The sequence below is a fragment of the Cnephaeus nilssonii genome, assembly GCF_951640355.1.
Source record: "Cnephaeus nilssonii genome assembly, chromosome: 2".
NCBI classification, from domain to species: domain Eukaryota; kingdom Metazoa; phylum Chordata; class Mammalia; order Chiroptera; family Vespertilionidae; genus Cnephaeus; species Cnephaeus nilssonii.
The window spans coordinates 35,816,355-35,877,033 of NC_137073.1; the positions used below are offsets into that span (position 1 = coordinate 35,816,355).

At 51.0% G+C, this 60,679-nt stretch overlaps 2 protein-coding genes across 3 annotated transcripts; one reads left to right on the forward strand and one right to left on the reverse strand.

Annotated features, from left to right (window-relative positions):
• The first annotated feature begins 6,785 nt into the window (after positions 1 to 6,785).
• On the forward strand, positions 6,786 to 22,736 carry EPHB4 (EPH receptor B4). Of its 2 annotated transcripts, none has more exons than XM_079796784.1 (17): positions 6,786 to 7,322; positions 9,978 to 10,048; positions 10,245 to 10,571; positions 11,205 to 11,601; positions 12,547 to 12,702; positions 12,879 to 13,211; positions 13,534 to 13,658; positions 14,011 to 14,176; positions 15,243 to 15,345; positions 15,536 to 15,600; positions 15,713 to 15,826; positions 15,928 to 16,175; positions 18,904 to 19,119; positions 19,400 to 19,549; positions 19,933 to 20,126; positions 20,320 to 20,475; positions 21,679 to 22,736. In XM_079796784.1, exons 1-17 carry the CDS (start codon positions 7,271 to 7,273, stop codon positions 21,806 to 21,808), a joined length of 3,003 nt encoding a protein of 1,000 aa, XP_079652910.1. In that variant the 5' UTR covers positions 6,786 to 7,270; the 3' UTR covers positions 21,809 to 22,736. The 2 variants fall into 2 exon arrangements, with proteins under 2 accessions (XP_079652910.1, XP_079652911.1); XM_079796785.1 differs by having other exon boundaries at positions 6,788 to 7,322; positions 10,284 to 10,571.
• A 1,209-nt stretch (positions 22,737 to 23,945) lies between these two features.
• On the reverse strand, positions 23,946 to 54,461 carry ZAN (zonadhesin; the record flags this gene model as incomplete). The annotated part of the gene is made up of 42 exons (XM_079789709.1): positions 23,946 to 23,959; positions 24,925 to 24,968; positions 25,059 to 25,158; positions 26,307 to 26,447; positions 26,894 to 27,032; positions 27,122 to 27,321; positions 27,741 to 27,880; positions 28,212 to 28,382; positions 28,635 to 28,806; positions 29,006 to 29,135; positions 29,618 to 29,865; positions 30,189 to 30,330; positions 30,829 to 31,040; positions 32,422 to 32,732; positions 33,073 to 33,197; positions 33,399 to 33,563; positions 33,662 to 33,909; positions 34,339 to 34,480; positions 34,713 to 34,921; positions 35,948 to 36,124; positions 36,426 to 36,520; positions 36,884 to 36,995; positions 37,291 to 37,471; positions 37,711 to 37,958; positions 38,237 to 38,378; positions 39,596 to 39,798; positions 40,510 to 40,679; positions 40,792 to 40,896; positions 41,606 to 41,749; positions 42,578 to 42,723; positions 42,949 to 43,073; positions 44,476 to 44,592; positions 44,762 to 44,903; positions 46,894 to 47,078; positions 48,204 to 48,259; positions 48,404 to 48,680; positions 49,702 to 49,789; positions 49,972 to 50,243; positions 50,423 to 50,569; positions 51,066 to 51,118; positions 52,013 to 52,107; positions 54,447 to 54,461. The coding sequence occupies 42 exons, from the start codon at positions 54,459 to 54,461 to the stop codon at positions 23,946 to 23,948; spliced, it is 6,348 nt and encodes a 2,115-aa protein (XP_079645835.1).
• Positions 54,462 to 60,679: the final 6,218 nt, after the last annotated feature.

The window sequence follows — 60,679 nt, forward strand, 5'->3', positions numbered from 1 at the left end:
GCACCTCAGAGGAGTCAGGCCTACCTGCTGACTACTAGTGAGTGCACTGGGCAGGTCACTTAACCGTTTGAGCCTGTCTCATCTTTAAGTTATTTTTAATCATCACCCGAGGATATGTTTTCATTGATTCTTTAAAGAGAGAGGAAGGGAGAGAGAAACATTGATCAGTTGCCTCCCCCACACACCCCAACCAGGGATGGAACCCACAACCTTTTTGGTGTACAGTACAATACTCCAACAAACTGCACCACCAGGGTGCCTGTCTCTTCTTTAAAGAGAATGTCATAATAACACCCATCCTGCCTGTCTAACCAGGTTCTTATGATGATCTAAATATGATAATGTTTGTTTTTTTTAAAGGTGAACTAGTAAGGTTTTCCTCAATCTTCCCAATCTATAGTCTCCTCCACACCCCCATTCCCACTCCCTGAAGCTTACATCACCACATATGCTCAAAACTCCCAAACTTGCATCTCCAGCCAAAAAGCTGTCTCTGAACTCCTAAATAGTACACAGCAATCTCAAATTCAACAGGCCCATCATCTTCCTCCCCCATGGTCTGGTTCACTAGCTCCTACCAAGCTGCCCAAATCTGAAACTTGAATCATGCTTGATTTCAGCCTCCCCCATCCCCACAGCTAGGATGTAGTCCTGCCTACTTTAGCTTTTTGATATCTCTTAAATGCTATCCTAAGATACACACACACATACACAACTATGTCCATCCAAAACCTCACTGTCATTTGGAGAACTGCATTTAGTTTCTCTGCCTTTTTCTTTTTAAAAATATATCTTTATTGTTTTGAGAGGAAGGGTGATGGAAAGAGAGTTAGAAACATCAATAATGAGAGAGAATCATTGATCAGCTGCCTCCTGCACGCCCCACACTGGGATCAAGACTACAACTCGGGCATGTGCCCTGACTGGGAATCAAACCGTGACCTCCTGGTTCATAGGTCAGCGCTCAACCACTGAGCCCTGCCTGCTGGGCTCTGCCTTCAGTCTTTATCCCTTTCAATACGTTCTCCAAAGTTGTCTAGTGGGAACTTTCTAGACAAATCCACCGATGTTTCTTTATTTTTTATTTATTTTTTAAAATATATTTTTATTGATTTTTTACAGAGAGGAAGGGAGAGGGATAGAGAGCTAGAAACATCGATGAGAGAGAAACATCGACCAGCCGCCTCCTGCACACCCCCTACCGGGGATGTGCCCGCAACCAATGTACATGCCCTTGACCGGAATCGAACCTGGGACCCCCCAGTCCACAGACCGATGCTCTATCCACCAAGCCAAACCGGTTTTGGCTGTTTCTTTATTTTTTATTTTATTTTATTGATTTTTTACAGAGAGGAAGGGAGAGAGGGAGAGGGATAGAGAGCTAGAAACATCGATGAGAGAGAAACATCGACCAGCTGCCTCTTGCACACCTCCTACTGGGGATGTGCCCGCAACCAATGTACATGCCCTTGACCAGAATCGAACCTGGGACCTTTCAGTCCGCAGACTGACGCTCTATCCACTGAGCCAAACCGGTTTCGGCTCCACCGATGTTTCTTTGCCTAAAATACTTCAATGGCTCCCAAGGTATTCAGAATAAGTATATACTTCTGGAAGATCCTATAACGGCCAAGGTTGGCCTTGCTCTCCTCTCCAGCTCATCCATTGTCACTGTCCTTGCACTCTACACTCTGTTATTATGAACTCTTGGCAGTTTGGGAGCAATCTCACCATGTTTATGCTTTTGTATCTGCTCCTTCTTCAGCCTTTAAAGCAACTATTCCTGCCAATCTCCTTTATGACTCATTTAGGCAGCATTAGCTTCTCCAGAAAGCTCACCTTCACCCTGCAGGCTGGATAAGGTGTGCTTCCTTCCTAATCCCATAGGACCCTTTGTATGCCACCATTTATGCTCAACACATTTCCTATGTTAGAAGTCTCATTGCTATTTCTATCCCTGGTGGTCAACTAGAAGGCAGAGGATGACTTTGTGTTCCCAATCCTGGCCCATAGTAAAATGTTCAATAAGTAATTTCTGAGTAGCCCTGGCCAATGTGGCTATGTTAGTTGGAGTGTTGCCCCATATACCAAAAGGTTTCAGGTTCTATTCCAGGTCAGGGCACATGCCCAGGTCGTGAGCTCAATTCCCAGTGGTGGGCGAGCAGGAGACAGACAATCAATGATTCTCTCTCATCATTGATGTTTCTATCTCTTTCCCTCCCTCTCCCAAATCAATAAAAATATATAAAATCCTACATAATAAAATATCCTATATAATAAAAGCCTAATATGCTAAGTGTCCGGTCATCTGTTCAACCAATCAAAGCATGATATGCTAATGATATGCTAAGACTGCTCAACCAGTCACTATGACGTGCACAGACCACCAGGGGGCAGGCGCTCCAACCAGTAGGTTAGCTTGATGCTGGGGTTCGGTTGATCGGGACTGAGCGAGAAGGGCCGGACACGCCTTAGAGCCCTCCCGCATCCCTCCCTGGCTCCAATCGTGCACCGGTGGGTCCCTAGGACTGGCTTGTGCCCTCTCACAATCCAGGACCCCTTGGGGGATGTCAAGAGCCAGTTTCGTTTCGGCCTGATCCTGCAGGCCAGGCTGAGGGACCCCATTGCTGCACGAATTTGTGCACTGGGCCTCTAGTATGCATATATTTATTTACTAGTATTTACTATGGGCCAGACAGTATATGTTGAGGATCTGTTGTATCTGCTTTCATGAAATTTAGGGCCACATGTAAGTAAATATACAATCACTAATAAATTAATAAAGGCTTTTATGTGTGTGTCTAATACAACTTTGTATATGATGATTTCAGAAATATTTGTGGTAATAAGATGAGGCTTGGATTCGGATTTTGTCAGTCCTGATGTTTATGTAATTTGGGGAACCCTTATTAAGAAAACAAAATTATGAATATAAAATTAGGTATAAAAGTTAATGTTTATTTAGATTGAGAAATCACAACCAGTTGCAAATGTTAGGTGATAAATACCATAAAAATTACAAAAGCTAGATAAGAACTTATTTATGACTAAAGATGTTAACCATTTGTCAAACATTGCAAATGAAATACCATGTGTCTTGCTATCATTTTATTGTGGTGTTTTACATTTTGGTTGTACAAAAGTTGTGTATTCAAATGTAATCACATGTTGCTTTTTAAAAAGCTAGATAAACAACCCTGGCCGGGTAGCTCAGTTGGTTTGATTGTCATAAATAACTACTGAATACACCTTTATAATACTTTCATGTCCTGCTCTGGCTGGTGTGCCTGGGTTGGGCTTCGTCCTGTGCACCAACAGGTTGCTGGTTCAATTCCTGGTCAGGGCACATGCCCGGGTTTTGGGCTCGATCCCAGTAGGGGATGTGCAAAAGATAGCAGATCAATGTTTCTCTCTCTCTCCTTAAAGAACAATTTAAAATATTCTTTTTTTAAAAAAATATATTTTATTGATTTTTTACAGAGAGGAAGGGAGAGGGATAGAGAGCTAGAAACATCAATGGGAGAGAAACATCGACCAGCTGCCTCCTGCACACCCCCTACCGGGGATGTGCCCGCAACCAATACATGCCCTTGACCGGAATCGAACCTGGGACCTTTCAGTCCGCAGACCGATGCTCTATCCACTGAGCCAAACCGGTTTTGGCTTAAAATATTCTTTAAAAAACATTAAAAAATACTGCTTTCACATCCTACCTTTTTCTTACAGGTGTACTCTTTGACCACCTCTTTATATGATGATGATTTTGTATTATTATTTTTTATTCTCTCTGTATCTGCCTTCCCTCTAATATGAACAATTTAATCTTCCCTTCCATTATTGAATTTATTTATTTATTTATTCTCACCCAAGGATATGAGGATATTTTTTAAAGAGAGGGGAATTAACAGAAAGGAGGGAGAGAAACATTAACATGAGAGAGACACATCTATTGGTTGCTTCCCACAAGGGGCCAGGACAAACCCTGAAACTGAGGTACTGCCTTTGGCTGGGAACCGAACCCGAAACCTTTTGGTCCAACACTGTAATCTCTGAGCCAAATCGGCCAGTGCCCATTATTGAATTTATAAAATCTTTTGGCTCATCATTGGTGAGATGAAAAGCCTCTATCAAATCCCTTTCCTACAAGAGGTATAAGATTCCAGACCATTTCAAAGGTTCTCATGCAGTGACTCACCTTAAAAACTGTTTAAAAAGATGGCACTCATTAACCAGGGCTTTGGGAGGAGCTGGGTAGGTGAGGGCTGCTGAAATGTAAACTTCAAGAGCTTCCAGATAAATTTAACCTGACAGGCTTATAGGGCCAGAGGACGGGGGCTGGGATGTGGAAAGAAGAGTGACAATTTCTACAATATATGATGAAATGAGATGATCTGTTGTGGGTTTTTTTTAGTATGTATAGGAAACGTTCTAACTCCAAGACTGCTCCAAACTGTAATGATGTGGGTAGCAAAAGGAAAGCCCTGCCAGCTGTTGGGGGGTTTCTGGGGGGTGAGGGTGCTGCACATAGGTACTGCCATGGCGATACATGACAGCAGCATATTGATCATAGGCAGGGAATGGGGTGACAGCCTAATATTTGGGGTGGGAAGACAGTGAAGTGCCCGAAGTGCTTTGATAATGAAGAAAGGAGGGCTTGAGATTTGTTCGGGCTGGTTTAGGTAGTGATATGGCTGCTCACCTGTGTAATAGTGGATAGTGAGTTAGCTTGCCTAGGAAGTAGTCTTGGATGGTCAGAGGGTGGAGGAAATGACCTCACACCTACAGGATAGACCAAGGGTGATTCCTTAGCATTGATTGTAGTGAAAAATCTTAGCCATCATCTCCATGAAAAGGGGAAGTAATGGGATCTCTGCCAGATTATAAGGTCTTTGTGGCCAGAAGCCATGTTTTACAAATCTTGCAAATCATCTGTCACGTAGTAGATGCTCCATACATTTCATTTTATTCATTTTTTTATTGGTATATACTAGGTACTAAGAACTGGATTACATGCTGGGGGTTGGGAGCTGAGGACCCAATGATATGGGATCTACTGGGTATTTTCTTACTTTAGAGGCTCTCTTCTCTCTAGCTGAGGGGGGAGGGGTTTGGTACTCAAGGGTCAGAAATACAGGGTTCAAGTCTACAGTGAGGGTGAGCTATTACACGATTTCATCCCTCTGTCTTATCAGCTCTTCACTCCACCCTGCCTCATTTCTCTGTGCATCTTGGTCTCTACGATTTAAGCCATGCACACCTCCACCCCATCATGATGAATCGGATTCATCCATAATGGTGCACCACCCCACCTCCACCACCAAATGAGAAAAATCAAGCAGAGCCCAGGAGGAGACATAACTTTTAGAGGAGAGAATCTGAGTGCAGAGAAAAAGCAGGGAAAGGTGAGGGAAGGGGCGAGCGTAACCTGGAGGAGAAGCCGACTTAGATCAGGGAGGGAGGAGGGTGGTATTCCCAGTCCCGGCCTGGTCTGCCTGACTCCAGCCAAGCCGGCTGTTTCCTGCCCTTTGTGACCCCCCCACCCCGGAGCAGGACCCAGGCTGGGCAATGAGGAAGGGCAAGGGTGTGGGGAGCACCACTTGTGGCAGGAAGATAAGTGAGCTGGGACAAGAGGTCACTAGAGGCCTGGCTGTCCTCTCTGGGGTGTTAGAGGCACTTGGCAGCCCCCCAGGCATCAGTGGCTCCTCCTTCCCTCTCTCTTGGCTCCTCAGCTCCTCCAGACCCTGTCCCCCTTAAATATTTTCTGAGTTTAAGCCCTTTCCTTCTAGTTCTTCCACTGGAAGACTCCTGCAGCACCCTCCATCCACCCCTGGACTCACACTAGGTGCCCTGATGTAGAAGGGGGCTGGTGGGAAGTTCACTGCTTTCCTAGACCCTCCCCTCTAACTGATGATATGGGGGGAGGGTGGTGGCAATGAGAGGAAGAGCCCTCCCAGCCATCCCGAGGGCCCCCAGGAGCCAGACAGGAAACAGCTTCAGGAAAGACAGCCACAGCCGCGGCCCCAGCCCCAAGGGTCAGGGCTGCGGGTGGCGCGGAGCCCTCCCAAACTCGACAGTGAGAATGAGGACGGTGAGTTGGGAATCCATCAGGACCCCTCACTCGCTCAGACCCACCTACCTTTTATCTACCCTTGCTTCCTCGACTTTTCTATGTTCCTCCCCATCTCAACCCAGTTGCCTCACGTCCTCCCCGCACTTGTCAGTGCTAGGTTGAGGGCATAGTTAAGTCCCCAAATACTGTACTTAGTTTGTTGAATGATTGTGTGAACGTTCACTCCAGGGTTATCTAAGCTGAGATCGCTGTCTCCAGACCCCCAGGGCCACCCTCCATCCTCCAAAGCTTCCCCCGAACACGGTCCCCTGCGCCAACTAGGGGGTAGTGGGCTAATCCAGAAGAATCCGAAGTCCGCAAGAAAATCATGCGCACCTCTGGGGGGCTCTCCGCGCTGCTGGGTGTGCTTCTCCGCTCCCGGGTCGGCCGGGTTTGGGCCTGCCCCCGGGGTCCCTGGGCCCCGATCCGGACGCGCGAGATCAGGGTTGGCGCACCCAGCCCAGTGCACTTCTGGGCGGTCCCGGGCTCCGCGCCCTCCGCCCCTCCCCCTTCTCCCAACTTTCTCCCAACTTTCCGAACTGCTACGCTCGGCGCCCCGCTCCGCTTCCCTCATGAATTATTCAGCAGCGCGCGATCCAATCAGCGCGCCCCGGCCCCCCAGGCCGAGCCCGGGCTGGGGGCGGCTCCCCCAGCTCCCGCGCGCCCCTCCCTCCTCCGCCAGGCGCCGCCTGGCCCAGTCCCGGCCCCGGCCAGCCCAACCCGGCGGTCCTGCCCCGTTCCGCAGTCTCCCTCCCGCTCCGGCTTCCACCCTCCCCGCCGGCGCGGAGCGCAGTCGGCCCCGCAGCGCGAGCAGCGCCACTCCAGGGAGGGGGCTAGAAAGCGCGAGACGGGCCCACCCCCAGCCAGCTGGGGCGGAACCCCGAGGCCCCGGAGGGACCCCGACTCCAGCCACGTCTCTCTCTGCTCCCGCCCGGCGCGTCCCCTGCGAGGACGCCCCCCGCCAGCCCGTGCGGTGGGGACGCGGGGCCACACCTGGGCGCCGCCGCCCGGTGCCCGGCGCGCCCGCATGGGCCTGCGCTGAGGCTCCGACCGAGAGTCCCGCGCGGGGAGTCGGCGTCTACCCGCCCAGGGGGGGTTCAGAACTGGGGGGGCTAGCGCCCCCCAAACTCAGATCGGATCCGACCGGAGTGAGGCGGCGCCATGGAGCTCCGGGCTTTGCTCTGCTGGGCTTCACTCGCAGCCGCTTTAGAAGGTGAGTTTCCTTAGCGGCATCCCGCCACTCCGGGGGCCCCCAAAGTTGGGCCTCAGGAGTGGAGGGGCCGACCTCTCCCTACCCTTCCCAGCACCTCAACCCCGAACCCTTCGGACCAATAGTACTAGACCGGGCGGGGGGCGGGGAAGAGGCGGCCCAGCGGGGAGTGGAGTTTTCTTTTGTTTGGAAAAGAGATGGAGTCGGGCTCCGTCCTGGGACGTCCCCCAGCCCAGGCTCCCCAAACTCTCACTCCTGACTTCAGACGCTTTTGGTGGCCTTTCCTTTTCTCCCTACCCCAATCTTCAAAACTCTCTTCAAAGTTTCTGACCCTCTTCTCTCCTCGGCAAAAAAGAAGGAAAGGTTTCCGGAGAAACAACTGCAGACAAGGCAGAATTTTGTGCTAGGCCATAAACTGCCCCCACCCCTCATTCCTTGGCATTTACACCTCGATCCTGCAATCTCACACGCCTCTGTCGGGATGGCCCCCTTCTGCACTCACACTCTAAACAAATCTCCCAAAGCCACTACCCCTGCCACAGAGAGGCCCCCTTCCTGGTCTCCCAGGCTTGCACCCCAGTCCTTTAAATGCTCTCTAGACCCCAGCCCTGCCCAAGTCCTAGACAAGCTGGCTTTCCTCCAACGCTGCCGGCCAGCAGAAACTGACCTGTGCAGCCCCTCTAGTCCTGACTCAGCCTAATGACCACCTACCTCCTCATCTCTCTGAATTTCTCATTTTTCTATATTCTCCCCAAACTTTCCTCATCCATGGGCCTCTCCCCTTACTTCACCTCCTAGAGGGGAACCAAGAGCCCTATAAACCCTCCTAATCTCCTTTCAATGAGCTGCACCTCCCCCCCCCTCTTTTTCACTGGAATCAAAGGGGTCTTTGGGGAGGGGGTTTTAGGGAGGCTGCTGAGGAGGAGGAATCAAAGGCAGCTGGAAACCCCTCTCCCTCAGGCTGGGCAGTGCTGCTCTGAGCTGGGGATCAAAGGCTGGGGAATGGGGAGAGGGAAGACTGGCCCCGGGCTCAGAGAAAGAAGGGGCCAGACTGGGAGAGACAGGAAAGCAGAGTGGAGAGGAAGCCCACCCGGGTGAAGTGGAGTGAGAGGAAAAGAAGAATGCCAAGAGGAAAAGGGAGTCACTTCTGATTGCGGTGATGAAGTGCTTTCTAAGCCCCAGGCCCATGCTGGGGGCTTTATATTTCCATGGTCCCCACAGCCTTGGGGGTGGGAGGGATTGTTCTCCCATTTTACAGATGAAGAGCCTGAGGCTTAGAGGAGTTAAGTAATTTATCCTAGGCTGGGTGAAAAGTGGGAGACGGAAAGGAGGAGAGAGCTGGCTAGAGAAATGGAGGTGGACAGAGGGGTGAGAGGCAAAAGAACTACCAGATCAAAGGGAGGTCCGGGAGGAGGCAAGACCAGAGAAAGTGAGCCACTCCGGGCCCAGGGACAGCCCTGAAACAGACAGTGTGCAAATCGGAGACAGGAAAACACTATCCAGGCTGGAACAATGGAGGGTGGGGACGGCAGCCTCTATCCACCCCTTTCCCAGAACCCTGGCATCCTGTCCCCAGCATGCTGGACTGTCTCCCGCCACTCATGGGGGCCTGGGCCTTACCTGGGGCTGGCCAGTCCCACCTAATCCCTTGCCTAGGTGGCTATCACTTGGTCCCTGGGAAGAGGTTGCCTCACCCACTTGCCCTCCCTTCTCTCCAGCAGCCCCCATGTTGGGAAGTGGGGACCTGGTCCCAGGTGTGCTGCTGGCTGCCCTAGGGGCCGGCGGTCCACCTTGCCTTGGCCTCCAAGGGGATTCCCCTACCTTCCCTCCACCCTCAGCTGCCGGGGCCTGTGCAGTTTCCCCTAATCCACCGCTTCCGCCAGAGGCCCACCCCTCTCTGGTGTCCCTCCCCCAGGCTGAGCTGAGCCAGGTGTGTTCACCACCCCGCAGACACACACCCCTGAAGTCTCCTCCCCTTTTCCTCCCCATAACCAAATCCAGATGTGAGGCCTCTGCAGGCTGGGGCCAGGGCGGGAACCCAAGCATCCCAGCCTCCAGCACTTCCTCCTCTGACACCAGTGAGCTGAAGGGAGGGGAGGGAGTCGGGGTTCTGGCTGGGCCTCAGGAGCTGAGCCCCACCTTCCTGGATCTGAAGGACTGGAGTGTTGGGTCTCAAAAGGGGTGGGGACAGGGAAGAGGAATAGAGTTGGGGGCAGGGAGGCAGCAACTTGGGGACTGGGGAATTGACCCTGGAGGCCCCGGCCCTGGAAGGGTGTCCCCATGCCAGCAGCCCTTTGCTCACCACAAGGTCAAGGCCAGGTCGGGGCTCTAGTTTAATCCTTTTTGAGCTGTTTGCCCTTCTCCCTCTTCCAGTGTTTGCACCTTCCCCTATCTTCCAGGGTACTCCCATTCAGGGAGGCCTAGATCTGGAAGTCCTAAGAGGGCAGCCAACCTACCAGCTGTTAGGGATGGGGTAAACATTCAGAAAAAGAGGCAAGAAATGGGAGGGCAAGGCTCACTCCCCTCCTCATCTCTTGTCTCAGCCTGAATGACTCCTCCAGCTTGGAGCTAGGAGGAACCCCACTATCTCCGTTCCCAGGCATCTGGTCTTCCCGGTGTCTCCCCTAAGCCCTGACTGGCTCTGTCTGTCTGTCTTAGAGACTCTACTGAACACAAAATTGGAAACTGCCGATCTGAAGTGGGTGACGTTTCCTCAGGTGGACGGGCAGGTAAGAGCGGGGCCCAGGAGCTGGGGTTCAGAAGGGGAACGGAAGGACGAGTAGCACCAGTGCTGGCCTGCTTCCCATGCCACTGCCCCCCAGGTCACAGCAGCAGGAACTGGTGTCCTCTGAGCTCTTGCTCTCAGAGGTCCCCTTCCCTGGCCGTTCCTGCTTGATGACGAACACCCTCCCACTGACCTTTAAGCCATCCAGCAGCCCCTGTGCTGACCCCTTCTGCCCGCAGTGGGAGGAGGTGAGCGGCCTGGATGAGGAGCAACACAGCGTTAGGACCTACGAGGTGTGTGATGTGCAGCGAGCCCCAGGCCTGGCCTACTGGCTGCGCACAGGTTGGGTCCCCCGGCGAGGTGCTGTCCACGTGTACGCCACACTGCGCTTCACCATGCTCGAGTGCCTGTCCCTGCCCCGAGCTGGGCGCTCCTGCAAGGAGACCTTTACAGTCTTCTACTTCGAGAGTGATGCCAACACGGCCACAGCCCTCACACCAGCCTGGATGGAGAACCCTTACATCAAGGTACTCACTCAGGGCACTGCCACGGGCCAGGGTGGGGCAGGCCTGTGGTCTAGGGGCGGTGGCGGTGAACTTCCAAGGCCCTTGGTTGGGGCACTGGGAGCAGGAGCCTCAGGTCTGGAAGGGAAGAAGGTGGTCTGCTCGGTGGAGCAGCAGCATGCAGTTGGGCTGCCGGCCTGGCCGCCAGAGGAGGTTCTCTCAGTTACTCCACTGTACTTAGGCCATCCTGCACTCCCCCCTTTACTTTCCTACCCCTCCCCCTGGAATGGCTTCTCTCTGCCTCTTCTTCCCACCTATTATGTCTTCCGAGTTCCAGCTCCTTTGGGTACCTTTGCTGAGGTGCCCCGCTGTGGGGTCCCACCTGTCATAGCCCTCCTCATACTTGACAACATATCCATGTTTCCTTCATTTCTGTTTCCTCCACACTGAGTTCAGGACCGGGCATAGAGGAGATACATTTTGCGTGTTGACAAGTTTTTGTAGGATGAGTGAGTGAACAGAAAGGGGGAGTACAGGACAGCGTCTGGACACATCCTAGGGGCTCAGCAAGTATCTGCGAAAGGATAAGCTAGGAAGAAGACAGTCCTTGGGGGAGTGGAGGACAGCAGCAGTTGAGTCTCTTCTCCGACCCGGCAGGTAGACACAGTGGCTGCTGAGCATCTGACCCGGAAGCGTCCTGGGGCTGAGGCAACTGGGAAAGTGAACATCAAGACGCTGCGTCTGGGCCCGCTCACCAAAGCTGGCTTCTACCTGGCTTTCCAGGACCAGGGCGCCTGCATGGCCCTGCTGTCCCTGCACCTCTTCTACAAGAAGTGTGCCCAGCTGACTGTCAACCTCACCCGCTTCCCGGAGACAGTGCCTCCTGAGCTCGTGGTGCCAGTGGCAGGAAGCTGTGTGGCTGATGCTGTCCCTGCCTCTGGCCCCAGTCCCAGCCTCTACTGCCGGGAGGATGGCCAGTGGGCTGAGCAGCCGGTCACGGGCTGCAGCTGTGCTCCGGGGTTCGAGGCCGCCGAGGGGAATACCAGGTGCCGAGGTGAGGGCTGGCCTGTCCCCGAGAAGTTGTTGCCAATCCATGTGGGGAAAGTCCTGTACCCTGGTCTTGGACCCACTTTTTGAATTTTCACTCTGAACATTCTTTGCTCTCCTAAGGCACTCAGTTCCTGGAGGGCCTCGCTTCCACATTCTTCCTGTGTCCACTCTGTTCTGGACCTGGGAGGCTGTCCAGGGAGGCAGGACCTTATTGGGCTCAGAGGACAAAGGTGTCATGGTCTCTGCTCTTGTTCATTATGGTTCCTGGCTATTTTCACAAGCCATTTTGACAGATGGTGCAAGAATGTCAAATGCTGTGTGTGTTCCTCACCACTTCAGTATCACAGTGGCTGTTAGATCGGCTACTATATCCTGCTAAGAAAGAAGCATACACATTGCTGTGTCACAAACTTTTCTTCATATTATGATCATTGTATTTCAACTTGCTTGATTTACTTTATAATCCAGTGTGTTTTGCGGTGTGCATTTAAAATTGTTGTTCTGAGCCTTGGTCTCTGGGCTGTGGGTATTAGGGTTAATCCCTGGTCTGGAGGAGGTTTCCCTCTCTTAGATGTGAGATTTCTGAGCTCCTGCCCTGTTTCCCCCTTTGCACTTCATGCAAACTTAAAAGCAGCTGCGTGTTTTTTTGTTGTCACTAATCCTCACCTGAGGACATTTTCCCATTGGTTTTTTTTAGAGAGTGTGGAAGAGAGGGAGGCAGGAGGAGGGAGAGGAGAAACACATGGATGTGCGGGAGACACATCCACTGGTTGCCTCCCACATGTGCCCCTTCCAGGGCCAGGGAATGTATAGGTACGTGCTGCTCTTGATGGGGCATCGAACCCAAGACTCTTTGGTCCCTGGGCCGATGTTCTAAACGCTTAGCAACACTAGCCAGGGCCAACTGCATGTTCTTATGCACGTTTATTGAATGCTTGCTTTCTTTCAGCCTGTGCCCAGGGCACCTTCAAGCCTCTGTCTGGGGAGGGGTCCTGCCAGCCATGCCCAGCCAACAGCCATTCCAACACCATTGGCTCACCCATCTGCCAGTGCCGCGTAGGGTACTTACGGGCCCGCACAGACCCCCGGGGTGCACCTTGTACCAGTAAGTGACCAGTGACCCCTGGGGTGGACCCCCCATTCCAGCCTCCACCTTCCCAGGCCTTCCCCTTCTTGACCCTGGCTTGCTGGTGCCCAGCTAAATCAGTGTGGGATTTATCTGTCCCACTACCCGCCCCTTCCATTTGCTCAGCCTCTGTCTGATTTCCTGGTTTCCTGCAGCCCCTCCATCGGCTCCAAGAAGTGTGGTTTCCCGCTTAAATGGCTCCTCCCTGCGCCTGGAGTGGAGTGCCCCCCTCGAGTCAGGTGGCCGGGAGGACCTCACCTATGCACTCCGCTGCCGCGAGTGCCGGCCTGGGGGGTCCTGCACACCCTGTGGAGGAGACCTGACCTTCGACCCTGGCCCCCGGGATTTGGTGGAGCCCTGGGTCACCATTCGAGGGCTGCGTCCTGACTTCACCTATACCTTTGAGGTCACTGCCTTGAATGGGGTGTCTTCCTTAGCCACCGGGCCCGTCCCGTTTGAGGCTGTGAATGTCACCACTGACCGTGAGGGTGAGTCTGGGGCCTGGGGGCAGCCTGTGGTCAGATGGGAGCGATGTTGGTGGGTAGGAGAAGCCAGCGAGGTCTGAAGGGGGGAAAGGCAGAGGCTATGGAGTGGGATCCCCAGGAAGTATGGAGCGTCAGGGCTTTGGGCGCAAGAGGCAGAAAGAGAGTGAAAAAGATGCAAGGCGGGCTGGAGAGTTGAGGATGGAAGTCGGGAGGGATTCTTGGAACATCTGGAGGATCAAGGCAGGTGTAGCCAGCAGAAGCATTGGGAAAGGTAAGGGACCAACATGCTAAGAGGAAGAGCCCCAACATGTCTTGTCCCTCACAGTGCCACCCCCAGTATCCGACATCCGGGTGACTCGGTCCTCACCTAGCAGCTTGAGCCTGGCCTGGACTGTTCCCCGGGCTCCCAGTGGAGCAGTGCTGGACTATGAGGTCAAGTACCATGAGAAGGTGAGACCAGGCACCACCCCTGGGGTTGGGGGTGGGCAGTGCGACGTGCTCTCGGAGTGGAACGCTGAATTGCAGACACTTGAATTCCAGCTCTGTGAGAGCTCGGGCCAGCCCCGTGGCCTTTCTGAGCTCGGCATCCCCATCCGTCAAATAGTCGCCTCATCACGCAACTATTAAATGAGACAGTGAATGCAAACGCTCAGCACAGTGCGCATAAGTCAGCACAAAGGCCTCGCCTGCTACGTTACAAGACCAAGATGCTCATTATGGGGGTGCAGGGCAGGGGGAGGTCGGAAGAGCAGCGGGACCTGGGGGCCTCTACTTATGGCCAGCCCCTCCTCCTCCCGGACAGGGTGCAGAGGGCCCCAGCAGCATTCGGTTCCTGAAGACATCGGACAACAGGGCCGAGCTGCAGGGCCTGAAGCGGGGAGCCAGCTACCTGATCCAGGTGCGGGCACGCTCTGAGGCTGGCTATGGACCCTTCGGCCAGGAGCACCACAGCCAGACCCAGCTGGATGGTAAGCCTGCGACTAAGCATGGGAGGGGGTGCTGTTCCTGAAGGGCCCCCAAAGTCACACTCCCATGCTCCCCTTTCTCTCAGCTGAGAGGTATTTTGGCCTGGTGAAGAGAGCAGAGGGTGCAGAAACCCAAACCAACAACTGAGTGTGAAGAGCTGCTTAGCAACCTTCCCTCAACTGTGTGACCGTTAGCAAAAACTTGATCCCTGAGTTTCAGCTCTCTCATCCAAAAAAAATGGAAATATGAGGCCTCTCTCACAGGACTCCAGGGAATACATAAGATGACAGCTGTTAGTTATAATATGCTGGCCCCGTGTTTTAATTTTTTAAACAGTTTTATTGAGAGATGATTCATAAACCAGACACTTCACCCATTTAGTGTATAATTCGTTGACTTTTAGTATACCCACAGAGTTGTGCAACCATCACAATTTTAGAACATTTCAGCACCCCAAAAAAAGACCCTATACCCCTTTCATCACCGCCCAGCCTTGGCAAATACTAATCTACTTTCTGATTTGCCTGTTCTGGGCATTTCATACAAATGGAATCATACAGTATACTGTCTTTTGTGACTGGTTTCCTTCACTTATAATGTTTTCAAGATTCATCCATATTTTAGCAGGGATTCATTTCCTTTATGGCTGAAAAATATTTCACTGTGTGGCTGTGGCACATTTTATTCATTCATTCATCCATTGATGGACATTTGGGTTATTACCACTTTGGGGCTATAAACCCTTTCATTTTTATTTAGCCTTTGGAACCTTTCGTTCAAATGGGACTCTTTGTGGTCACCAGTATTTATAACAGAACAAGATCAAACCCACCCTGGCAGTAATAAGGCTGAAAACTCCCTCCTTTGCCCTGAGGGGCTCTATAGGGCCGGGCCCACAGCCCATGAGAAGCAGTTTGAAAATCCCACTATGCTTCCCCCACCCTGCCTCTCCTTCGTCCTCCCCCACCTGCCACACTGTTCTCAGGGGAGCCACAGCTCATTCAGTTGGTGTAGGTAGGGCCCTCAGTGGTCATCAGGTCTTCCTGATCATGTTTTTTTCTCCCCCAGAAAAGGAGAGCTGGCGGGAGCAGCTGGCCCTGATTGCAGGCACTGCGGTGGTGGGTGTGGTGCTGGTTCTGGTGGTTATTGTCATCGCAGTTCTTTGCCTCAGGTGAGAGCTCTGGGCACCTGGAGGCCCCTGTGAAACCTGCCCTCTTGCTCCAGGGCAAGCCTCCTCGGATGCCCTAAGAGCCCATTTCCACTTGGAATCTTTTTTGATCCCCACTCCTCTCTTCCCATCCTGTCCCTCTGGGAACATAGATATGTGACTCAGTTTACCTTTTCTTTCCCATTGGCTATAGGAAGCAGAGCAGTGGGAGAGAAGCTGAATACTCAGATAAACACGGACAGTATCTCATTGGCCACGGTAAGTAGGCCTATCCTGAAGAAAACAGGGCTGGGGCAAGGCTGTGAGCCAAGAATTAGGGCATCTGAGTGCAAGAAGTTACTTGGCTAATGGGCCCCACACGATTCCTCAGGTACTAAGGTCTACATTGATCCCTTCACTTATGAAGACCCTAATGAAGCTGTGAGGGAATTTGCAAAAGAGATCGACGTCTCCTATGTCAAGATTGAGGAGGTGATTGGTGCAGGTGAGAGGAAAGATGACTGGACGCCCAGGAGGGAAATGGGGTGGGGAGGGAAGGCAGGGCCAGACTAGGAGGAGAGCTGACTCTTGGCATCCTTCCTAAAGGTGAGTTTGGGGAGGTGTGCCGGGGGCGACTTAAGGCCCCGGGGAAGAAGGAGAGCTGCGTGGCCATCAAGACCCTGAAGGGTGGTTACACAGAGCGGCAGCGGCGTGAGTTCCTGAGCGAGGCCTCCATCATGGGCCAGTTCGAGCACCCCAACATCATCCGTCTGGAGGGCGTGGTTACCAACAGCATGCCAGTCATGATTCTTACTGAATTTATGGAGAACGGTGCCCTGGACTCCTTCCTGCGGGTGAGCCCCCTGCCTCCAGCCTCCCGAGTCCACCTATGCTCCCCCAAAGCAGCCAAGGAGCTCAGAACCCAGGGCAGCTGGTGGGTTCCACATCGCTCCCCCTTCACCCTTCACTCTCCCTTTAGGAAAGGTTGAGATCCTGGGACGGGCCCTTCCTTAGGCCTCGGGTGGAACTGGCCTCTCTGGGGCAGCTGGCCCTGGGCTATTAGGGGTCATCATTCATCCTTTGACAAGTATTTTCTGAGCACTTCCTTGTGCACCAGCTACTGTCCTAGGCCCTAGGAATAAAGCCATGAATATCTCTGCTCTTGGGGAAGTGTAATGGGAAAGACTGAAAATTAACAAGTGAACAAGCTTTTATAAAAAGTAATCAAGTCGTTTCAGATGTGAAAATAATTAAGAACATGGAAAAGTGGCTGGAGATGAGGGGGAAGAGTTATTTTTGTCACTTTAACAGATTTTACTGAATTTTATTATTTTGTTAATTTTACATTGCTTTAAAAAATAAATCAAAAACGGTTTCCTACATAGCAAAATAACATTACATCTAGCCCTGGCTGGTGTGGCTCAGTTGGTTGAAGAGTCATCCCGTACACAGAAAGGTGGCAGGTTCGATTCCTGGTCAGGGCACATGGGCAGATTGTGGGTTCAATCCCTGGTTGGGTCTCATAAGGGAGGCAACAGATTAATGTTTCTCACATCAATGCTTCTACCTCTCCCTCTCCCTCCCTCCCTCTCTAAAATCAATAAAACTATCCTCAGTGAGGATTTAGGAAAGTAATAACATTAACATTTAATCAAATTACAATTTCCTGGTATCTTCTAATACTCAGTCGATATCCACATTTCCCCAGTTGTTTCCAAAATGTCCCTTATTACTGGCTTATTCAAACCACCATGCAGTTCAGGAGCAGGCATTATACCTGATGGTTCTCATTTTCGAGCCTGACATGCTGAAGAACTGGGCTGCTTGTCCCCTGAATGTCTCACCTTGTGGATTTATCAGATTCTTCCCTGTGGGATCATTTAGCTTGTTTATCTATATTTCCTGTAAGAGAAGCTATGTCTAATTTTTTTTTTAAATATATTTTATTGATTTCTTACAGAGAGGAAGGGAGAGGGATAGAAAGCTAGAAACATTGATGAGAGAGAAACATCGACCAGCTGCCTCCTGCACACCCCCTACCGGGAATGTGCCTGCAACCAAGGTACATGCCCTTGACCGGAATCGAACCTGGGACCTTTCAGTCCGCAGGCCGACACTCTATCCACTGAGCCAAACCGGTTTTGGCTATGTCTAATATTTTGATACATTCAAAATTAAACATTGGTGGCCAGTGAGTTGGGGGTGCTGTGAGTTTCACATGACACCCCATCAGGAGACACGGGCCACCTGGCTCCCCATGAGTGATGATGAGGTTGACCTGGAGTAGTGTGATGATGACCTGACCCTCCCTTGTGGACACAGGAGTCTATTCCATTGGTACTCGACAGAGATCCTGTTGCAGGGAGGGGAAGAGGGTCTATTTTAGAAGAGATGACATTTGGGTCAATGGGAAAGAGCCAGCCTTGAGAAGATGGGGGAAGAATCGTGTTGGGGGCAGAGAGTAGAGACCAGAGTGGTCAACAAGAAGCAGAAAGGCCGGTGAGGCTGAACCTGGGGAGCAGAGGAACCTTGGTGGGTCTTAATGCAAGTGGTGGCCCTGCCACATGGACCTCTTGGCCTTGGTCAGGAATTTGGATTTGATTAGAAGTTCAAGGGCAAGTCTTTGGAGGAGTTTCAGTAGGAGATCCCGTTGGTGGGTGCTGGGGAGCAAGAGTGGAAGGAAGCCAAGAACCAGTGAGGAGGCTTGTAGTCATTCAGGCGTGAGGGTTGGCTCGGGGCGCAGAGAAGAGGTTGGATTTGGGGTATGTTTTGGAAGCAGGGCCAGCAGAACTTGCTGATGGATTATAAGTGTCGGGTGAGGGGAGAAAAAGGAAGAAATCATGGAGGCACCGAGGTCTATACTCTGAGCATCTGGCAAGTGGTATTTCCACGAACAGATCCGAGTCCGGGGGTGTGTTCAGGATTGGAGGATGGATTCAGAATTCTGTTTTGGACTCTTGTGTCCCTGGCCCTGCAGGGCTGCCGAGGGTCCCCTGCATGTTAGCTGAACCCAGAAGATGGGATTCGTTAACCATTTCTGATTGCTTGGTTTACCTGGTGAGAGCAAACTAAAGGTCAAGGACAGTGTTTAGACCTTGGTTTTGATGTTGTGGTTGCTGATGGAACCTCGATTCCTCACTGTTCTCTTGATACTAGACACAGTCCAAGAAGGCTGAGCTAGATTTTGGCTCACAAGAGTGTGTGGTAGCTCACAGCACACTTTTGTCAGAACTCTGTTGCTCTTAAATAAAAAGCATTTGTTGAGTATGTCCTGGGTATAAAGCACTGTACTAGATTAAAAGGAAGAAAAATTTTAAATCTCTCCTTACAGTCTAATTGAGAGTGAATGTATATATTTGAAACAGGAACAGTTATAAGCATTGTGTTATGACAGTGTAGTAAGAGCTCAGAGAGCCTGGGATAAGAGAAAGGAGGAGGGCTTACCTGGGAAGTCTGCAGGCCTGTTCTACAGGTGAACACGAGATGGATCTGAAGTGCCAGATATGGTTTAGAATGTGGAAGGAAGGGGGAATGGAGAGTGAGCTACCCTAATCATGCCCCTCTCCCTTTCTTGGTCTCCAGTTGAACGATGGACAATTCACTGTCATCCAACTGGTGGGCATGTTACGGGGCATTGCCTCAGGCATGCGGTATCTTGCTGAGATGAGCTACGTTCACCGTGACCTGGCTGCCCGAAACATCCTGGTCAACAGCAACCTTGTCTGCAAGGTTTCAGACTTTGGCCTTTCCCGATTCCTGGAGGAGAACTCTTCTGACCCCACCTACACGAGCTCTCTGGTGAGACTGAGGGACTGACCTAGGAATTAGGTTCTTAGGGCCAGGTGGGCAGGAAAAGGTGGGAGACTAGGGGGTTGACAGCTCTGATCTAGGGACAAGATGAAGGAGCAGACCACAGGAGTGGGGGGATCAGCTTAGGGAATCTGACTTCTGGTTGTGTAGGAAAAGAATTGCATTGGGAGCTGGGTCCCAGGAAGAAAGGAGATCTGGGCTAGGGGAAAAGCAAAGACAGATAAAGTGGTTGGGTCCCTCAGCTCATCTTTGCTTTCCTCATCTTTAGGGAGGAAAGATTCCCATCCGATGGACAGCCCCTGAGGCCATTGCCTTCCGGAAGTTCACATCTGCCAGTGATGCCTGGAGTTATGGGATTGTGATGTGGGAGGTCATGTCTTTTGGGGAGCGGCCATACTGGGATATGAGCAATCAGGATGTAAGTGTCCCAGGGTCCTACTATGTTTTCTTGAATGTTCTCACCAGGGATATGGGTGGGGGTGGGGTTCCCAGAGAGCTCATCACTGCTGGGTCCTTGAGATAATGAGAGTAGCACAAAGAAGAGTTGATCTTTGTGCCCAAGAGCCTGTTTGGTCACAGGACACAGGATGGAGGGCACAGTTGGGAAGTTACACATCTGAACCACAGCCCAAGAGTGGCTAGGGCTTTGAGTCAGAGCCAGCCTCAAAGGAGAACCCCTAGATTTTCCATTCTGGAGGGCTGTTGCACCCATCCAAGCATCTGCTAAGTCACCATTTCCTTAAGGTCCTTGGCATCCTCGTTCTCCCAGGACACCCTCACCCAGTTCTTCTGTCATTCTAGGTGATCAATGCCATTGAACAGGACTACCGGCTACCCCCTCCCCCCGACTGCCCCACCTCCCTGCACCAGCTCATGCTGGACTGTTGGCAGAAGGACCGGAATGCACGGCCCCGCTTCCCCCAGGTGGTCAGTGCCCTCGACAAGATGATTCGGAACCCTGCCAGCCTCAAAATCGTGGCCAGGGAGAATGGCGGGTGAGGACTCCTAAGAATGGGCCCTCCTTGCTGCACTCTGCCCCCCCCCCCCCCAAAACCTCCAAAAAAAAGTGTGTTCCTTTGTCGGTATGTGGGATTGTCCCTGTCGGCCTCTCCAAGGCTGGGCTCAGAGTTGTCGACATCCTGACACAGCCCTGGTCCTCAGCGCATCCTCCCCATCCTTGCCTTCCAGGGCCTCACACCCACTGCTGGATCAGCGGCAGCCTCACTACTCAGCTTTTGGCTCTGTGGGTGAGTGGCTTCGAGCCATCAAAATGGGAAGATACGAAGAAAGTTTTGCAGCTGCTGGGTTTGGCTCCTTCGAGCTGGTCAGCCAGATTTCCGCTGAGTAAGTCATGGCAGGAGCTGGAGGTGGGGGGTAGGGCCAAGCCCGAGGGGCACCTGGGGACCAGAATCCAGCCCACTGGTTCATCAGGGGCCTTTGGGGTCAACTCCTGGTGCCAGCTTTTCTAGAGCTGTCCAAAGCAGTAACAGCTGCTGGGGCTGAGAGCCCAGGGAATCTTCCCGGCCAGCTGTGCCCGCCTCACCCTCTCGCACCATTTCGGCCCTCGGTCATTTCGCTCCCTGCCCGGCAATCTGTCTCTATCTTTGTGCATCTATCTACATTCCAGACCCTGCTCTCACACTAACAACGTGTCAACTTTGGATGTTTTCCCACCCATAAAAGGAGAAGATTGGACTAGGTTTTGGAGAACCTTTCCAGCTTTAATGTTAAATAGTTTTATTTCAATGTTTCGCAAATACTTTTTTTCCTTAGTTGGCTCTCTCTGATACTTCTCCTTTCTGCCCTCCCATTTCTCTCCCAAGGACTCTTCTGGCCCCAAATTTGAATAACAGAAATAGAAGAAATAGAAATCTGGAACCAGAGGGTCCTGGAGGCCCTCTCCCTGGCGGGGCAGGTCACCGGCCGGTCTGCCCCACTGGGGCTGGGCACTCTCCTCACAAACTTGTTCCAACCTCTCCTTGACACAGGTTCTAGCTCTCCGTTTCCCGCCTCTTTTTTCCCTTATCTCAGTCTCCAGGCCTCAGGATGGAGTGGGGAGGCGGTTTGTTTTCCCCCTTCCCTCCCCTTCCTTTCCACCCAGCCCTTCCTCTCCGGCCTTTTCCTTCTGACGGCACCTTTCTCCTCTAAAGCAATCTGTGCATCCCCTTCCCCCGTTTTGTGGGCCTTTCTTTCCTTTTCTGATTCTCTGCCTTAATCCTTGCTGGAGCTTCCATCCAGGCAGACCCCGCCCCCACCCTCCCACCTTTAGACCACGCCCCCTCGGCCAGGGGCCTGCTGGATACTTAAGTCCTGTCCCCTACTGGGGCTGCGCTGGACTGCAGCCTAGCTCCTAAATCCTCCGACACACGTGTGACCCTTCCCCTCCCTCCCACCTCCACCTCTTCCCCCTCCCCCACCCCCACCCCAGTCTCCCGATGGCCTTCCTGATTGGCTGGCAATCCGGAGGCGGTGACCAGGTTTCTGGAGCTAAGCTAGGAGAGTGGTCCCAGCAGCCTTATGGCCTCACCTAACTCTCTTCTTCCTCAGGGACCTGCTCCGAATAGGAGTCACTCTGGCGGGACACCAGAAGAAAATCCTGGCCAGTGTCCAGCACATGAAGTCCCAGGCCAAACCTGGAGCCCCAGGGGGGTCGGGAGCACCAGCCCCCCAATACTGACCTGCACCTCTTCACCTGGCCCCACAGCTCTGGAGCAGCAGGAATTCCCATGCTGGGGACACCGCTCCCCTTCTTTTGGGGGCAGAGTCAGGTGGGGACCCAAGAGGCCCCCATCCCTGCACCCCATTGGATTGCACTTTGAACCTGTGGGGGTGGGGAGCTGGCAATTTGGAGAGACAGCATTTGGGGATTCTGCCATATGGGAGTGTAGAAATAACGTTCCCCGAGGGTGGGTGTGTCCCCAGGTGGGTGTGACCAGAGGGAAAGGAAGTACCCATAATCTGCCAACTCCCCGGGGTGGCTGTGTGCAATCCCTACAGCTTCCCTTTGATCCCCAGTTAGGGTCCCGGTGCCCCTCCTCACCTTGAAGGGCCGCGGACCCTGTAGACCAAAGAGAAGAGGGTGACAGCCTTTAAGCTCGGGAGTGGAGCACCATAGTGGGAAGCGGGAAGGGTGTCATGGCCCAGTGACAAAATCATTGGACTTGGATGTCCCAACCTTGCTGCTGTCTCCACCGAACTCAGTTTTCCCTTGTAAATGCCCCTCCCCCATCTGCTGCCTTCATATTGAAGGTTTTTGAGTTTTAATTTTTGTTTTTGGTCTTATTTTTTTCTTCGCTCTTTTTCTTTTTTTTTTTTTTTTACTGTCCTTGTCATAACTTTTTGTGTCGGAAGGGACCTGTTTCGTTACCACCTCCTTTGCCCACGTTGAAACAGGAACCCATTACTGTGTCTATTTTCAGAACAGTGCCTTGGTCATGCCACAGCCCCGAGACCCCTGCCCCGCCAAGTATCCCCAAATTGTGTCCATGAGGGGGTGTGGGGGGCAAGGTGGACGTAGAAACCAGAGACAGACACTGGTGCTTGGAGGGGTTCTTAAATTATATTTAAAACAGTTTTTTTTTGTATAAATAAAAGAAAATGGGAAGTTCCCAGCCCCAGGGTGTGTTTGAGGTGGTGGGGTGGGGGCAGTGGGAGATGAGTCATTGGCAGCTGCTTCTAACCGCTCTGGATGGCTCTGCCAAGAGCCTGGGGCACCTCCGGGGTGGGGCTGGCCCCCCTCCCTTGCCCTGGTTCCCTAGCCCTGGAAGGGTGCTTGTTTGAGGCAAAGAGGAGGCCTTGAGCTCATAGTTCTGCTCTATAGCCCCCTGAAGTGGGGGGAGAATCCACTGGGATGGGGGTCCAGTCAGATGGAGACAGATGTAGACCAGATGTTGACAACGGGTTGGTTTAAAGGCAGGGGGAAAGTGTCTGTACTGGCTGTGGGGGAGGTGCAGAGCTGGGGTGGAGGGTGCAGGCCCCCACGTGTGTACACATAACACAGATGCTGGGCTGGATCAGGAGGACAATTCCCCCTTTCAAGATGCTGCCCAGGCAGGTTCTCCCAGCCTCTTGGGAAGGGGAGGGGGAAAGCACTTGGGTGTCTTCCTCCACTTCTCCCTCCAAAACAGAAGGATGAAGATGGGGTCAATCCCCATTGCTTTTCTCTGCCATCTTCTGTTTCTTCCCGGTCTGCCCGCCCGCCCGCAGGGACACCTGCAGGGGCAGGCCTGGACTAGGGCAGCTTTGTTTAACTGGAGCAGCTGTTCTTTCTGCATCTCAGCTGCCCTCCCCCTGTTGTGGTGTTGGGGTCAGTGCAGGATCCTAAATCAGCTTCTGCCTCTCCCAGCCCAGGGAGCCTCAGGCAGTGATCCCATCTCAGTCATCTGGAATTCTCTGTCTCCTCATCTGATGAGATATTGCCCATATTATACCTCCAAGAGAGGGAGGGACTCAGTCCTGCCAAGGACAAGGGGTCTGGATCCAGGAGGAGGAGGTCTATCTGGAGAATGCTGGCTCAGGCCACTCGCTTCCCCTGACAGTCGGACACTTAGCTGAGAAGGTGACCTGAGCTGGCTAGGGGAGGAATAGAGCAGGGCACCGATGAAGAACAGAGGCAAAGGGTTAAAGACTGGTAGGGTCTGTGCAGGTACACAGCAGGAAGCCCCGGGCACCCAGATTAAAGCATGGCCAGCCCCGTTCCAGAATTCCTGAGCCTGCCTACCGCACCCTACCCTGTGAGCTGCTTCCTCCAGCAAAGGTTCAGGGTGGTCTGGCCATGGGCACTCCTTCCGCCCGGAGCCCTATCCCCAAGCACGTTAGGTCTTGCTTCCTAAAAGGAAGATGGCTGCAGGGTCGGTGATCTCAGAGGATAAGCACTGAGTAAGGATATCTTTCTAGAACCCAGTGTCCTGCCTGCTTTGGTACTCAAGCCACTGACCCTTGGGGTCCTACGTCCTGATCCCCCCACACCCCAGTTGGGAGCCTTCCTTTCCTTTGAGCCCAAGGAGACTGTCCCACCACCCTCTCCCAAACAAGGAACTGCCAGGGGCGACGACACAAGATGGGTGGGGTCAAAATGTTTTCCCTTTGACCTCAGGCTGAAGTGTGGGGGTGTTGTCTCTCCTACTAAGATGGAACTTAAGACTCCTCAGCAAGAGGCCCCAAGTCCCACTCTGTTGCCACGGTAACCCTTAGATCCTTTTGGGAAATGGGTGTGTGCATAAGGTGGGGGCCTCCTCAGAGGGTCATAGGCCTGTTCACCCTTTAAAAATAAAAGACACTCCCCATTCTTAGCCTCTGCCCACAAGTCCTCGCATCATTAGGAATGTCAAACTCCTCAGGACCACTTCACTACCCCTGGTGGGAAGCTCAAGGGTCAAGTCCTCTGAGAACGAGGATTCCTAGGGGAAAACATGACAAATGCAATCTTTTCTCCTGTATCCCAGAAGCCAGAGGGCTGACTGCCCATCCAGACCGTGGCTTTGCTTAAGGAACAGACCTCACCTCCTCAGACATCCCCTCTGGACATTTTGTGGGTCGCTGAGCCTGATGCCCTTACATACCTCTCCTTCCTATTTCTCCCCCCAAGGACCCATCTCACAGACCCACCCACCATGATTATATGGAAATCCACATCTCAAAACAAATAGTTTTATTTTATCTCTTCCTTTTTCAGGACAACTCAAACTAAGTGACTTTGAAGGCAGGTTCCGGAACAAAATCTGGGGGAAGGGAGGAAGCCTGTGTTAGAGGCTGCCTCCGCTCCCGGTTCTGGGCGGTGGGGTTGGTTCTCACCTGTGTCTGCCAGCCTGTCTCTGTTCCCGCTCTGCATTTTCTCCCTAGGGGATGGGGAACAGAGGGTCAGTGCCCACTCCCCATGTTCACTCACCCCCCAGCTGCCCCTCCCCATCCCCTCTCCCAGAACTCACCTCCTCCTCCTCTTGGAAACACATTCTCTGACCACCACCAGCACTATGACCACCACGGGCACCAGCATTCCCAACAGGGTGGCCACAAAGTTGGACACTTCTGGAATGGGATAGGAAGGGGTGGAGAAGGAGACACGTGCTTTTGGTGTTTGGTTGTCATCCTGAAGGTCCTGCATCCCCCTAAGTCCCTGGTTGTGACTGGTAACTCCTCCAGGGGGCTGTTGCCCCAGGGGCTCCAAGTCCTTAGTACCACCCCCTCTGCCAGGAACTCTTTCCGTTTCTGGGCACACAGCTCCCCTGTGCCTTTTAGGGGGGTGTTCATCCAGTTAGTCCCTGGAGTCCAGGGCAGCATCTCCACCAGCACTTCTCAAAGAAGAATCCTAGAATGACTTCCATCAGTCACCGGGGAGCTTGTTAAAATGCAGATTTCTGGACCCACTCCAGACCTACCAAATCCGAGTCTCTGGGGGTGAGTCTCGGAATTAATGTGTTAAACAAGCCAACCCTCCCAGCCCTGCCCCCTTCCCAATTTTAAGTAAGACCAAGTTGGAGAATCACTGGCCCAGAGGCTCAAGGGAATTGTGGTTTTGAAAGGGGAAAAACAACAAAAGGTCTTAGAGAGGCCTGGAGTGATACAAGAGGGGAAGTAACAGTGGGGGTGAGGCACATAGACCTCAGAAGAGAGCTAGGGATCAGAGAGGTTCCACAGTGACTCAGATTCTTTGAGAACCCTGTCTTGTTAATCTCTAGGGGTCATATTATAATATTATATATTATTTTTTTCTACACTATAGGTTATATTAATACTATATTACCTATCTGTTATATGTCTATAATATCTATCAATTAGATGTGACCATTATACACTGAGTGGCCAGATTATTTTGATCTCTGAACGCATAATAAATAATCTGGCTACTCAGTGTGTGTGTGTGTGTGTGTGTGTGTGTGTGTGTGTGTGTGTATTTTAGAGGCCCGGTGCATGAATTCGTGCATGGGTGGGGTCCGGCCAACCTGGCCAGGGAGAGGGGACATGGGCGGTTGGTCAGCCTGCCTACTGGTCGAACTCCTGGTTGAGGGGACAATTTGCATATTAGCCTTTTATTGTATAGAATATATACTGAGTGACCAGATTATTATGCATTCAGAGATCATAATAATCTGGCCACTCAGTGTATACATGGAATAGTGGCAGTTGCTGGTGGGGCAGGGACCGTGAGGATACAGGGCCAGAGATGAAATTCTTACCTGGCTTTTCTGGGAGTGGCACATCCCGAAGCTCCGTGCAGAGGTCTCCTCCATAACCAAGTCCACACTCACAGGTGAAGTGGGTGCCCTGCTCCCGACAGTGCCCGTCATTCTGACAGGGGTTCCGCAGACATGGGCTTTCTACAAGGATGAAAGGAGTTGCGGGGAGTGGTTCTGGGAGGACACCCGCAGTCCAGGAGAGGGAATAAAGCAGCAGCTTCCACTCCTGTCTCTGCACTCACTAGCCCTGGCTCTAGGGAAATTGTTCACCTCGGAAGTCCTTGTTTTTTTAACCTGCGAAACGGGAAGATTATGCTTGCTACCAAGTGCTGAGTAAGGACTAAAGGAGATCATGGAAAGCTGATGCTAAGTGCTTGGCAGATAGCAGATGCTCAGGACACATCAGGTCCTTAACCTTTGCCCCTCTTGACAAAGGAAGGGGGTGAGAAGAAGCGGAACTAAATGGCTCAAACTTCCTGGCATTGATGGGGAGGAGTCCCAGGCATAGGACTGGGAGAGACAGTCCTCAGTCCTGGGATGCCTGAGGTATGGAGGCAGCTGAAAGCCAAGGGGTGATCTAGGCTCACCTCGGAAGCAGCCACGAGTGAGGTTCCCCAGGGTGCAGATTTCCTCATCGCTGCAGCCGAGGGGCTCACACAGCAGGTGCTCTGAGCTGACACAGGTGCAGCGCTGAGAGCAATCCTCAGTCACAAAGCTGTCACCCCGCTGGGGAGGGAAGAAGGGCTGGGAGGAGAAGGTCCTAGTTTCCTGCCTCCACACCTCCACCCCCCCAGGGCCTCCCACACACCCCTGACCTGGTAGTAGATGCCATTGTTGGTGCAACCACAGAGGGCCAGGGGGAGGCTCTGGGCACCACTGTAGATGTAGCCTGGGAGGCTGGCACAGCCTTCCACACAGGGGCCCTCACAGTCCCTGGGAGCCGCCAGGTTGGCACAAGAGGCAGGGCAGCGTGTCATACAGCTCTGATAGATAGTATTGGCTGGGCACGCCAAAGCTGAAGGGACAGAGTCACAGTCAGAGAGTGGCCAGCTGGGGTCGGCCCAACAGGTGTGGGGAGCATGGGACTGGAGGGGAAACGAGGTCTCCAAAAACTGAGCATTGTTCCAACTCGGCCAAGAAGGTATAGGCAAGGAAGCCAGAGTGTGGGCTGGCTCGGAGTGTCTCTGTGACATTAAAGCACATGAAGGAAATGGAGGAGAAATGGGGGGCACTGGTGAGAAGGAGCAAGATCGGTGGCAGGGTGGGGTTGAAGCTTCCCTGGCAGAGGCAGAGAGGGCTTAGGTTGGGAGGACGCTGGCATGGTGAGCGTTGAGTGATGGGGCACCCAGAGGGGAAGCCCCAGGTAGGACCAATGTGGTGGCACAGAGCTGAGCTGAAGTAGAAATGGCTGAGGGGGTCAGGTCAGTGCCTCACCGCAGTGAGTGTGGTCCCGCCAGCTGGCCAGGGCGGTGCCTGCCTCCTGGCAGATGATGGCGTAGGCGCTGAGAATGTGGCAGCGCAGCTCCTCCTGCTCCTCAGGGTCCCGGGTGGCACACAGATCAAACACACAGTGCCTAGGGGAGCCGCGGGGACAGTTGAAGGCTGACAGAGACGGGGAGGAGGCAACGACACCCAGCCCTGCAGAATAAGCCTGGAAGCCCCAACAGAAAGACAGGCAGTGTGTGTGTGTGTGTGTGTGTGTGTGTATGTGTGCACGTGTGTGTGTGTGTGTGTGTGTGTGTGTGTGTGTGTGTGTGTGTGTATGTGTGTGGGGGGGTGGGGGTGGGGGTGGGGGCAGTCACAAGGTATGGAGACCACAGAGAAGTGAGCCAAACAGCGAAAGTCAGAGACAGGCAGCAGGACCCAGAGAAAGGCAATTCCCAGTGTCCTGGGCTCCTGACTCACTCCTGGAAGGGCTCCGGGGCCACAGTCTGGTGACAGGCGGCAAAGGGGCCCTGGGGGTCCACCAACACCCCGCAGGCCTGGGTGCTGTGGAGGAGCTGCAGCTGCTCTGGGCTGCATTCCGACTCATCGAAGCCTGCCTTCTCCTCTCCCTCCTCCTCCTCTTGGATGGACCTGGGGCAGAGACAGCCACGGGCCAGGGGAGGCTCACAGAAGCCCGTGAACTTAGGGAGGACTGAGGGGAGGGCGTGGGCACAGGTGCCCCTCCACCCCCCGGATTAGGAGAATCGGGCAAGTGCGTCCGGGCACGCGCCTCGGGTTTCCTCCGCTGCTGAGAATGTGGGGTGAGCGGGGCGCGGACAGATATTGGGCTGCTGCTCATGCCCCGGAGCCGGGCCTCCCTGCCCCGAGCCCCGACCCTCTCACCTTGAGAAGCGGGGAAGGCCTCCCTTGGTCTTCACCTCCCAGCTGTTGCCGAAATTGTTGAGGTTCTGAGTGAGGGCGCCACTGGGCAGCATAAATTCATTGTTCTGGTTCTTGTCAAAGTTCCCGCACAGGCCACACACAAGCCCCTGGTACGTGCTGGGCAGGGAGATCACTGCAGAAGGAAGGGGCATCCAGGACTCCCCACCTCTTTGCTTTCCCACCCTCCTGGGGCCTCCACTGGAGCTCGGGGCCCCACTCCCAGGCAGGGGTGCTCTCTCACCATGCTAGGTCTGTCTAAGATGCGGTCCTCCCCCCCCCCCCCCCCCCCCCGCCCTCCATCCCAGAAACATCCCGTCCCTAGCCTCAGGTACCTGCATTGTCCTTTCCATCAAAGCTGACAGTCAACTCAAAATCAGTGATCAGATGCAGCCGATGGCTCCGAATGGTAACCTGCAGTTGCTTGTTGGGGTTGTAGGGGGTGTCCATCTTCTGGTCGTTGACCTGGAGAGGGAAGACAGGAGCCGGGGGAGCCCTGCCTCAACCTGTCCCCCTGCAGCTATGGCCCTGCCTCTCTCGGCACAGCTCAGTGCCTCTCTGTGTCACTGCTCCATGGAAGGAGACACGCCAGTAGGCTTCGCTGTCTGTGTGGCAAAGGCCTCCCAGAGATCTGCTGCCTCTGCAGCCCCAGCCCCTTTCTTGCAAAAACATTAGCAGAGTGGATGGCCCTGGTAGTTCCTCAGGCGGCTCCACCTCCTCATTGCAGGCTTTCTCTTCTCTTTCTCTCTTATTCCCATTCCCGTCTCTCTCCAGCCTGTTGCTTAATCACATGCCCTCCACTGCCTCTCCCCACGACATGAGTATGACACCAACTCCGAGTTCTATAATCAGGCAGCCGCTGACAGAAACTTCCCAGGGAACGGAGTCCAGGCTTCACCGGCTCCAGGTGGCCTCCCCAGAACCTCCCGGCCTGGCCCGCCTCTTACCACAAGCTGCAGTTCAGCCTGGAGCTGGACTGTATAGCCGTAGACTATCACAACGACTTCCTGCAGGAAGATCTGGCTGAGGGGCATATGCATTTTGTTGCGTCCCTCCACAACCAGGGGCACCACACTCCTGGGGAGCGTGTCCACGGTCTTGACCAGAATGTAGGTCATGCGGCCCTGGAAGTGGTAGCTAACACCATCAAATGTGCGGTAATGGGGGTCTCCGAAAATCAAGCAACGTTCCAACTCTGCCAAGAAGGGCCAACACTGAGAAGGCATCCTGCCCAGATATAACGGCCCCCAGAATCCTGCCCCGGTCTTGTCGCCCCCCCCCCCCTTAGCCCTGAGCCCCCTTGATACCTAAGCTGAAACTTTCCCCTCTCTCAGTCCCATTAAAAACCCAGAGCATCTCCTCATCCGGTTCCCTCTTTTTGCCCTTAAAGGAGTGAATCCCACAGAAGGTCATGACTCGCAGGGAGCCACAGAGAACCCAGGCCCGCCCCATGCCTGAGCTTGGCTTTCTCTCTGCAGAGCTTTGCAGCCTCTATCCACCTCCCATTGCCTCCCTTACTGTGGAGGGTGCAGGTGCTGCTGCCGTTGGAGCTGGACTCGCAGTGAGAGCCAGAGGGACAGATGAAGGGCTGGCACTGGATGGTTCCTGCTCTGCAGGTACAGTTCTGGGTGCAGCCAGTGGAGAGCCAGGTTTTCCCTGTCTGTGGAAGCCATAGGAAGAGCAAGGGAATCAGTTCTCCTTCCTCTCGCCCCTTCAGCCCCAACCCACAGTCTAAATAGCTTAATTGGCGCAGGCTACAGGCAGTTATGGAGCCATCCACACACTTATGTCTCTGTACCACCCCCTAGAGGCATTGTGCTTGGTGTCTTACATGTGTTCTTCAGGAGTTAACTACTGGCCCCGTCTTACAGATAAGGAAACTGAGGTAACACAGTCCCCTGAGTGGTACCATTAGGATTCAAACCAAGGCCATGCTCCTCCAATAGACTGTGCTGTATCCCAAGTTTTGGATTCCTCAGATCCAAACCACACCCCCCCAGCCCCCCAGCCCAGGCGTGGCTGGAGACCATCCTGCCCTGTTGCCCCAGGTAGGGCCAGCCACACAGACAGGGCACCCCAGGCTGATAGAGGCTGAGGAAAGGAGAGAGTACCATCCTCAAGATGTGCTGGTCCCACCCCAACCTCCTTCCCCACTCACGGGGAGGGAGCGGCCCTGGGCATCCCTGCAGCCGCACTGAGATCTGGGCACACACTGCTGCTCACTGAGCACGTAGCCAGACTGACAAATGCAGCCCTCCTCACAGGTGGAGGGAACTTTGGTGTCATCACACTGGCCTTCCAGGTCCCAGCAGGAAAGTGAGCAGGAGGGAACGCAGGACGTGTAGGTGCTGTGGGTGGGGCATTCCAGAGCTGGGGGGAAACAAGGGGAAGGGGAAGGACTTAGTGATCGTGGGCGATGTGCCAGGGCCCCAGGGAAGGAAGGAAGAAGAATGGCTGTCCCAGTTCAGCACGGGAGACAAAAGATTGGAAACAACTGGAAAGTCCATTAATAGGAAACTAGTTAAATAAATGATGGTGAATGGGTTATGATAGAATAATGGAACAGTACTCAGCTGCAAAACCAAGTGGGACGTGGCTATCTGACACGGAAGAGAATATCTGATACAGTAGCATCGCCAAGTCAGATTGTCACGTGAAAAAAATAAAGTGCAAAATACTGGGTCTCAAAGGCTATTGGTGAGAAAATAAGGAAAGTAAATTTGTATGTTTGTATGTGCATAAAGACCTTTGGGAAAATACTGAGGCACTGATAAGAGCAAGCTAGGCACTCCACCCATGGGGTCAGGGTGGGAGGGAGACTTCACTAGGACTCTTAATACTTTTAAAGTTTTTGAACCATATGAATGCATCGCATACTAAAAACAATTCAATCACTGTTTTAAGTTTCAAAAGTTCCAGGAATTAGGTAGTAGTGACAGTTGCAGAAACTTGTGAACATTCAAAAAGCCAGTGGACTGAACGCTTTAAAGGGAGTGAAGCCCGGCCGGTGTTGCTCCGTACTTGAGCATGGACCTATGAGCCAGGAGGTCACGGGTTCGATTCCCAGTCAGGGCGCATGCCCAGGTTGCAGGCTCCATTCCCAATGTCCGGCATGCAGAAGGCAGCCGATCAATGATTTTTCTCTCATGATTGATGTTTCTACCTCTCTCTCCCTCTCCCTTCTTCTCTAAAATCAATAAAAATATATTTTAAGAAAAGGAGTGAATATTATGGTATATGACTAATCTCTTTTTTGAAATTTTAAAGAAAAGAGCTCCAGAAGGACGCCTAGAAGTCTGCCAGGAGGGGGGGAGAACTTTCTAGGTGCAAGGAGCAGTGTGTATAAAGGCAGGGAGGGTGCGGAAAGCAGGGCTGTGTGGGGAATGCGGTCATTGGGTGCAGGTGATGGCAGATGCTCAAGACAGGGGTGAGTGAGGAGAGGCTGGGGCAGTGTGCAGGATCCCAAACATCTCAGGCAGGAGCTTGGACTAATATTGCAGACAACAGCCACGCAGGGGAGTAACACGATCACATATCCTTCGGAAAGACCGTGTTAGTGAAGCAGATGAGAAGCCGCCCGGCCTGTCCTGGTGGGAGGGGCCTGGGCTAAGAGGTTATTTCAACAGTGCTCCTCAGAGACAGTGAGGTCAGAAATGGGTCAGAAGTAATTGGAAAGGAGAACAGCTTTAAGGGATCCACAGACAGAAACAGGGTTTGGGAACTATTTGGGATAACCACAGAGGACACTCACGGCAGAAACTGCTGTTTCTCCAGATTGGGGGCTTGAGCCCCTGGGCCTGGCAGGCGGCCCCGAAGGCTTGCAGAGAGTCGCAGAGGGCATGGGTTAGGCCTCTAAACTCACAGAGGTTGTGCATACAGTCCAGCAGGAAGGGCGTGAGGGCCACGTGGGCGGCACACTTAGTCCACGCCGGAGTCTGAAAGGCCACTTTGCAGTGCTTCATGGCTCTCATTAGGTGAGACGGCTTGCAGTTTGCAGTCTGAGGCTCCTGATACCCTGCTTTGGTCTTCATCCACTCGTCTATTAAGTCATCTTTTTGGCAACTGGGAAGGGGACGGGGTCATCATCGGGACAGCCACTGCCCTACCCATGAAGATTACTTGGTGCTCCCTAAGGACCCTGAAGACACCCCTTGTTTTCACTGGGAAGCTGGTTTGAGCTCTGGCCACCTTCCATGCAGCCCCGGTTCCCTCCCATGTTTTGAAGCCAAGAAAAGAAAACTTGCATGTTTCTCCAAATAGGTTCCCGGAACCCAGAAGCCCTTCCCGGTCACATTACACACACACAGGAAGGCCCTGCGCTCTCGGCCCCAGGTGTGCCACATTCTCTAGAATCCCAACTCGTGTCCCTATGAAAAGGCAGAAAGATATCGGGGACCATTACTTTGGGTTGGCCTCCTTATCTTGCCAACTATGCACAAAATCAATGTCGTTCTGGGCTAGTTCGTCATTGGGCATCATTAATTCATCCTCTTCCTCATCATTGAAGTTTCCGCATATGCCACAGACCTGGGTGGGCAGAGGGGAGTCTCAGCATGCGGGGTCAGGGCAGGAAAGCACTTCTCATTTAGTACCCCCTTTTCCCACTCTAAAGAGAAAGGAGCTCTTGCCATCCCTCTCCTGTTCTGGGCAGGGCCATCTTGGGTCTAGGGCCCCACCCCTTGTGGGGGTGCGGACACCCCGAGGACAAGAGCCAGGTGTTTTCCTCACCTTTCCATAATAGGCTCTAGGGATTTCGATCTCTAAGAACCCGCTGCCATCAAACTTCACTTGCAGCCCAATGTAATGTCTGAGCACGGTGTAGGTGCCACTGGCATAGATGCTGACACCCTTGACGCGGTTGTTGGAGGGAAGGGTGACCTGTTTGCCATTGATCTGCAGAGGAGAGTAGGGCATGCGAGGAGGAAGAAGGACCAGAGCGCCCTCTCCCCACAGCGTGCTTCCTTTGTCCCTGCCTGTGTCGCCCAGCTCACCAGCACATGATGGTCCTTTTGTAGGGTGATCAGGGAATCAAAGATGCTAATATTGAGCTGGCGGAGGTAGAAAGCAGGGGATTGGCCTTCCCGCTCCTCATTCTCGCCACTGATCTTGAAGAAGGGCAGGTGCATAGTGAAGTGGCATGTTTTCACCAGGACATAAGCACAGGTGCTCCTGATGGCATGATAACGGCCATCAAAGCTCACATAGTAGGACATGTCTGCGATCCGGCACACTCCCATCCCTGCAGGAGGGAGAGGTGGCTGAGGAGTGCCCAGCCTCCATCAAGAACAGGCATTCTCCTCACCTTCAAGGAAAGGGTGTGAAGGCAAGGGGCCTCCAAAGGGAAGGAAGACAAAATAAAAGAATCAAGAAACAAGGGCTAGGCTGGTGTGAGGCTGAGGGGTAGGACGGGTATTACTCTGCCCGGGAGAGACTTCTAATGCCCCATCTAAGTCCACATCGGCTATGGGAGAACCATGAGTGACTGACTTCAAGGAGTCCTTCCCAGCAGGCAGCGCAGTGGTCATCTCTCCCCACCAGAAGCTCTGTACAGCAGGGCCACAAACTGGAGTGCTCCAGATAGATGGCAGTGAGGAGAGTATAAGGGGAAATTGGGGAGAGCTTGTCTTGGTGGCTGGGGGGTCCTCTGGCATGCTCAGTGGCCTCATACCTGAACTCCGGCAGCGTATCAGCCCATGCAGGGCCCAGCACAGTTGTTCAGGCTTGCAGGAGGTGTCGAGGCAGGAGATGTTGTGGGTGGAGCAGGAGCACAGCCTGGAGCAGCTATTGTCCGTGTACCAGCTCTCCCCAACCTGTGGGACGTGGGCATGCAACAGAAACTTGGAAGCCAGAGACAGACTGGCCCCCCACACCCCGAGAACTCCCGGTGAGGCTGGCTTCACTCAGTGTTTACCTCCATCGCAACCCTCTCTCAGCCTTTTGGCTCTGGGCTTACTCCTCAGCCCCCAGGACTGGCCTGCCTTATTCCTTCTGCCCCCAAACTTGTAGAGCTTGGGAGGGCACCCCTTTTGTCTGGCCTCTCACCTGGTAGTAGGAGCCCCGGGAGTCGGTGCAGCCGCACTCGTTGAAGGGCACACAGGAGGCTCCACTCAGGACATGGCCTTTTTGGCACTCGCAGCCCTCGGCACAGGGCAGTGCTGCTGGGCAGTCTTGTGGGGTGTTCAGGGTGTGGCAGGTGGCTGGGCAAGGGTTGGCGCAGGGGCTGTAGCTGCTGCCAGCAGGGCACTTCAGAGCTAAGAAGAAACCAGTGTTAGGAAGGGCTGAGTGATTTCCACCTCCCTGCCCTTGGGGCATCAATAGTTCTTGGGAATGTGTATTAGACTAGTGCTGTGGTCGGCAAACTGCGGCTCGTGAGCCACATGCGGCTCTTTGGCCCCTTGAGTGGGGCTCTTCCACAAAATACCACGGCCTGGGCGAGTCTATTTAGAAGAAGTGGCGTTAGAAGAAGTTTAAGTTTAAAAAATTTGGCTCTCAAAAGAAATTTCAATCGTTGTACTGTTGATATTTGGCTCTGTTGACTAATGAGTTTGCTGACCACTGGACTAGTGGATAAATGAAATGGGGTCAATCCATGTAATGGAATATGATTCAGCCTTAAAAAAGGGAATTCTGGCACATACTACAACATGGATGAACCCTGAGTACATTATGCTAAGTGAAACAAGCCAGTCACAAAAAGACAAATACATGAGGTCCCTAGAGCAGTCAAATTCATAGAGACAGAGAAGAAAATTCTGGGTGCCTGGGGTTAGGGGTGGGGGAATGGGAAGTTAGTGCTTAATGGGGACAGAGTTTCAGTTTGGGAAGATGAAAAAGGTCCGGAGATGAATGGAGTTGATGGTTGCATAACAATGTGAATGTACTTAATGCTATAGAACTGGACACTTAAAAATCTTTAAAATGGCATATTTTACATGCTTTTTTTTTTTTTTAAATGAGTTCCTGGGAAAGACAGGAAGAAAGGAAACAGCTGGCCTAGGTAATAGGGAAAGATGCAGTAACCAAATGAGGGTGGAACTTTTTGGTGAGGTGAGAATCAGGTGGAGGAGGCTCCCGGTGCAGTAGAGGATGAGGGATGGGCTTGGGGAGACTGGAAATGGAGAACAGAGGGGGTCCCCCGTGGGTGCTGAGGACCAGGCTGTGAAGGGAAGATCAGAGGAATAGAACTTAGGGAAAGGAGGAGAGGTCAAGGCTGGGGGCGGAGGGGGGGGGCCGCGGGGACTCCTCCAGGCTGCAGGAGTGATGGTCAGGCCACTTACGGCAGAAGGTGCTGTTCCGCCAGACAGGCGGCCGGCCGGCCTGTGCACACTGGGATGCATAGGCCTGCAGGGAGTGGCACAGGGTCAGGGCATCACCCTTGGTCCCACACTGGCCATGCACACAGCTGGCAAAGCTGGAGTCTGGGGGTACCACCTTGTGGCACTGGGAGAAGGGGCCTGGAGGATGAAACCATAGGTGTGTGAGAGAAGAGCAGAAGCCTGGGAAGGGACCAGAACCAGGCGGCTGCTTGGGGCAGATTCAACATCCATTTTCATCAAAACCTGTGTTTACTGAGAACCTACTTCCTGAGGCATAAAAGCAGCTTATCCTTCAGGCTCCCTAGAAGGTGCACACTGCCTCTCACACTTCCTCCTGACTTTCTATTTCATGTCTCTCTTGCTGCCTCTCTGACCAGTCCCCCTCCTCTTTCTCTGGCCCTGGGGGAGGTAAAAAGAGCCAGCAGGGGATGAGGCTTACCCAGAGGGTTGATTAAGATATTACAGTTCTTATTCCAGGTGTCTGCCACTCCATTCTCCTGGCATCTGGGAGGCTTGCCACCCGCAAAGAAGCAGCTAACCCAAAAAAAGGGGGCAAGGATAGAAATTTACGGTTGGAGGAACCTTCCCACAAACTGAAAAGTATAGAGAAAAACAGGGACGTGAATAAGAACCGGAGAAGAGAACAAAGCTGTGCCCTCAAGGGGGAGGGTCAGAAGGTACAGAGGGAAGGAAGGCTCCTTCTCAGGACAGACTGCCCAAAGGTTCTCCAAAGAGACAGGTCAGTAAGCACAGGAGAGGTCAGCAGGCAGGGGCACGGGAGGTCCCAACAACCTTTCATCACATCCGGGATCGGAGAGATTGGGGACACGGAGGACACCTGCAGGCTGCCTGCTGAGGCTCTTTCTCGGGTCCATCTCCCCTCTATTCCCAGCTCACCCAGATTCAGAGTATTCATTTGACTTCCAGGCAACCCCCAGTTCGATGGAGTTGTCTGCAGGCTTTCCATCTGGTTTCAGATTGTCATCGGAGCTGTTGTTGTTATAGTTTCCTGGAGGAGGGAGCAGTTAACAGAGGCCACAGACGAATCCTACAAGCAGCCCCAGCCCCAGGACCACCACTTTCCTTCCCCCATGAGGCTCCTTCACTCCGCACTCCACAGACTAAGGTTAACGTCTTCTTCACCTTGAGCTTCCCTTAACACCCACCCTCACGCCGAATGCCCTCCACCCAGGCAGCAGTGGACAAGAACTTGGGACACCTAATTAAGTGTGTGGCTAAGCAACGAATGGGACAGGCTCCTTCCTGTTGTCCTGGCTTTGCCTACAGGCGCCCAAGGAACTCACCACACAGCCCGCAGAGCCGGCCAGCATAGGTGGAGGGCACTGTCACTTTGACCAGGTGGTTCCCATCATAGCGAACCTGAAGCCCCAAATCCGTGTAGAGGAAAATGAAAAAGCCACTGTGCCTAATGCCTACCCGACCTTGGGCAGGCCAAACAGGCAGGGTCACCCGGCGACCATTCAGCTGCAGAGGCAGGGAGGACATGGCAAAGAAAGGCATTTGGAACAAGAATAACAACAGGACCAAGACGGGAGCAGGAGGGGGGCAGAGGGTGTGTCTCAGGACCTGGGACTGGACCTGCTGTGGGGAACTCCTAGGGGCTCTGGAAGCCAGATAGGCAGGTCTGCAGGCAAGGAGGGGCAGAGGGGAGGTCCTAGCAGACTGGTCAGTGTGGAGCCCCGGAGGCAGGCAGAGGCACGTACCACAACCTTGTAGCCTTTGATCAACGAGATTCTGAGTTTGAAGACCTGTATGTGGACGGCGGTCACATGGGAGACCTCCTCATTCCCACCTCGGAACTCATTGGTGGTGCTCACGACAAAGTAGTTGTCGAAGGACCTCAGCCAGCAAAGCTGGGTGAGGGTGTAGCTGCAGGTGCCCATGAAGTGGTGCAGGGCTCCGTCGAATGTCAGGTAGTGGGGATCCCCTGAGACAGTGCAGGTGGCAGACCCTGGGAAGGACGAGATGGGGTCAGAGGTGCACTAACCCTGAGGTTCCATCCTGGTGAGTCCACATTGGGGTGGTCAGCTTGGCTTGGAGAGGTCAAGAACAGTGACTACCCCAACCTCACTCTCTGGGTCCTTGGAGACACTGCTTGGTTCTGGGCAACTGCCTTCCAGCCCCTGGATCTGCGCCAGCTCTCTGGGGAGCCTGCTTTAGGGCAAGGTCATGCCCTTGCTTGAGGCTGCATAGGCAGCCCCTCTGCTCACCTTCCACCTGACTGCTCACCTGTGGCATGGCAGCCATAAATGCCATCCTGCTGACTGCAGACCTCCTGAGCCTCGCACCTCCAGAGCACACAGCGAATTTTGCTGTTGCCCTCACAGATACAAAGCTCTTTGCAGTCTGGCGAAAACCACTGCTGCCCTACCTGGGGGAAGGAAGGAAGGAAGGAAGGAAGGAAGGAAGGAAGGAAGGAAGGAAGGAAGGAAGGAAGGAAGGAAGGAAGGAAGGAAGGGAGGGAGGAAAAGAGGTTATTCCCAGGTCTGATTATTCAGTGCTATTCAGTACCCACAGCTATTAAGACCGTTGGGCTGCTCATTGCCCAAAACTCCAGGAGTAGTTACAAAAGTCTGGCATTCACTCACTAATCCAATAATTCCATCATCTGCTTGTTCCTTCACTATTTTGACAGATATTTATGTCTGCAGGGTGCCAAGCATTAGGAATTTAGTAACGAACTGGATGGAGTTGCCATAATGCAACTCATGACCCAGTGGGGGCAGTAAACAAATAAAGGGATAGACCATGTACTCCAACACAATATGCACCCAAAGAAGACAAGCAGGGCATCCAGTGAGCGTTTCCTGCCTTCAAAACAGACAGTAAGTGCTTGCTATAAGAGACCAGAGAGGTGCTTTCTGATTTTGCCTGTCAAGAAGGCTTCTAGGAGGAGGCAGCATTTCAACAGGGCCTCAAAGGAGGTGAAGAATTCCAACAGGCATAGATGGCTGGAGGCAGAGCTGGGTGAAAGGAGCTGAAAAGAAGGTGAAATTGAGAGGAAGGCAAGACATAGAGAGAGAGTGTTCAGTGGGCCTGGAACGGGGGCCAAGGGGAGGAGATCCAAGTGGGCCTCAGGTGGTAGATGGCTTTGACAGACATCAGTGTCATTTCCAGGACTTGGGGTGATTGAAGGACCGGCAAAGAAGGAAGAGAGAAACAATATAGATGAGGATTTGACTCCAAATGCTGCCTCTGAGAAAAATGTGGAGACAGGGGCCCAGGAGGGAGCCGAAGTCCTTCAGCAGAGAAAGGGGGCTTGGTAGGAGAGAAGAGTGTTTGGAAAAAGTGCAGGGAAGACACAGATGCAAGAAAATGACTCAGGGACACGGAGGCAGGGAAGATGGGAGGGGAGAACAGCAGGGGTCTCAGGCTCTGCCAGGTAGTGTAAGCAGTAATTGATTTCATCCCAGTCTGCTTAAAAAGTACTAGAGGTAAATGAGGAAAAAGGGAAAGGAGAACTAAGCCAGAATGTCCGTAATCCCAGCCATGCAGGCCCTACCACACCCCCTTCTCTCTTGCTGTCTCTTCAAATGCCTGAGGAGGGCTTTCTGGCTTCATGGCCAAGAGGCCCAGCCCGAGACTCACCATGATGTAGCGGCCCATGAAGTCAAGGCACCCACATTGGGACTGGGGGATGCACTGGAGACCGCTGAGGACGAAGCCAGGGTTGCACTCACAGCCCTCCACGCATCGGTCCTGGCAGGACATGACAGAGAAGTTGGAGTGGCAGGTCTCAGGGCACTGCTTGGCACATATGGTGTACTTGCTGTTGGGTGGGCAGTCCAGAGCTGGTGGAAGGAGAAGCACAGGTAAGAAAGGTGTGAGGCCAGCCGAGGACAAGGGACAGAAGGTCCGTATCTAGTTCGTAATCCAGAGTTCAGAAGGCCCACAACTAGAGGCTTCTGCCCATGTTGAGAAGAAGAGAGGAACTGGGAGCAGCATGACTGAGTAACTCAGTGTCTACCTTAAGCCTGGAAGAGGGTCCTGCAGGGAACGACCAAGAGCCAGGTCTGTGGGAGCAGACTGATCCAAGAACCTCAAGAGTGTGCCATGCAGACAAACCCAACATAAATGGTCAAGGTGGAAGGAGAGCTAGGGGACCACCATGTGGCCTTGAACAAGGGCATGGCCTTGCCCTAAAGCATCTTTCCAGAGAGCTGGGTCATCATCAGCAGGTGTGCAGCAGTCATGGTGCAACCTCCCAGCCGCAAGTCTGTATTTTATGTGTGCATCAAGCATACACCCCTAGGCATTGCTCTGCACAGCTCAGGCAGCTGGGAAGGCTTTCTGAGTTTATAAGTGACTGTGGTTTTCTCAGTGGATATTTCTGATTCTGCAGACTTCCCCATCCACACGTGGAAGTGAAGGGGTTAAACCAGGTGCTCCCAAGCCTGTGCTAACACTCTTATATGCTGGCCCTCTGCTCTCATCTGTGTCTGAAGGAAGCACTGCCCACCCACCCACCCCTCCGCCCCCGCTTCTTTCTCTGCACAACTCACAGCAGAACTGGGGTCCTCTCCAGGGCTTCACCATGTAGCCAGCAGCCTGGCAGGCCTCAGTCAAGGCTGCCATATGGACACACAGCATCTGCTGCAGCCCCTGGTATTTACACATGTCAAATATGCAGTTGTTGAAGAAGAAAGAGGCCATGAGGTGAGGCAGACATGTCCTGCAGGGAGAGGCCAGGTCAGAGGGAGCGAGGGCGCAGAGAGGGCAGAGCTTCTTGTCTTGGAAGACCCCCAACCCCCGCCACTCCCCCCACATCTTGCCCCCCTTCATACTCAAAGGCTCCATGGAAGACTGTGATCCGTCCACAGAACTCTGGCCCCGATAGAGTGTTCTGCAAGGTTGAATTGCAAGATGGGGGATTTGCCTTGTACTGGCACCTAGAAGAGACACCCCCAAATGCCCTAAGAGCCAAAGTTTGCCTCCATTCGGCCCCTACCCCAGCAGTCTCCCGGTTCTCAGCAACCCTAGTAGAGAATACTTGAACACCAAGCCCTAAAGAAGATGGAAACCTGAGCTGGACAAGCAAGAGGGGGTCTGAAGAACATTGGTGGTAGGGTGAGCATGTTGGTAATGAGTTCATGGACGAGGCTGGGACAAAAGTGGGGGTGTGCAGAAGGAGAGGAGAAGAGGGGTGATGCCAGCCCGAGGGGGCAAAGGAGGCTGCCAACAGAGATGGAGACGTCTTTACTCACTTCCTTTCCATATTGTCTGCTGCCAGCCAGCTGTTGCCCAGCTCCTCCTGTTGTGCTGGCCTGCCATCAGGTAACTGATTGTTGTTGCTACGCGTGCTACTGTCGCTGTCATGGCTGACACAGAATCTACAGAGTTTGCTAGAGTAGGTGCTGCGGGGGGCAGAGAGACATGGGAGCATTAATGGAAAGAAGAGGCCTTCATCATGTGAGGGATCACAGCAGGGTGGGATGAGTGCGCGTGTGGTAACGAGTTCATGGACTTGGCTGGGACAGAAGTGGGGGTGCGCAGGAGGAGGAGGAGGAGGAGGAGGGTGGTTCCAGCCAGGGTGTTTGGTTCGTAAAAGGGACAAAGGAGCAGGAGGGCGGTGACAGAGATGGAGACGTCCTCACTCACTCCTCCTCCGTATCCTCTATTGTCTGCCAGCTTACGCCCAGTTCCTCCTCATTGCGTGCTGCCTTGCCATCAGGCATCTGGTTGTCGTTGCTACTGTCGCCATCATAGTTGCCACATAAACCGCAGAGTTTGCCATAGTAAGTGCTGGGGGAGGGGGGGGCGCAGGGTGAGGAGGAGGCGTTAATGGAAGGAAGGGGCCTTAGTTATGTGAGGGACCACAGCAAAGTGGGATGAGTGAGGCGGGCAGAGAAGAAAGAGGTGCAGACTCAGATCAAGGGTTCCATGCCAAGTGCCAGACACACAAGGACCTCACAGCCCTCACCCCCAAGCCATCTTTACAGTCTCCGCTCCTCCCCTTCTTTTGCTCACATTTCATATTCCAGCCTAACTAACTCCTTTTTCTCTCTCATTGATTCCAGAGAGAGGAAGGGAGGGGGAGAGAGAGAGAAAAAGAACACCAATGTGAGAGAGAAACATCAATTGATTGTCTCCTGCATGCACACACCTCGACTGGGGACCTAGAATCTGAGTATGTGCCCTGACAGGGAATCAAACCCGCAACCCTTCGGTACACAAGACGACGCTCTAACTGAGCCACACAAGCCAGGTCCATAATAAACCTTTTGCTGGTCCCAAGACATTCCAGTTTTTTCTTGCATTTGCTGATCACTATTTCTATAAAGTCTTTCTTTCTCCTATGAGCCTTCCTTGAAGACTGGGATCAAGTGACCACTCTTCTGAAAGCTCCCACAGCCCATTAGTGACTCCGTCTAGTACATTCCCAAAGCATTGTGAGTATATCCTGCTATTATCCACTGCCCTGAAACCATTTCCTCCTGTCTCCTCATCCAAAGGGAGGCCTGCCTGCCTGTTGAGCTAGACTGAGAATTAGTGCCTGGAATGGAAAGTGAAGAGGACTGGAGGTCCTGGGAGAAGCAGGAGCGGAGCAGGGAGAAGTGGCAGCTGCCTCACCTGGGCACACTCATAAACAGCTGCTGGTCACCATCCCATCTTATCCGCAAACCAAACGCAGTCTGCAGCTCCACAAATCGCCCACTTGAAATCAGAAAGATGCCTTTAGAAGGTATGGCCGGGAGGTTGACTTGCTGACCCTCAACCTGGAAAGAGAGGCCGAGAAAAGAGACAGAGAGACAGATCCGAGGGTCAGGAAGACGCTCCGGAACCCTCCCACATCCGCCCTCACAGCAATCCTGAAGACATCTACACTGGGAGTGCTCTGGAGCCTGTCCCTGAGAGGGTCTGGAAGCTGCAGGAACTGGCCAGGACAAGGCTGCAGCAGCCCCCAGGTGGCCCCAGCAGAGCTGAACAAAAAATGGACTCACCAGCGTGCGCCTGCCCCTGAGCAAGGTGATGGTGGTCTCCGGCAGCGTCACGTAGATTTTGTTCAGGCAAGACATGCCTTCCTGTGCTCCCTCCTCGTTCTTTCCCGCCACCCTGAAGAAGGGCTCTGGTTGGGGAGAGGAGTGAAAAGCACCCAGGAGCTCATTCAACAAGCATTTCTGAGCACCCCCTGAGGGAGCGCCCCACTCCTGACACTGTGGGGATAAAGGGGTTCAGAGACACTGGCTTTGTAGTTTAAGAGGTAAGCCTGGACCCCGTGTGAGTGGGACGTGACTGTCTGCCTCTTCCAGAACAGTCTGTCAAGGTGTGCTGCCAATCCACCTCAGTGGACAGGGATGTCCTCCCGAGGGAGAGCTTGTGTTACTTCTCTTGTCCCTTTATTGCCACTGTGCCAGGTTAGCCTCTGAATAAAAGTTGGCCAAGGAAGCAACTGATAAAGAGAAGTGTCTTGGCCAAATCAAGGTTCAGTGGGCCAGGAAGAAATGTGGGGGTGGCTGCAGGGCCACAATGGACAGTGTCTTCACATAAATGGAAATAAATCTTCAAAAATAAATAAATAAACAACCAAACCTTTAGCTTTTTATATTTTACAATTAACACATGCTATTTAATTTAGTTATTAGAAGGAAAACATGGGAGATAAATTCAAGAATGGCATTGTGTTATTAACCCATGTCACTTCGATGAATTCAACAAAAAGAAATTGCAAGGAAAAAAAAAAAAGAATGGCATTGTACATGTTAGGGTTGGAGACTGAAGTATAAACACCATTGGTTTTGTCTGAGGACCAAGCCTAATCTCCTTTCTCACTCTTTTCATAATGAAATACTATATCTCTTGAATGGTGATTGTTGAAAACTGTCATTCTACTTTATATTTCAACATTAGATTTTGAAATTTTGAAGATATCTTTGATTTGTTGTATAAGAACTTTGATCAGATGCATGCAACTTCCAAATCTGAGGAAGATCCTTTTGATGTGAATGTGCAGATTTTTTACCATTTATGTGCCTCATGAACCTAAATTTTTTCTTTTTTTTTCTTCTCTTTCTTTTCCTTTGCTATATGTGGTGTGGACATGAGCACTAATTTTTTGTTTTGAAATAATTTCAGACTTACAGGAAAATTGCAAAAATAGTGCAAAGCATTCCAGGACAGCCTTCACCCAGATTTTGCAAATGTTAACATTTTACCCTATTTGCTTGATCATTTTTTCTCTCTCTCTCAATCTTTCCATCACTCCTCTGCCTACTCTATCTATCTATCTATCTATCTATCTATCTATCTATCATCAAGCATCTATCTATCAATCCAATCTCCCACCCACCCTAGGTTAAAAAAAAGAGAAGTGTCTTAAGGTGCATTTTCCCAAGTAGTTTGGTCTTGAGAAAGTCCTGCTTCTGAGGTGAACATGTCCACCCTTACTTTTCTTGCTCTTCCCATTTGCTCTCATGCCCAACTTTTCTGTCAGATACCACCCCCTCCCCAGACTGTAGGGGCAACCCTACCTGTCGAGTTGCCACAGAATTGGGCCAAGATGTAGGTGCATTTTCCCATGAAGCTAAAGCGCCTCCCGTCAAAGGTGAGATAATGAGGATCTCCATAGACAAAGCAGGTGGCAGAGCCTGTTGAGGGAAGAAAGGGGACCCTGGGAAACAGGTTCACCATGCCAGGTCCCACAGCCACCTCACCTGCCTCCCAGGGGCTTTTCTTGTCAAGGGAGGGATTGGAACCCTGGTATCACACCCACTCTGAAAGGATGGCAGGTGGGACAGAATAAGGGGCAGGTCTCACCATAGGTGTGACATTCATACTGGCCGTTCTTCTGCTGGCACACCTTGTTTCCCTTGCATTGAAAGGTCTGGCACTGTACTCGACCGCCAGGCCAACAGTGACATCGTTCTGTGCAATTGGAGCTGAACCACTCTGCCCCAGGCTGGGAGTAAGGGATCGGGGGTTACAACACTATATGTCATCCCATGCTATAGCCCCCTTCTCCTCCATTGCACCTGCCCTAACCCTTTCCTCTTCCCACTCCCTACTAGGTATTCCTGCCCACCACAGCACATTTGCACATGCTGTTCTCTCATCCTGGAATGCTCTCCCTTATCCCTCTTTTAAGTCATTCTTAGGCATCAGCAGGTTCAGTTCAAGGGACACTACTTTCCCAGGAAGACTCTTCAGACCTCCCTGACTAGGGGTCTGCCTCATAGCTCTGGGTACCTTTCCTTCCCAGGACTTACCACAATTGCACTTTCATATTTACTTTTGGGATTGTTTGATTATAATCCCCCTGTGAGGCACCGTGTCTATCTTCACTCACTACTTAAGCCCCAACACACAGCACAGTGCCTGGCAGAGAGCTCTCATTCAGTCAATACCTGTTGAATGAAGAGCCAATGTGTCCCAAAGAATCAGACAGTATTAGGAGAGCAAGGACCATGCCCTATTCATGGTGACTCCAGTGCCAGGAGGGTTCAAAGTACTCAATAAACATTCACCGAATGCATAAGTGAATATATAATAAGTTAATATATGTCTTCCATGGCAGGGAAGAGATGCTTGATACTGACAGCTATCACAGATCTTTCTACCCAGGCTGCAGCTGAGGCTAATGCTAACACTGACACAGGGACACCCAGGAGACTGGTAAGGGAGGTGGGCTAAGGAGGAAGTAGCCCCTGAAGAGACAATTAGGAACGCTGACAACCAAAAGGAAGAACACGAGGAGCTGAGAAGAGGCACTGGACACTAATAAATAGCTGAAATGCACTGTTAATGAATAGGCTGCAAACAATAGTTATACACTGTTAATAGTCATTATTATTATTAACATGTATTAAGTAATTGGTCTGTGTCAGGATCTAAATTCATCTCACAACCATCTTATGAAGTAGAAAATCTAATTGTGCACATTTTGTGGGTATGGAAACAGATTTGAGGAGGTAAAGAACCTTGCCCAAGGTCATCCAGCAAAGTGCTGGAGCCAGGATTCAAGCTCAGATTGGCCTGACTCTAGGGAGGCTCTGTTCAATACAGTGGCCATTAGCCACGTGGCCACTGAGCTCTTGAAATGTAGCTGGTCCAAATTCAGATATACTGTAAGTGTAAAATATACACTGGGTTTTGTAGACTATTAGTAGGGAAAAAAAGGAATGTAAACAATCTTATTAATAAATATTGATTACATGTTGAAGTCAGATTATTTGGGATTAAGGTGCTATTAGTATTGGTTTAACTTGTTTCCTTTTTTTTTTTTTTAATGTGTTTATTAAGAAAGGTAAAATGATGTGTGGCTTGAATGCTATCCCTTTTGGACAGTGCTGGCCCAGAACCTCTTCCCCTTTAGAGCCTCTGTTCCAGACAAATGTTCCCCCAGGGTGGGCATCGACAAGGGGATATAAGAACAGTAACTCCTCTCTTTTGACCTCTTCTATCAGGATTTGCAAATTCCTTTGGAAGATTCTGAAATACATGCCAGAAGCTCTACTCAACATCCAGGGCTCCCTAGGTACTCAGGGACCCCAAACTTCCCTCATGATGGAAATGAGGGCCCTGCATCACCTGGTTGGTCTAGTGTCTAATGCATCAAGGCTGCCAGTATGGAACAGAGAAGTACAGAGAGATCCAGACTGTTAGGCGCACTTAGCACAGAACCATGGGATAATGGAATCATCTGCACAGCTTAGCATCATGCCCGGTCAAAGTGGGTGCTTAACAAATATTTATTATATGAACAGAGATGCCAATCAAAACTACAACCTGAATGAATAACTCCATCATTGTGTTACCACTGCTTGAGAGCTGACCCCTTTGGCCTGTTCCATGGATCCAAATTCACCTCACCAGGGAAGCAGATGGAACCAGAACTCAGGTGTTCCACTAGCAATCTCCCTTGGAGGACCTGGGCATCCCATTGGTCTTACCTTATAGTGATTATTATTGTAGAAGCAGTTACAGGAAGAGGCGTTGATGCAGTGGGAGTCACTAAACAAAAAGCCGGAATTGCAGACACAGCCGGGCTTGCAGGCGATCCCACAATTGGGTGTGGGGTTCTGGCAGGATGCTGGGCAGGCGCAGGATTCGTGATGGGCATTTGGGGGGCAGCTTGCTAAAGGGGAAACAGTTTCCATCAAGCCTACACTCTACAGCTTCCCTAGGGGAGACTTCCTGTCTCTCATCTACTCTCCTTCTTCTCTAAGAAGTAGGTCTGTATTATTCAGCAAAAAAAAGAAAAAGAAAATGGAGTCCTACAACATGAATGAACCTTGAAAACATTACGCTCAGCCCGGCCAGCATGGCTCAGTGGTTGAGCGTCAACCTATGAACCAGGAAGTCATGGTTCAATTCCCTGCCAGGACATATGTTTGGGCTGTGGGCTTGATCCCCAGTGTGGGGCATCGGGAGACAGCTAATCAGTAATTCTCTCTCATCATTGATGTTTCTATTTCTCTCTCCCTTTCACTTCCTCTTTGAAATCAATAAAAATATTTTTTAAACACACAAATATTATGTTCAGTGAAAGAAACCAGTCATATATTATATGGTTCCATTTGTATGTAATGTCTAGAACAAGTAAATCCATAGAGATAGAAAGTAGATTAGTGGTTGCCAGGGGTTGGGGGGTTAAGGGGAATAGGGAGTGACTGCTAACGGGTATAGGGTTTCTTTTGATGGTTATGAAAACATTCTGGAATTAGAAAGTGATAATGTTTGCACAATCTTGTGAATATACTAAAACCACTGATTTTTATACTTTATTTTTTAATATATCTTTTTTATTAATTTCAGAGAGGAAAGGAGAGGAATATAGAGAGATAGGAACATCAATGATGAGAGTGAATCATTGATTGCCTGCTTCCTGCACTACCCCCACTGGAAAATGAGCCCCCAGCCGGACATGTGCCCTTGACCAGAATCAAACCCGGAACCCCTCAGTTCTCAGGCCAACACTCTATCCACTGAACCAAACCATCCAGGGATGAATTGTATACTTTAAGAGGATGAATAGTAATAATAAGAATAAAGCCCTGCTTGAGTCCCAAATACCCCCATCCACCTGTGCCCTGCTCTCCCTCTCACTCAGTGTAGTCAGTCCTCATTATTTTTTCTAAAGTCCCCATGTCTGATCCATCCTTCTCTAAGACTGTAGTTTTCTACTTGAAGCATCCTTTCCCTAATGCTCTCTCCTAGTCATTGTCTCTTGCTTTTAGCTCTTTATCCAATGATCACATACCTGGAGTAGGTCTAGGGGGTGTAGTGGTGGCCAAGGTCATAGTAGATATGGAGGTACTAGTAGTACTAAGAGGCATCATCAAGACTGTAGGCCTAGTGGGTGTGTGTGTGGTAGGAGCTGTGGGCCTTTCGGTGGGGAGTGTGTGTTTTTCAGTGGGGAGTGTGTGTTTTTCAGTGGGTGTGTGTGTGGTAGGAGCTGTGGGCCTTTCAGTGGGGAGTGTGTGTTTTTCTGTGGGGACTGTAGGCTTTTCAGTGGGGAGTGTGTGTTTTTCAGTGGGGACTGTAGGTTTTTCAGTGGGGAGTGTGTGTTTTTCAGTGGGGAGTGTGTGTTTTTCAGTGGGGACTGTAGGCTTTTCAGTGGGGAGTGTGGGTTTTTCCGTGGGGACTGTAGGCTTTTCAGTGGGGAGTGTGTGTTTTTCAGTGGGGGGTGTGGGTTTTTCCGTGGAGAGAGAGGTCTCAGAAGAGCCAGTAAGGGGAACTGGGTATTTGGAAGGAAGCATTGTTGGCACAGGTCCTGCAAAGAAAAAAAAAAAAATCCCTGAAGTTCAGTCAAAATCATACCACTACCCTCTTCATTCACATCTAATTGGAGTGGATGGGATCAAAAGTGTAGCATTCATATTCTTCCTTCTACTCCCAACCTAACCTTCACTCAATAAACACTCAACAAACACTACTCCTAATATATGTCAGATATTGTGCCAGATGCAGAAAACATAAAATGAATAGGATATTGGTCCTCCCTCTAGGGACCTGTTCCTTAAGTAAGGTGTTCTGGACCCCACCACAGGTGAATGAAAGGAGGGAGGATTAGCTTTTTCTAAAAGGAGGCAGCTCCACAAAGTACACCCCCATCTGGAGTCAGAATTGTGGGTCCCAATCTGGGTCTTGTGAGCCATGGAAGGCTTTCAAGCCAGCTGCGGTTCCACTCCCCAGCGGCTGTTCCTGGCCCAGATTACTTACACTGCCCCCTCCTCAGTTTCCTCATCTGTAAACTGGGAACAACAGTACCCGCATGCTGTAAACTAGATTATGTGTGGGGAGCATCTAGCACAGTGCCTGTGCTCAGTAACTGGTAGCTCCCTGCATCCAGCTTCTGGAATTTTCCTTCCTTTGAATTTGCAACCCTCACATGTCTAACATCAGCTTAGAGAGCTAATTCTGGATGGATCTGGGGTAGCGTCCAGGGTGACCAAACATTCCAGCTTGGCCAGGACTGATGTGCTCCCTGAGATGTACGACTGTCAATGCTAAGACAGGGGACAGCCCAGGGCAAACTGTAATGGCTGGTCACCCAGGACAGCACCACCACAGCTCCCTGTTAAAAGAGAACCTCCCTTTAGGTGTGGCTGCTTCAGGAACCAAAGGTACAGGGTATGAAGGTAGAGAGAAGCAAGGAGACTCAGTTTTACAAGAAACCAGGTCATGGTTCCTAAGTTACTCCTGCCACCCTACCCAGATGGTGAGGTGGGAAGAAAGAAGGAGAGAAAGGGACTCACCCCTGTTGCAGGAGCCACGACGGACAGAGACAGAATCCAGAGAGATGTCCAGGGAGGCAGGGCTGCCCCTCACTCCTTCAAATATCAGCTGTGGGAGGGAGGAAGGATCACCCACCCCGTGAGCCCCTTTGCCTCAGGCGCCCAGTTTCCTGCCTGAGTTCAGATGGCCCAGCCACCTCCACACCTCCTCATTGTCCCAGTCCCTTCTGGGCCCCCCACACCTGATACCAAGATTCCCAGTGGGTCCCCAGGCTCTGCCCTTGGCCTTACCTGGGTGGGCAGGACATGCCCCTTGGGCACAGTGACAGTGGTGGGCATCCAGGAGGGGCTCTGGATGTTAATGTGTTTCCAAAGCAGGTTGGGGTGCCTGCTCTTGGTGCCCGGGAGCAGCAGCAGTTTGAGCTGGGCACCCCACGACAGCCCGAACATGTAGTAGGCGAAGTGCACACACAGAGGGCCTTGCTCCCATATGGGGGAGCTGAGCAGGCGGGCCACCCTGCCCTGCTGGGAGGTGCCGAAGTCCAGATGCAGGTAGTAGCCCTCTGGGGAGGCAGAGCCCAGGACAGTGAGGCCCTGCCGCCCCCCCCCCCCCCCCCCCCCGGGCTGCTCCAACCCTTTCCCAGAGCCCAGATGCCCACTCCCAGCTCCTTCCCTGCTCCCTCCACCCAGATCTGCCTGTGCCTTCCTCCCAGCTGCCTCCGTAAACTTTAGGCCTTCTCACCTCCATTGGGGTAACCCCCGGTGGGCCCAGTGCTGCCCATGATGGAGGGCCCACTGGCTCGAATCCAGTTCCCATAATTTGTGGATATTTGAGTCCAGTCACAGAAGGGTTTGGAGTTGTCCTCAAAATCACACTGGGTGATAATGGCTAGGAAGAAAAGGCCACCGTGAAGCCAAGAGAGGGGAGAGGTCTAGCTGCAGAGCCAAACTAGGCGGGTAGGTGTTAGCAACACTGCTAAGCTTAGAGAAGGCAGCCACTAAGATTAGGGTTCAGAGCAGAGATTTGGGAAAGAGAAGCTGAGAAATAAGTCACCGTTTAGGAGAAATTCAGGGCGGGGGTGGGGTGGGTGGAGTGGGTGGGGTGAGCAGGGCAGAACGTCTAGGTCTGGAGTCACAAACTGAGGTCCAGGGGCTGGATTCGGGGAGCCAGACAGATTTTTGCCTGGGCAGCATACACTTTGTTGTTGTTGTTCCTTTGAATGTGACTCTTTTAGGCAAGGCTTGTACTCCTCCACCGTTCCCTCCACCCTCTGTCACCTAAGGGCTGCCCTTCACACATTTATGTAATTGCCTGGCCTGGACGGCACATGGGTGGCCACCCTGGAAGGGAGAGAAAGTCTGAGCAGTCCTGGTTTTCAACTCACAGTTGTCCTTAGAACTTCGGGCAACTGGCTTCTGGTCTGGAGGCTTCTCAGTCCTTGAGGTTGATTTGGAAAAAAAACCCCCAAAATGTAATCCTTGTCAATATCAAGAATTATAAGCCTCAATAATTGTGAGTTCACCTTAAGTTCCCATCTCTCTCCAAAAAGGTATCTTCCCTGAGAGGTCCTCACATCCCTGCCAGTACCCTCTACCCCTCTATGCCCTGGGTGTCAGGCATGGTGGAATCTTGGGTGAGGAGGAACCACTTTATACCTGGGGAATCTCCTTCCCTTGGGTTGAGATCTTCTTGTCCTATAGCCCAGATTTCCCCACAAAGTAGGGACTATATTGGGTCCTGTTTTGTTAGGCGTGTGGTGGGGGTGATATTGCCCCAGCTACACGCAACTGAACGTAGGACTAACAAAGGGACCACCCCTCCTCTCCTTCCAAGTTCTACAGAGGAGTCCCTGCCCCTCCTCAGGTGGTGTGGGCCACATAGAAGAGTCCTTGGTTTTAGCTGTTCAAGTTCCACTTGTTCAAATCCCACCCCCCAATGAGCTCCAGGATGCTGAGCCATGCATTTCATGCTTCCTACTTGAAGTCTCTCCCATGTACTGGGTCTGCTCTAGGTTTTGTCCATTTTCTGATGATTTGACGTCTCTCTTCTCCTCTGCCATTCTCAGACCTGCCACCCCAGCCAGCCCTACACCTCTTCCCTCTTTCCTCATGTTTCGGCTCCATCCTGCTCCCACTGAGCTCTCACACCCCTCAGTTCCCGGCTCTGAGGCTGTGGGACTCCCCTTATTTCTGTTCGTCCTCTTTCAATCCCATGGGGTTCCCATCTTCCTCCCCAGGGCTGTGCCCTTCATCACTAGTCTGCTTGCCCCTCCAACTTTGCCCCTCACTATTCCTCAGAGCCAACCCCAGTCACCCCCTGAGCCCAGCTTACCAGACCGAGGTGGGCATGTAGCCCTGGCTGCAGGCAGCCCCCATCATTAGCACCAGAGTCCAGACTGTCGAAGCCATGTGGGACCTCAGAGTCAACTCTCAGGGGACAAGGGGAAGGCAGAGTAAGGAGCCCAGGCTACTTTAAATAGTCCTGATCCTCCTTGCCGGGTATCCTTCCAAGGATGCCATGAAAAGTGAACAATCAGAGAACTAGAAATAAAAACTATGATGGCTGAAATTTAAAATCCAAATAGAAGAGTTATAAATCGAAATCGAGAGAAATAAAATGAGAGTGAGAGAAAAGGAAAACAAGAGAGAAAGAAAAGAGAGACTTGGAGGGTCAGTCTAGGATGTCTAGCGTCCAACCAAAATAGTTCAAAAAAGATAAAAAGAAATTACTTCAGAAAAACTACATAAGATGGCCCAGAACCGAAACATGAGTCTCTTGATTTAAGAGTCTGGTATGATGAATGCAAAGAGACCCATGAAAGGCTTGTCGTAAAATTTCAGAATATTGGGGTGAAGGGAAATCCTGAACACTTTCAGACAGAAAAAAGCAGGTCACATACTAAGTATCAGGAATCAGCATGGCAACTGTGGATTCTAAGAGTCAGCGGAACATTGTCTGCAGAATTCCAACAGAAAATAACTTCAAACCTGAAATTCTATAGCTGACAACAGTGGCAAAGGCAATAGGAAGGTCAAGTAAAGTGAAGGCTAAAATCCTTATTGGCAAATAATTGAAAAGGACAAGTCACAGAAGAAATATAAGCAGCCAGTAAGTATTGGAAAGTATTCTCTACTTCACTAGCAATAAAAGAAATGCTGAGCAAATTAAGTTGCCATATTGACAACAATTTAAAAGATTGAAAGGATCTTAGTGAGAATGTCAAAGACATGAAAAAGGATCAGTCAGAAATTAAGCATACATAAATAAAGAATAATTTACAGGGATTCAACAGTAGAGGATTCCAAGAATCAAATCAATTATTTGGAATATGAGGAAGAAAAAAAACAAAAAACAATCAGATGAACAAAAAGAAAAAAGAATCCAAAAATATGAAGATAGTGTAAGGAGTCTCTGGGACAATTTTAAGTGTACCAACATTCCCATTATGGGGCTGCCAGAAGGAAAAGAGAAAGAGCAAGATATTGAAAACCTATTTGAAGAAATAATGACAGAAAACTTCACCTTGAAAGAAATAGATTTACACGAGGAACCCAAAGAGGCCCACATCAAGGACACATCATAATTAAAATGTCAAGGTTAAAGACAAAGAGAATCTTAAAAACAGCAAGAGAAAAGCAGTTAGTTACCTACAAGGGAGCACCCATACAGCTGTCAGCTGATTTCTCAACAGAAACTATGCAGGCCAGACGGGAGTGGCAAGAAATATTCAAAGTGATGAAAAGCAAGGACCTACAACCAAGATTACTCTACCCAGCAAAGCTCTCATTTAGAATTGAATGTCAGATAAAGAGCTTCACAGACAAGAAAAAGCAAAAAGAGTTCATCACAACCAAACCAGCATTACATGGAATGTTGAAAGGTATTCTTTAAGAAGAGGAGGAGGAGGAAGAGGAGGAGGGGAGGAGGAGAATGAAGAAGAAGGAGATATGAACAATAAAATGGCAATAAATAGATATCTACCAACAACTGAATTTAAAAATCAAAATAAATGAACAAGAAATCTAATGAACAAAATAAACTGATGAATAAAATATAATCAGAGGCATGGGAACATGGAACAGCCTAATGAATCTCAAAGGGAAGGGGTGAGGGGTGTGTGGGAAGAGATTAACCAAAGATCTTATATGCATATATGCATTACCTATGGACACAGACAATAGGGTGGTGAAGACCTGTGATGGTGCAGGAACTGGGTGGAGGAGGCTAACGGGGGCGGCGGGGGGGGGGGGGGGGGGGGGGAGGGGACATTTGTAATACTCTCAACAATAAAGATTTTTTTAAAAAACCTTAAAAATAAATAAATAAATAAATAAATAAATAAATAAATAAATAAAAGATTGATAACATTGAGCCTTGGCCAGTGTGGCTCAGTTGGTTGAGCATCCTCCCATGCACTGAAAGGTCACCGGTTCAATTCTTGATTGGGGCACATGCAGGAGGCAACCACTTGATGTTTCTTTCTCACATTGATGTTTCTCTTTCTCTCCCTCTCCCTCTCCCTTCGTCTCTCTCTAAAAACCAATAATTTTTTAAAAAAAAGATTGATAGCATTGAGTGCTGGTCAGTATGCAAGTAGATACACTCAAATACATTGTTGATAAGACTGTATATTGGTGAAAACATCTTAGAAGTTAATTTGACAATGACTATTAAACTTCCAAATGTGCCTATCTTTGACCCAGCATTACCTTTCTAATAATCTTCCCACAGAAATACATGCTTATTTGCATAAAGATGTACATACCTTAAATATGTTCATTGCAGCATTGTTTACAATAGGAAAATAATTGAGATTACCCAAATGTTTGCCAGTAGATCATATTCAAGGAATATTATGCAAGTATTAAAAAAACACAGTGTTTCTCAAAAAAATAGAGTTACCATATGGTTCATCAATTCCACTTTTAGGTATATAGAATTGAGAAAATTGAAAAGAATTGAAAGCAAGGACTGGAACAGATATTTGTACACCCATGTCCATAACAGCATTATTCACAGTAGCCAAAAGGTGGCAGCAACCCAAGTGTCCATAGACAAATGAATGGATAAACAAAATGTAACATATACATACAGCAGAATATTATTCAGCCTTAAAGTGGACGAAAACGCTTACACGTGCTACAACATTGAGGACATTATGCTAAGTGAAATAAGTCCATCACAGAAGGACACATACTATATGATTCTATCCATACGAGGTACCTTGCATAGGCAAACTCATAGACAGAGATTAGAATGTTGTTGCCAGGGGCTGGGAGGAATGGAGAATGAGCCGTTAGTGTTTAATAGGTATGAAGTTTCAGTTTTACAAGACAAAAGTTCTGGAGATGGGTGGTGGTAGTGGATTGCACAAACAATGTGAATGTACTCAGTGCATCTGAACTGCACACTTAAAAATGGACAAGATGATAAATGTTATGTGCATTTTGCCACAATCTTAAGAAATATTTTTTAAAGTGCTACTTGATAATATGATACTATTAGAGTTTGTTACTGACTTAAAAATTAAAAAAAAAAAAGAATGGTGGTAGATCCACAGAGTCCAATGGTGGGAAGAGCACATACACATATATTAAACAAAAGAGGTGAGACACAGAAAAATTTTTATAGTGTGATCCCATTTATGCAAAATCCCAGAACAAAGATTTTCACTAAAGTGTCTATAACAAGCCAAATCTATACACAGGAACACCTGGTAGCTTTGAGGAGCCACCAAAAGTTGGGGGCATCCAAATGGGGGGTTCCACCCCAGCCAGAGCAACTATGCTTCTATCAGTTTCATAAATGGCAATTCTACGTAAGATTGCAGTTGAAAGGGCAGCTTTTCGGCTTTTGAAAATCCCGTTGATCCTCAGTACACATACAAAGCTGCAGCTAGGCTAGAGAGCTGGCCCGCAGTGAGCTGAGCTCTGAGGTCCAGATTCCCTGTAGCCCACCACTCCCATGCGTTCCTAGAAACCTTCCGTGTCATTCCCTTTACCTCGGCAGCCCCTCACCCCCCACTTCTAATTCTATGCCAGGGGCACCTGACAAGTGACAGTGACGCCTAGGCAGGCATTCTCCTGGACTCTCAGGGAGGGGACAGTACAGCTGAGCACCAGGCTCCCAGGAGGCAAATCCACCAGCCCCTTTTCCAGTCTCGGGGACTCCTCTGCCCAAACGAGCACCAACAGGGCCCATGCAGGGGTTAGACCCGGGGAGAGCGATCCCCTGCCCCTTCACATCAAAGCCGGGGATACAGAGGATGCCCATCCCAAACCCTGGTCTTCCCTTCCTCTACCAGTGGTTCTCAACCTTCCTAATGCCGCGACCCTTTAATACAGTTCCTCATGTTGTGGTGACCCCCAACCATAACATTATTTTCGTTGCTACTTCATAACTGTAATTTTGCTACTGTTATGAATCGTAATGTAAATATCTGTGTTTTCCGATGGTCTTGGGCTCTACAGCAGCGGTTCTCAACCTGTGGGTCGCGACATTGGAAAACACAGATATTTACATTACGATTCATTAACAGTAGCAAAATTACAGTTATGAAGTAGCAACGAAAATAATTTTATGGTTGAGGGCCACCACAACATGAGGAACTGTATTAAAGGGTCGCGGCATTAGAAAGGTTGAGAACCACTGCCTAGACCCGTGGTCAGCAAACTGCGGCTTGCGAGCCACATGCGGCTCTTTGGCCCCTTGAGTGTGGCTCTTCCACAAAATACCACGGCCTGGGCGAGTCTATTTTGAAGAAGTGGCGTTAGAAGAAGTTTAAGTTTAAAAATTTGGCTCTCAAAAGAAATGTCAATCGTTGTACTGTTGATATTTGGCTCTGTTGACTAATGAGTTTGCCGACCACTGGCCTAGACCAAGTTAGCAGAGCGATCAATAGAGGGACAAAGCCAGGAGATGGTTAACCCAGGGAAGAGCAGCAGAAGCCAATTGATCCACAGCCCCTCCTGGTTGGGCAATAGGCCTCTGAGGGCTGCCTTTCCTGACCTCCCTTCGGCGCCACAGCTTCCTTTGGACAGTTACAGCTTCCAACCTGCCTGGTGGTGGGGGCTGGGAGCTCAGTGCAGGACAGGAAAGGATGAACAGTGGTGATGGGAGGGAACCCTCAGGCTCTGCATTTTGGGGAGTTAGAAACAGGCAAGGCCCCAGAGGGTATGTCCCTGACAAGACTGGCAGCTACAGGAATAGGTGTGAGAGGCCCTGGAATGTAGAAAAACCCTGGAAACTACTTCAGAGAACTGGAGAGTCAGTCCTGGCATCACTGTGTGCCCTTGGGAACTTGGATCACCCTCTCTGAGCCTCAGTTTCCTCATCGGCAAGACTGAGGGGAGAGACTATCACAGTTTTCTTCCTTCCTTCCTTCCTTCCTTCCTTCCTTCCTTCCTTCCTTCCTTCCTCCCTCCCTCCCTCCCTCCCTCCCTCCCTCCCTTCTTCTTCTTCTTCTTCTTCTTCTTCTTCTTCTTCTTCTTCTTCTTCTTCTTCTTCTTCTCTCTCTCTCTCTCTCTCTCTCTCTCTCTCTCTCTCTCTCTCTCTTTCTTTCTGTTGTTAATACTCACCCGAGGATATTTTTCCATTGACTTTTATAGAGAGTGGAAGGGAAGGGGAGAGAGACACATTGAGTGATTGCCTCCCACACACACCATACCAGGCGGGGGATTGAGCCTGCAAATGAGGTTATGTGCCCTTGACTGGAATTGAACCTGGGACCCTTCAGTCCTTGGGCCAAGGCTCTATCCACTGAGCCAAAGCAGCTAGGGAATTCTTTTTAAGTATGGTTGTTGTTTTTTTAAATTAATTTTAGAAAGACGGAAAGGGAGAAGGGTATATAGAGAGAAACATTGATTGGCTGCCTCCTGCACGGCCCCCCCACAAGGGAACAAGCCCACAACCTGGACATGTACCCTGACTGGGAATCGAACCAGTGATCTCTTGGTTCGTGGTTCAACGCTCAATCACTGAGCAACACCAGCTGGGCCAAAGTTTTCTTAAATCAAAAATTGTGTGTGTCACATAATTTTTTAAATAATCAATTTTTTTTAAAATCTAAAAGGGGGTTTATAGACATCTGGGCATGACTCACATAAGTTGGGAAACCATACTGCTGTCTGTTTTTCTGTTGCCAATAATTCATGATGTCAATTTTATGATGAATTAGCCTTGACCAACTGGAAATGATAGTTACCTTTCAGTTTAGAGTCCAATGTCGAAGAGGCCCCATTTAGCTAACTCAGCTCCAGCAATAGTCACACCTGCTGTGGTGAGACTTGCACATGGAGTAGTTTCAAAAAAATCCTAGGCAGCTGTGAGCCAAGGCAGGCAGGTGCATTTGGCAGCCTGAGGTTCAGCTCAGGCCCAGGGAGAGGATTCAGGCCAGTTTTACCCAAGACCAGAGGCTGCTGTCAAGGTGGGAGCTGAGTTGGCCCCTAGTGCTGGGAGACTGGGCACTGGGGAGATTGGGAGGCATTTTTTGACTATCTAGGGAGGAAGGGGGAGCCCGAGGCAGGGAATGGAGTGGGGAGGAGTTAGTAGTGAGAGATGGATGTGCCTAATGCTCTTTCTTCCCTTCCATCCACTCCCTCTGCTCTCTCCTCTGCCTCAGTGACGTGTGCTTCCTGTAGAAGAAGGGACCCGGAGTCAGAAGCCTGGCTTATGATCTGGGCCCTTCCGCTCAGAGTCATACACTCTCTGGGCCTCAGTCTCCTCTTCTGCAAAGTGGGGATCCTCTACTGTCTCTGTCTTCCTTGTGGAGTTAGGAGAATAAATGAGAGATGCCCAGGAAAACACAGCACTGTACAAACAGAAGGCATCTCCATTAAACAATTATGTAACCTGCTGACTCAGAGCCGGGCTGCTCTGGCTCCTGTCCCACCAGGAAGTCAGAAGAGCTGATTCCATCACTTACCGGGCACAACTTAGCTTTAGTTTCCCATCTGACAAATCGGAGCAGTACCTATTGTCTTCCTAGATCATGAAGTTGTGCTGTAAATCCCAGCAGATCATGCAAACGCCAGAGTTTAATATATTGTTAATCACAATCATCATCACAGTACGGAAGAAAGTTCACACTCTTGACCTGCACTTGAAGCACCTCAGAACTCTGACAATGCCCTTTACGCATATCTGTGTCTCTGGCAGGAACTCTGGCCCTCCCCAGGTTCTTAACATCCTGAGTACTCCACATCTCAGCATTCAAGTCACATACCAAGCTGACTATGACTAAATTAATGCGCTCCTGTCTTTTTGCTCCTGGGAACTGCCAACTCTTGGAATACATTGGGCTGTGAGTAGTACAGACTGTCATTTCACTAGCACTTAGTGCAAAAGATAGCACATAGGTGGCACTCCATAAATGTGGAATAAATGAATTATGGGAGGGGGGTTGTTTTTTTAAATCCTTACCCAATGATATTTTTTCCATTTATTGATTTATTTATTTATCGACAGAGCAGAAGGGAGGGAAGAAGGGAGGGAGGGAAGGAGGGAGAGAGGGAGGGAGCGGAGGGAGGAGAGAGGGACATCCACGTGAGAGAGACACATGGATTGGGAGATCAAACCTGAAACTGATTCTCTTGACTGGGATTTGAACCTGTGCCCTTGACTGGGAATTGAACCCATGACCCTTTGGTCTGTGGGCCGACGCTCTAACCTCTAACCAAGCATGTCAAACTTGCTGCCAGTGGATGCATGCCTCATTAGGAATGTGGCCCGCTGGCCACAAGTTTGACATGCTTGCTCTAAGCCAAACTGGCCAGGGCAACTGAATTATGTTTTAATGTTCTTAACATTGCTTTCCCATTATACCTGGCCCAGGTCATCTAGTTCAGGTATCATTGACTACTTTTTTGTTTAATTGAAAGCAGTAGAAGTCTGAAGAGAAGTAGAGGGTCAGTGGCCCTGAATTCTTGGGACAAAAGAGCCAGGATATGAATAGGCAGCAAGTCAGACTGAAAAGGAGTGGACAAAGCTTTGGAGTTATGAGTCCTAAATCTCAAGTTCATTTATTAACTGCATTCCTTGGGCTTTAGAACAAATCTCTTAGCTTCAATTCCATCATCAAGAAAGATAGATTCCTCCCTTACTGATTCACAGCAGGGGGTCAAGAACCAGATGCCATGTGTGGAAACCACAATGTAAATTTTTATTGAAATGTGTGAGGTCAGAACTAAGGATGCTATTGCCTGCAGATTTCTCTAGCATTTCCTAATAGGGCCTGAAGAGGGCACTGTAGGCCAGGAGTTGGGTTAGCCAGGGTGAAAATTGGCCTTAGGGCACCCCTTTGCTGCACTTTCCCACCATAGCTTCCCCCTGCCCGCTACACATAGTTGGCAAATACCCTACAACTCCCCCAACCTGCCCATAATTTTTTCCTGTTGAAAATTGCAAACATCCTCTCCTTTTTGCATGTTTTCGGGAGCACAGGCTGATTTCTCTAAGTTTTGCTATAAAAGCAGAAAGACTCGTTGCCATATGCACTAAAAGGCCAGGATTGGAGTCCAGATACAGTTTGTCACATCTTTTGCTGTCTGCACAGATCTGTCTTGGGCACTGCTTTTCCCTGGGAGCGTTATTTCTGGGAAGGAATTTGAAATTGGTCGTCGGAGTAAAGGGTTAGATAAGAAGCAGGGATCAGGAATGAAGGTTGAATTAGTTTGTTCCGTGTCCCCAATCCCAGAGGAGCAGGTAGGGACTGTGTGGAAGGAATAAGCAGAAGAGGGAAGGGTGAGCGCTGGGGAATTCCTGTTGCCTTGGTCTTGGGCAAGTGACTACTTCTTTTTCTGTACAATGGGAACGACAGCGGTAGCTTTCTCATGGGGCTGTGTGAGGAATAAATGAGGTCACAGAAGTGAGCTATCTAGAGAAGCAACAGGCACTGAGGCGTGCTCGGCGAGCCCGCTGTCTGGGAAAGCGGTTTCTGCACTGTTGTGTACTGCGCCTTCTGCAAGTCTAGGGGCAGAATATTCATGATGACCATCCCCA

Bases quoted from the DNA above. Each gene is read 5' to 3' on its own strand.
- EPHB4 (XM_079796784.1), top strand. From the start codon at position 7,271: ATGGAGCTCCGGGCTTTGCTCTGCTGGGCTTCACTCGCAGCCGCTTTA. The intron at 7,323-9,977 runs GTGAGTTTCCTT...TGTCTGTCTTAG, and splicing joins ACTCGCAGCCGCTTTAGAAG to AGACTCTACTGAACACAAAA. The intron at 10,572-11,204 runs GTACTCACTCAG...CCGACCCGGCAG, and splicing joins TGGAGAACCCTTACATCAAG to GTAGACACAGTGGCTGCTGA.